Source organism: Heterodontus francisci, chromosome 38 (assembly GCF_036365525.1).
Source record: "Heterodontus francisci isolate sHetFra1 chromosome 38, sHetFra1.hap1, whole genome shotgun sequence".
Lineage (NCBI taxonomy): Eukaryota > Metazoa > Chordata > Chondrichthyes > Heterodontiformes > Heterodontidae > Heterodontus > Heterodontus francisci.
In genome coordinates this window covers 16,680,417-16,752,505 of record NC_090408.1, presented here as the reverse complement: position 1 = coordinate 16,752,505, position 72,089 = coordinate 16,680,417, and the positions used below count along the sequence as shown (strand labels likewise).

General features: G+C 42.0%; 1 protein-coding gene across 5 annotated transcripts; it reads left to right on the top strand.

Moving 5' to 3' along the window:
* Positions 1-20,343: 20,343 nt before the first annotated feature.
* znf710a (zinc finger protein 710a) lies at positions 20,344-61,158 on the top strand. Of its 5 annotated transcripts, none has more exons than XM_068017738.1 (5): positions 20,637-20,916; positions 48,136-49,579; positions 52,936-53,127; positions 56,106-56,280; positions 60,530-61,158. In XM_068017738.1, the coding sequence occupies exons 2-5, from the start codon at positions 48,173-48,175 to the stop codon at positions 60,742-60,744; spliced, it is 1,989 nt and encodes a 662-aa protein (XP_067873839.1). In that variant the 5' UTR covers positions 20,637-20,916; positions 48,136-48,172; the 3' UTR covers positions 60,745-61,158. The 5 variants fall into 5 exon arrangements, with proteins under 5 accessions (XP_067873843.1, XP_067873839.1, XP_067873842.1 ...); XM_068017740.1 differs by lacking the exon at positions 20,637-20,916 and adding an exon at positions 21,083-21,164; XM_068017739.1 differs by lacking the exon at positions 20,637-20,916 and adding an exon at positions 46,781-46,861.
* Positions 61,159-72,089: the final 10,931 nt, after the last annotated feature.

Below are 72,089 nucleotides of genomic sequence, written 5' to 3'. Positions count from 1 at the left end.
CACTTCTACCTACACCACTCTTTGAACCATGCATTCATTTCTCTAATCTTATTTGACCTGTGCCAATTTGCATGTGGCTCAGGTAATAATCTAGAGATTATTACTCTTGAGGTTCTGCTTCTTAATTTGGTGTCTACCTCCTCATACTGACTATGCAGAACCTCTTTCCTTGTCCTACCTATGTCATTGGTACCTACATGGACCATGACAACTGGATCCTGCCCCTCCCACTGTACGTTCCTCTCCAGCCCTAAGCAGATGTCTGGAACCCTGGCACTGGGCAGGCTACACAGCCGTCTGGACTCTTGCTTTTTGCTGCAGAGAACAGTACCAATTCCTCTCACTATATTGTACTCTACTACCACTACTTTCCTTTTTGCTACACCCACTTGAATGGCTTCCTGTACCATGGTGCCATGCTCAGTCTGCTCAGCCACCCTACAGACCTTGCTTTCATTCACATAGAGTGCAAGCACCTTAAACCTGTTTGACAATTGCAAAGGCTGAGACTCCACCACTACTGTCTGCTCGGTCCCTTTACCTGCCTCGTTCATGGTCAAACCCTCCTGTCCCTCACCACTAACCAAAACAGACGACTCTATTCTAAGGGGTGTGACCCTCTTCTGGTATCTCTCCCCCTCCCTGCACCATATCTGCAGTTCAGCTTCCAGATCAATAATCCTGATCCGGAATTCCTCTAGCCGCTTACGCTTTCTGCAGACGTGTTTGTCCTGGATCGTGTTGGCGCCAGGAGATCCCACATTCCACAGCTGCAAAACAACACTTGTCCTGCCATTGTAACTTATGTTATTTAGTTAATTTAATTTAATTACTTTCTTAATTAACTTAGAATAATTCCTATGTATACTATAATTTACTGTGCTTATTAAATGCTAGTACCACCTACAACTAAGAGTTATATGTTTCTTAATTACACAGGTATATGTTTTGGGTATTTATTTTAAAGTTTTAGTTCTTTTTATTTATAGATCTTCCCTAACTCTGGTGTCCTAAGCTGGCTATTAACACACTGTCCCTTACACTGAGCATTTACCAGCCAAACAACTTAGTGGTTTTCTGTGATGTCACAGTTGTTTCCTGCACACAGTTTCTTCAAAACAACAACAACATGCATTTTTAACATCGAAAAATTCTGCATCTGACTCATGTTGCTTCTTACCTGGAGTTGCTTTCATTGGACGCCTGAAATGAAAAGAACAGAAAGGTCGTCCAAACTGCAAATGAAGGAGTGACAATATAATAAAAGCAAAATACTGCGGATGCTGGAAATCTGAAACAAAAACAAGAAATGCTGGAGTCACTCAGCAGGTCTGGCAGCATCTGTGGAAAGAGAAGCAGAGTTAACGTTTCGGGTCAGTGATCCTTCTTCGGAACTGACAAATATTAGAAAAGTCACAGATTATAAACAAGTGAGGTGGGGGTGGGGCAAGAGATAACAAAGGAGAAGGTGCAGATTGGACCAGGCCACATAGCTGGCCAAAAGGTCACGGAGCAAAGGCAAACAATATGTTAATGGTGTGTTGAAAGACAAAGCATTAGTACAGATTAGGTGTGAATATACTGAATATAGAACATCAGCAAGTGCAAACCTGAAGAAAAACAACCTGAAAAAAACAGTGGGTAAGCAAACTGAACAAACTAAGATGAAATGAAATAAATGCAAAAAATGTAAAAAGGAATGCAAAAAAAAGGAAGAAAAAATAACTAAAAATGACTAAAAATGAAAGTAAAGTGGGGGGCTGTCATGCTCTGAAATTATTGAACTCAATGTTCAGTCCGGCAGGCTGTGGTGTGCCTAATCGGTAGATGAGATGCTGTTCCTCGAGCTTGCGTTGATGTTCACTGGAACACTGCAGCAATCCCAGGACAGAGATGTGAGCATGAGAGCAGGGGGGAGTGTTGAAATGGCAAGCAACCGGAAGCTCAGGGTCCTGCTTGCGGACTGAGCGGAGATGTTCCGCAAAGCGGTCACCCAGTCTGCGCTTGGTCTCCCCAATGTAGAGGAGACCACAGACTGGGTGACCGCTTTGCGGAACATCTCCGCTCAGTCCGCAAGCAGGACCCTGAGCTTCCGGTTGCTTGCCATTTCAACACTCCCCCCTGCTCTCATGCTCACATCTCTGTCCTGGGATTGCTGCAGTGTTCCAGTGAACATCAACGCAAGCTCGAGGAACAGCATCTCATCTACCGATTAGGCACACTACAGCCTGCCGGACTGAACATTGAGTTCAATAATTTCAGAGCATGACAGCCCCCCATTTTACTTTCATTTTTAGTTATTTTTTTCTTCCTTTTTTTTTTACATTCCTTTTTACATTTTTTACAATCTTTTTTTGCATTTATTTCATTTCATCTTAGTTTGTTCAGTTTGCTTACCCACTGTTTTTTTCAGGTTGATTTTCTTCAGGTTTGCACTTGCTGCTGTTCAATATTCAGTGTATTCACACCTAATCTGTACTAATGCTTTGTCTTTCAACACACCATTAACATATTGTTTGCCTTTGCTCCGTGACCTTTTGGTCAGCTATGTGGCCTGGTCCAATCTGCACCTTCTCCTTTGTTATCTCTTGCCCCACCCCCACCTCACTTGTTTATAATCTGTGACTTTTCTAATATTTGTCAGTTCCGAAGAAGGGTCACTGACCCGAAACATTAACTCTGCTTCTCTTTCCACAGATGCTGCCAGACCTGCTGACAGACTCCAGCATTTCTTGTGAGTGACAATATAATCTGTTTATCCTAAACACTGTTACAGAACAGACCATAAAAGTGTCCATTTGTCATGTTGCCATTATATTTTAAACAGCAGTGTCCATATATTGCTTATGTAGATAGCTAAAATGTTGTGACCTTGATCATGTCATTTACTACCACAAAATGTAAATAGAAAACCAGAATTCTTGGATAAAACCACTCTCGTCTTATGACTTGGTTCAGCACACAACTCTTAACTACCTTTGAGAAATGATTTGTTGTTTCAAAGGGCAAAATTCTGAACTCCATTTTCACTAGTCACAATTTGGTAAGAGAAAGAAAATAACAATGGAATAAATAGCATTGAAACTTGAAACAAAATGAAAAACCACCCTTTTTTCTTTTAACTGTCTGGCATAAATGTTATCTTATTGAGATATTGTGTTTATTGTGAAGCTGTATACAGGGTCAGAAACATTGTATATGAGTGCATATTGTCACATCCTCAGTGAGACCATTAACATTAAAAATATGAGATATGAAACCCCAGACCAATTTAAAGAATTACACAGGATTTCATGTTTTAAGACTTTTATTATAACAACTAAACTAAAAGAAATCCTCATTCACTAAACAGTACTTTGTTAGTAGCTGATACCCCAAATTACAAATTACACCACACTTACCCATTACACAGTCCTCTTTGATGGCAAAATCTTTTTCGGTTAAAAGTCCCAAACTCCTCCCAGTTGCAATGGGTTGGATCTCCCAGATCTTTCTTAAAGTCAATGTCCTCTTCAGTCACTTCTCTGATCACTTTCGAACTGGACATCTGTGAACAAGCTGATTCCTGGGGATTCTGTTGAGCGTTTACTTCTCTGCTAACCTCAACTTTCAAAATGGGTTCAAGTTACAGGCCTGCTACCTGACCCGAACCCGACAGGACCCAATGAAATGTGTCGTGTTCGGGTTGCACTTCCGGGTCCGGCATTCGGGCTCAGGTCAGGTCGGGCCAGATCAGACACGCTCTATCACCACCTCAGGTAAGTGACTTTAATGTTAATTTACTTTTTGGACTTTAAAGGTGGTTTTGCTACAGTTATTTTAAGCTTGTGCAGGTAAGGAACAAAGTGAAAAACGGAAGGTAAGTTAATTGATGGTCAGGTTGAGTCGGGCGTGGGAAAAAAATGGAAGAACTCGGGCTGGGTCGGGCTCGGGGTCAGATGGGGTTCTGTCGGGCTCGGGTCGGGTCTCATTTGCAGACCCGAGCAGGCCTTTATTTCAAGTCTTTGCTGCCGTTCAATGTATCAGGTTTCCGAGAGCAGGTGTTCCCTTTCTCTCTCTCTCAAGGTTGCCACCACTGATCTTCTGTGCAGCCTGTCTGCCTTCAGAAAATCTGTTAAATTTATCTGGAATCAAACATCAATCACTTATTGTCCTTTTCCAATATGCAAAGTCCAGAAGTCTGGTTTCACCCGAGCCACCTGGTCCTTCCATTGTTCCCAGGTGTTAACAGCTGCCTGGTACATTTGTCGTGTTGCCATTACATTTTAAACAGCAGTGTCCACATATTGGTTAGGCAGAACCACTGACTTCTTGTTTACAATCTGAAAGTCTGGTTGGGTGAAACCCATTGTTCTTTAGCTGCTATACCCCTGCAGTTTCTGTTTTTCCAAAAAAAATGTCTTTGATCTGTGTTCTCTGTTGTCCCGATAATCAAGATTTCTGTCTTGTCCTTAATCAGAGTGGATGTGAGGTCACCTGACTTCTCGGAGTCCATCTTAAACTTTTAAAAATCACAGTTTATAAAACATAATCATGTTATAAAGTCCAGCAGTCATAACACCTCCCCCTTAATAATAGAAAATTCATTACTGTAGTAATGTAGTACTGTACCTGCAACATAATCATGTATAATATTGTAAACATTTTCATTATTATTTTACACCACACAGGTAACAATATTTTATATTTCTGAGTTGTTTGCCTCCATTATACTCTTTCTTTAAATTCTGGATAGAGCATCAGCAATTACATTTGCTCTTTCCTGTAACATGTACATGTATAGTCTTTAGGATAAATGTTTTTAACATTAAACTCCACCGAAATAATCTGGCGTTCTTGGTTTTGAACTTTTCTGAAAACCTTCATGGATTATGAAAGGTGTAAACGATTATTTCCCCTTGGCCATTATTGACATATACTTCAAAATGTTGAAAAACCAATAGGAGACCTAAAGCCTCCTTTTCAATAGTGCAGTACTCCTTCTGGTACCTATTGAGTCTTCTGGAAAAATAATTGACTGGTCGTTCGATACCAGTATCATCATCCTGGAGTAATATAGCTCCTATTCCTTCCTGCATCACTGGCATCAATAGCTATCGTAAAGGGCTTTCCAGAATTTGGTTTCACTAGAATGGGTTCATTTATTAAAATGGTCTTTAATCTTTCAAACGCTATTGGACTGGATTCTGTCCACTGGATCTTCACACCCTTTTTTAATAAATTGGTCAGTGCAGTTACCACTGTACTGAAGTTAGGAACGAACTTCCAGTAGAACCCACACATCCCTAGGAATTGTAGTATCTCCCTTTTGTCTTGTGGATTGGAAAGTCTATTATCACTAGAACTTTAGCTTCCCGAGGCAACACTTGACCTTGACTCACAACATGCCCTAAAAGGTGACCTTGGCCTTTGCAAACTCAGTCTTTGCGAAGTTTGCTGCCAAATTGGCTTTCTCTAACCTGTCGAACAGAGCCTTTAAGTGTTTAACATGATCTTTCCAGGTGTCACTGTATACCAACAGATCATCAGGTTACACAATGCAATTGCTTAGTTCAGCAATCACCTGGTTATCCAACCTTTGAAATGTTGCCAGTGCATTTTTCATACCTACCAGCATGACCTTACACATAAATAGGCCATCTGTGGTCATGAAGGCAGGAATTTCTTTAGCTTGGTTAGTCAAGGGGACTTGCTCAGAACCTTTCAGCAAGTCAATCTCGACAATAAAGTATGAATTCCCCACTCTGTCAATACAATCCTCAAGTCGTGGGCATGGATAAGAGTCTGTTTTAGTTACGGCATTAACTTTCCAATATTCAATACAAAATCTTTTGGAACCATCTGGTTTTGGCACTAGCACCACTAGCAATCTGTGGCCCATGGAGCAGCTCTTGGAAGCGGGATCCCCGTCCTTTTAAAGACTTTAAGTGGATGGGGATCCCACCTCCTAAAACTTTGACAAAGTAAATGGAGGATCGCTCCGGTTGTGTGGGGATGGAGGCGGGGGGGGAGGGAAATAAAGGCAGAGGCAGGGATCCCCCCCCCCCTTTTCGGCCTGGCGCCGGAAGCCCCGTCTCCAGCGCAAAATCCAGCCCTTTGTGTTTGCCAGCTTCACCTCTTTCATCACTTGTGAGAAATCTTCAGATGTTTTCTGGCCACCTCACAAACCTTTGTGGGCATCTCTTGAAACTTTGACACATAATCTAAGAGATGGTTTCCTCTCCTTAATGAGTTTTAGGTGACCCCTAACCTCATGCCCATAGACCAATTCAATGGACTGAAACTAGTGGACTCATTTGGTGTTTCCCTCGTGGCAAATAATAAAGATAATATCCCCTTATCCCAATCATAAGGATACTAAAAACAATAAGCCTTTATCATACTTTTTAGTGTTTGGTGATACCTTGTGATTGCGGGTGATAAGCAGACAATTTTAGCAGTCTCACTCTCAAATTACTCATGACTTCTTGAGATACCCCAGACATGAAATTTGATCCCTAGTCTGACTGAATTCCTTTTGGCGACCCATATCAAGTGAAAAATGGAATTAACTCCTCAATTACAACTTTTGCTATGATCTTTCTCAAAGGTATTGGACAAATCCATGATGATTAAGAGAAACATGCGACCTGACTAAGATATGGGTAAGGGTTCGAGACAATCCACAAGAGCCCTACTATGCAGTTCGTCAAAAGCAGGTATTGTATTAATGGGGCTGGCTTAATCAAAGGCTGTGACTTTCCAACTACCTGACATGTATGGCAAGTTCTGCAAAATTCAACCACATCTTTATGCAAGCCTGGCCAATAAAATGCTGTCTTATCCTGGCCTAAGTCTTTCTAATACCCACATACCCACATGGCCTGTCACTGGGTTCCCAAAATTTCACTACCGTACTCTGGGGGAATAACAACCTGATCAACTATTACCCAATCCTCATCAGAGGGCCTTTGGGGAGGTCTCCACTTTCTCATTAGAATGTCATTCTTAATATAATAGCACTTTTTCAGCTTCTGCCTCAGAACATGCCATTTGAGATAAACATCTTAAATCAGGGTCTGCCTTTTGTGCCTCAATCAAAGACGAAATGCTAAACAAATCACCATTGTTAGCCTTGGAGCCTTTTTCACCAACATCCCCATCCAAATCCTTGAAAAAATTCTCGGCCAATCAAATACCCGAATTGTCCTCCACAACAACTGAATCCTTCTCATCTTGTTTAATCTTATGTGCCTGGAATCTTGTCATGACACAATCTGGGGATATTCCAGGAAATTCCTCCTGCAAAACCTCCATTTCAGCAACCTCACCTGGTTTTTCTGAAACTACCAGAGACACCAATACCTTATCCCCAGTTAAGTTATTCCCTAGCAATAAATCCATCCCTTCAATATGCAAATCCAGGACAATTTCCACTGTTACTGGACTGGTAACTAAATCACAAGGCAAATTAACCTTATGCAATAGAATGGATAAATAGCTCCCATCAATGCCCCGCACCATGACTTTCGCATTCATAGCACTAGTTGGGGGAAGATGAACGTCCTTTGCTACCATTAATGACTGAGCTGCCCTGTGTCTCTAAGCAGTACAATTGACTTGACTGCTTCATCTGCCAAATATGGGGATACCTTACCCCTGAACACAAAACTTCTATAACCTTCAGGGACCTGACTTAATTCATTAGCACACAGGGGAAAATATTTGTGCTCACCATCCAACATCACCAAAGCCACTGGCTTGTCAAATAATTGGGGCATTCTTTTCAGGATAGGCTTTTGGTAAACCTATTATGGCTTGCCTTTCAACTTCCAGCACTCTGGTTTTATCACAAAAATAACACATTGGTCCTTTTGGCTCAACCCTAGTCTCCCGACTATCCTTTTTAATCTGAAGTTTGCCTGTATCTTCTCCTTTACACTTTCTCTCACCAAAACCAAATCTCTTCTCATTATCCACCCTGCTGTCTTTCCAACTTCTTTGAAAGTTTCCAAATTTGGGCCTGTAACTACTGCTTTTGTGGGTCAATTCGTAATCATCCACCATTTCTGCAGCATTCCTTGTTTTACCAACTTTATGTCCTTCCAGGTGGGACCTTATTCCTGAAGGAACACTATTTTTAAATTCTTCCATTAGGATTATTTCCTTAAGGCTTTCAAAGTCTTGTTCAATCTTCATGGGCCGATAGCAATGATCAAATATCATTTCCTTCTCTCTAGCAAATTCCATAAATGTCTAGCCCTGCTTCTTTTTTTAAAATTCCTGAATTTGTGCCTGTAAGACTTTGGTACCAACTCATTTGCATTGAGAACTGCAGTTTTAACCACCTCATAGGTGGTGACTATTCCTCCGAAAGTGTTGAATATACCTTTAACACTTTTCCCACTAACACACTTTGCAACTTGTCCAACTTTCTTTCAGCCATTTCAACTTTGTAGCAATTCTTTCAAAGGACATAAAGCACATTTCAACTCCTTCCTTACTGAATTTAGGCACTAAGTAAATATTCCTTGCCAAATCAAAATGAGGAGTTAAACCGGATTCATCCTCAAACCTTCCTGCCACTCCCCGTCTGCATAATCTAAGCTATACCTTGTCCAGTTCAAATTTCTTGGCTTCTCTTTCTCTCTGTACCTCTCTTTTTCTTTCTCTTCCTTTTCTCTTTCAAATTCAGGTTTTCTCATTTCAAGTTGAAATTGCCTGCCCTATTCTCTTTCCTTTTTCCTTTCTTTTTCAAGTTTCAGTTGCCTCATTTGTAACTGAATTCTAGGTAACTCAATATGAGTGCTACCCAGATGCTCAAGGTTAAAATGCCAAGCCAACACTTCAACAATTTCTGCCTTTTTAGCTTTTGATTTCAAACTAATCCCCACTTGCTCTGCTACAGCCATTAATGCATCCACTGTTAACTATGTTAAATCATTAAGAGTCAAATCTTCTCTTTCCACTATGGCTTGAGCATTAAAAGTGCACATGCTGACTTTTCCTTATGAGTACAGCAATTCCAATGTACCCATTTCACAGCCTCTGAATATATATCCCGGACCTGAGCCCCCAATTTGTTACGACCTCGATGAGACTGTTAACATTAAAAATGCAAGATATGAATGCCCAGACCAATTTAAAGAATTATACAACAAGATTTCATGTTATAAGATTTTTATTATAACAACTAAACTAAAAGAAATCCCCATTAACTAAATAGTACTTTGTAAGTAAATACCCCAAATTTAAAGAAAGGCATTTTCTTTCCTTATTAAATTACTCGAAAACCTCACACCACACTTATATGTTACACAGTCCTCTTTAGTGTCAAAATCTTTGCAGTTAAAAGTCCAAAGCTCCTCCCAGTTGCAATGGGTTGGATCTCCAGACCTTTCTCAAAGTCTATATCCTCTTCAGTCACTTCTCCGAGCACTTTCAAACTGGATGTCCGAAAACAAGTCAATTCCTGTTGAATCTGTTGGGCTTTTACTTCTTTGAAAAACTCAACTTTCAAAACAGGTTCAAGTCTTCACAGGCTTTCGCTGTACCAGACTTCCTAAAGCAGTGTTCCTCTCTCTTTCTCTCTCAAGGCTGCCACTGCTGGTTGTCTTCCATTCTTATAACCTGCTTTGATGCTGCCACCACTGGTCTTCTGTGCAGCTTTTCTGCCTTCAGAAAATCTGTTAAATTTATCTAGAATCAAATGTCAATGGCTTATTGTCCTTTTCCAATAGGCCAAGTCCATAAGTCTGGTTTCACCCGAGCCACCTGGGCTTTCCATTGTTCCCAGGTGTTAACAGCTGCCTGGTACATTTGCATCCTGAGAATCATTGACTCCTTGTTTACAATCCAAAAGTCTGGGAGGGTGAAACCCATTGTTCTTCAGGTGTTATACCCCTGCAGTCTCTGTTTTTCAAAAATAAAGTATTTGATCTGTGTTCTCGGTTGTCCTGGTTGTTTCTGTCTTGTCCTTAAGCAGAGTTGATGTGAGGTCACCTGACTTCTCAGACTCTATCTTAAATGTTTAAAAATCACAGTTTTTAAAATATAATCATGTTACAAAGTCCAGCATTCATAACAATATGAAATGTGATAGCTATTGGACCTGTATACAGTATATATAACTTGCATATCGTAAATGCATGTTGAATGCTCAACACACATTGTCAAGATACAATAGATAGGATTTAATACATAACCAAATGAAATGATACTCAAATAATGTTTTCTCAATTAATATAAAGTTATCTTAACCAAACATTATGAGCACAGAAAACACAAATTACTTTCCGTGGGTGAAGATTTAAAATGGTATATACGTACAATAATTTTCTTTTTTGAGGCCTTGGAATCTTCATGGCTTTCTGAACCCCCAGGGTAGTTTTCATAGTTCTTTTCTTTTTAACTTGTTCTCGGGTTGCACAGGGGATTCTGGCAAGGTCAGCATTTATTGCCCATCCCCAATGTTCCCTCTAAGCTGTGAGAGTGCCCAGCAGTCCAGAAATTACCATGTAGGGGGTAAACAGACTGCACACAAGAAGTGGTTCTTTTAAGATGTGTGCATTTGCGGCCACATGGCAACCTTAAAGGGACAGTGCTGTGCGACAAATTGGCCGCGTACAGCAAAGGGACATTAGAGGGAACATTGCCCATCCCTGGTTGTCTTGAGATGATAATGCTGGGCCTCCTCCTTAAGCCGCTGCAGTGGTGATGGTGTTCCCACAATGGTAGAGAATTCAGGAAACTGCTCAGCAATATTGAAGGAATGGTAATATATGTAAAGGTTCGGATGGTATGTGATTTGGAGGGGATCTTTGAACTCTTGATGGTAGAGATTTCAGATGATGGAGGTGCTGTCAAAAAATGCTTGATGAGTTCCTGCAGTGCATTTTCTAGATAGTACATCTGACAGCCACAGTGTCCCGTGATGGAGGGGGGCATTATGGATACAAAGACAAGAGTGTCAAGCAAGCAAACTCCTTTATCCTGGATGTTATCAAGGTTCTTGAGCATTAATCCAGCTGCACCTTCTATTCCAGTTGCAACTATTCCATCACACTCCTAACTTGAGCCTCGTAATAAATACTTTGAGAGGTCAGCTATTCATCACATTGTGCCCAGCCTTTGCCCTGCTGTTGTAGCCACTGTGTTGATATTGCTGGTCCAGTTAAGCTACTAGTAATTGATCATTCCCAAGAAATTGATGGGAGCGGACTCAGTGATGGTGGTGCTATTGAAGGTCGAGAGAGATGATTAAGCACGGTCTTGTTGGAGATAATCATTACTTAGGTGGCACAAATGTTACCTGCCACTTGCCAGCCCAAACCTGGATGTTGTCCAAGGCTGGAATAGGCTGCTTCATGATGATAGAAGTTGTGAATTGAGTTGATCGCTATAGAATCAGTGAACAGCCCCACTCGTGATCTTATGAAAGAGGGAAGCAGCTGAAGACGTTTGGGTTGATGTCACTTCCTCGAGGAACTTCTACAACAATATCCTAGGGCTGCGATGATTGCCCTCTGATAATCACAACCATCTTCATTTATGATATTTGTGACTTCAGCCACTGAAGAGATTTCCTGTTGACCCACATTATTCTCATGTTTTGATAGGATTCCTTGACGCCCTTCTCTGTTTGGCCCTGACTGCTCCCTTTTAAGTTTTTCTTTTCCTTTCTACACTTCAAAATGATAGGGTGAATGCACCCTATGATACTTTGCCTGAATCTAGAGTATACATTTCATCTTGTATCCAAGAGAATGTTTAGTACATCGAAACCTTGGGCACAAACTAGCTAAGACCCATCAGAGATCTTTAAAAAATAATTAGAATAGGGCTCAAATTAAAAAGCGAACCTCAAAGGTAGTAAAGCTCTGGATTGTCACCTGAGCCATGTGCCAATTGGCATAGGGTCAAGCAAATTAGAGCATTAAACATGTGCTCAAAGAGTGATGTGGAATCGTATAACTAGGGCTGTGGATAGGACTTTAAACTATAAGTGTGGGGAAGGGTTCCAGTGAGGGAAGATTTAGAAATCTAAAGAGAAATGTTGAGGTACTAGAGCAGTGTAACGATTTGGGTAAAGACCAGCAGAATCTGACAGGTAGGGACAGAGAGTTTAACGATAATAGTGCATTGGTGAATAAGGTCCATGCAAAGAATAGTAGTAAAAAAAAAAGATTCTTTATTTGAATGCATGAAGCATTCACAATAAGATAGATGAACTAGCAGCAGTAATAGAAATAAATGGTTCAGATCTAATTGGCATTACAGAAGCATGGTTACAAGGTGACCAAGGTTGGAAAATAAATATTCTAGGGCACGCAATATTTTGAAAAGACAGACAGAATGGAAAAGGAGGAGGAGTAGCCCTCATAGTAAAGGATGACATAAGGACAGTAGTAAGAAAGGATTTTTGGCTCAAAAGAACAGAAATTAGAATTAATATGGGTGGAGATTAGGAATGATATGGGTCAGAAAATGCTGGTGGGAGTAATTTATATGCCCCCTAACAGTAGTTATAATATTGGACAGAGCATTAATCAAGAAACAACTGAAGGCTTGTAACAAAGGCAATGTAATAATTGTGGGGGACTTTAATCTTCAAATAGACTCGACAAATCAAATTGGCAAAACTAGTCTGGAAAATGAGTTTGTAGAATGCTTTAGCAACAGTTTCCTTGAATGATACATTGTGGAACCAACTGGCGATAAAGCTATTTTAGATCAAGTATTGTGCAATGAGGCAGGGTTAATTAGTAATCACATCGTAAAAGATCCTCTTGGGGAAAAAGTGATCATGATACAATTGAATTCCATATTAAGTTTGAAAGTGACATACTCCAGTCCCAAACAAGAATCTTAAACTTAAACAAAGCCAATTACATAGGTATGAGGGCAGAGCTGGCTAATGTTAATTGGGTAGACCAAAAGGTATGGTGGTAATTAAACAGTGGGAAACATCTAAAGAAACAGTTCAAAATGTTCAACAAAAATACATTCCATTAAAAAACAAAAACTCAGTGAGAAAGATCTATACTTGGCTTACTAGGGAAGAAAGGATAGTATTAGATTAAAAGAAGAGGTTTATAATGTTGCAAAGCCTGTGGATTGGGAGTGTTTTAGAAACCAAATAAGGGTGACCAAAATGTTGATAAAAAGGGAAAAAAATAGAATGAGTAAACTAGCCAGGAATATAAAAACAGATAGTAAGACCTTTTACAAGTATATAAAAAGGAGATTAGCTAAAGTAAATGTGGTCCTTTAGAGGAAGAGGCAAGAGAAGTTATTAGATTAGATTAGAGATACAGCACTGAAACAGGCCCTTCGGCCCACCGAGTCTGTGCCGAACATCAACCACCCATTTATACTAATCCTACACTAATCCCATATTCCTACCAAACATCCCCACCTGTCCCTATATTTCCCTACCACCTACCTATAGTAGTGACAATTTATAATGGCCAATTTACCTATCAACCTGCAAGTCTTTTGGCTTGTGGGAGGAAACCGGAGCACCCGGAGAAAACCCACGCAGACACAGGGAGAACTTGCAAACTCCACACAGGCAGCACCCGGAATCGAACCCGGGTCCCTGGAGCTGTGAGGCTGCGGTGCTAACCACTGCGCCACTGTGCCGCCTATCATTAGGCATTATGAAATGGCAGAGACGTTGAACAAATACTTTGTGTCTGTCTTCACAGTAGATGACACAAATTACACACCAGAAATAGAGGGAAACCAAGGAGCTTATAACAGTGAGGAACCTAAGGTAATTACTATCAGCAGAGAAAGCGTATTGGAGAATTCAGGATGTAACTAGGAGGGTAGATAAAGGGGAACCAGTAGATGTAGTTACTTCAATTTCCAAAAGGCATTTGATAAGGTACCACACAAAAGGTTAATACGAAAGATAAGGGCTCATGGATTTGGGAGTAATATATTAGCATGGATGGAGAATTGGTTAACAGACAGGAAGCAAAGAGTAGGGATAAACTGCACATTTTCAAGTTGGCAGGCTGTAACTAGTGGAGTGCCGCAAGGATCAGTGCTGAGGCCTCAGCTATTTACAAACTATATTCATGACTTAGACTAAGAGACCAAGAGTAATGTATCTAAGTTTGTTGATGATGGGAATGTAAGTTGTGTGAGGAGGACACAAAGAGGCTGCCAAGAGATATAGACAGGTTAAGTGAATGGACAACAAGGTGGCAAATGGGGTATAATGTGGGGAAGTGTGAAGTTATTCACTTTGTTAGTAAGAATGTAAAAGCAGAATATTTTTAAAAGGCATGAAGGTTCTAAATGTTGATATTCAGAGGAACTTGGGTGTACTTGTACAAGGAACACAGAAAGTTAGCATGCAGGTACAGCAATCAATTAGGAAGGCATGCTGACCTTCATTGTAAGGGGATTGGAATTCAAGGAAGTATTGCTACAATTGTACATGCCTTTGGTGAGACCACACCTGGAATACTGTGCAAAGTTTTGGTCTCCTTATCTAAGGAAGGATATACTAGCCTTTGGAGGTGGCACAGTGAAGGTTCACGAGATTGGTTCCTGGGATGAGAGGGTCCTATGATGAGAAGCTGAGTAAATTAAGCCTGTATTCTCTGAAGTTTAGAAGAATGAGAGGTGATCTCAATTGAAATATACAAGATTCTGAAGGGACTTGACAGATGTTACGAACAGGTGGTAAGGGATGTGGGTGGTTCCCACTGTTCACCTCCCAACTGACAGCAATTGTGTTTTGTTAAAAATGATGTATTAGCCCCTTAGTGTCTTTCGGGTCAAATAAACAGACAAATGACAGGTTTTCTTGTAGGTTACAAAAGATAACTTTATTTTTACACAATTCCTAACATGGTCATACACACACATTCACCTGCACACATACACAAGAATACATAGATGGAGAGAAAATGTTAGGATGTAGTTTAAAGTCCAAAGTGAGGTGTTCATGGTTTACAGTACACCTGTTGAACCTTCTTAGGAGGAAAGTCTTTTTAAAGGTGCAGGCCTGTGTGTTTGTGTGTTGAAGTGTTGTGGAGTTCTGGTGGTTACAATTCAACACAAAGCTGGTGGTGTGGATTTTGTTCCCCCACAGGTGGAGTCTCAAAGTCACTTTGTGATGTCTCTGCTGCAGTGGCTGTTCCAGTTGTTGTTCTGCAGGGTTCTTCTTGCTTGTCTGGATCTTTTGCACAGCCTCTGATGAACTGGTTTTCTGAGATATTATCTTGATCGCCTCTCTCTCTCCAGAGGGATACCTTTTTAAGGTAAAAATCCATCACATTAGAGTTTCTGTTAGGAGACACATGGCCCTCTCCCTTGGTGTGACCACACAATGGACCAGGATATGATAACCATGGATATCGATTGATGTCTGAATGGGCACCATTCTGTTAACACTGTGTTACTTCACACCCATTCATTTTGGTTTGGGCTGTGAGTCAGTCTGCCTCTGGAACCTTAGTTCGTTTATTCATGTCTATAGGGGTCACCAATATGCAGCAGTGCTCTTTTCAATTTCTAAGAGGTTCCCCCTAGAGATATTTCAGACGAGGTTAACAAGTTCCAACTTTGCAGATAGGTTTGTTGATTTCCAGTTCAGGAGGGGGTCATTTGACAATACTCCATTTTGGCTGTGGTACTAGTGTCCATGTTCTTGTGGTTGTTTAACAGTTGACATTTTAATTCATAATTCTTCTATTTTATTGTTTATTTCATCACGGCTCCTTCCATGTATGAGACAGGTAAACACTGAGATCGTTTCTCCTGGCTGGGGAATCTAGACCACAGGGGCACTGTCTCAGTATAAGGGGTTGATCATTTAGGACTGAGATGAGGAGAAATTTCTTCACTCAGAGGGTTGCGAATCTTTGTAATTCTCTACCCCAGAAGGCTGTGGATGCTCCATCATTAAATATATTTAAGGCCGAGATAGACAAAATTTTGGTCTCTCGGGGAATCAAGGGGAGGGGGTGGGAAAGATCAGCCATGATCGTATTGAATGGCGTTCTTGCAAATGACAGTAGCACAATTCATATTGGGAGCATGCATGAAATGTGTTCCTAGAATACTATTACATGATCAGATTTGCTGTACAATTCTATTTCTTCAGGATATAATGCCTGGCATGAAAAAGTTGGCTTCTGTGCCTCTGCAGTTGTATCCAAGAGGTAGACAGAGGACATGTAGAAAGCTGTTCCACTTCTGAATGGCCAGTTCACAAGTAAAGGAGATTCCATAACTCACTGAAGGCCCCGATACTTTCCGCTGCTCATTGGTTTTAACGAATCTGAAAAAGTTAGGTTGTGGGATACTAGCGTACAAATGTTCAATGTAATTTATGAAATTCCTTCCTCTACTATTTTGACAGAAACATTAACCAGCCTCTGGTAAAATAGTGCAGGAATGAACTTCATATGAGGCCATTGAATGCTCCTCTTCTAGTATCTCACTGCAGAATTCCAAGGCTGCTATTGGTAAATGCAGTTACGGATTTGTTAAAGCTAGTGAACAGAGGAAACTATAAAGCTGTGGTACTGATGCCTCAATGATCTGTCACATTGCTATGGTTTAGTCTGAACGTCAATAGTGCAGGGGAGGAGCAGTTCTTTGAATTTTCTTTTCAGTTCAAGAAGACTTTCAGAAATTAACTCTGGTGAAGTTTTTAACTACTGTATGTGAAATAAGTTCTGCTTTCCTTGTGCGTAAGCACTGTCATGTGGTAATACTGGCCATGTATTTCTTGTCAACTTTTTCCACTATAAATTGTTGTGTCTTATTTGTAATGGAAACTGCCAATGTAAACTTGTCATACTATAATTACATTTCCCACTCCCCAACTAATGGAGGGAGAGTATAATTACGAGGTTTGCATACACAGTTTCCATTATAAATAAGAACATAGGAATTTATAATTGAAATATAAAAATGAGGACAAAATTATGAGTTATAAATAGGAGTTGAAACAAGAACTGCAAATGACCAGTGACCTCTAACCCTATTTCAGTTGAAGGCTACACTTGGCCTCAACTCTCCCTGAGATTGACTGGTATGTTGCATAAAGATTTCTGCAGAGACAGCAAAAAAAATCACCATTCTCTGATTTCTTTGATTGTAAGAAAAAACTGTAGAATGATACAGAATTTCCTTGCAAAAAAGATCCCCTATGCTCTAGAGAATGGCGATAGAATTCTTACTTTCTCTCTGTCTCTTTCTCTGATACAGAATCTCCTCAAAGGAATTCCATTATGCCCTAGAGAATGGTGATTTTTTTTTATTTTCTCTCTCTGTCTGTCCCTCTCTGTCTTTCTCTCTCTGATACAGAATTTCCTCACAAAAAGGTTCCCGTATGTTCTAGAGAATGGTGACAGACTATTTTTATTGCCTCTCTCTGTTGTCTCTCAAGTCCAGCATTTTCCCACAGAGAAATCCCCTTCTGCTGTAGAGTGGCGATAGAATCTTTTTAATTGTTTGTCTGTCTGTTTCCCTATCACTCAGAGTAGTCTGTCTCTCTCCCGTCTGTGTCTTTGTATTTTTGTCTCTCTCTGCCACTCCCCCTCTCTGTGTGTCTCTTTGTCTCTCAGTCTCTCTCTCTGTGTATCTGTCAGTCTCTCTCTCTCTCTCTATCTCAGTCTCTCTTTTTCTCCCCCTCTGTATGTCTTTGTTTCTCAGTCTCTTTGTCTCTCCCATCACCCCCGCCCCCCGTCTGCGTCTCTTTATCTCTCAGTCTCTCCTCTGTGTCTCTTTATTTCTCAGACTCCCTCTCTCTGTCTCGGTCACTGTCTCCCTCCTTCACGCTGCGACTCTTTGTCTCTCTCTCTCTCTCCCCGCCCCTCTCCCCACTACCCCCGTCTCTCTGTGTCTCCATATATAGTGTGTGTGTTGGACCAGCATCTCAATATCTTGTACTGAATGGAAGATCTTACGAATGCCAGCCAGGTAAAAGGAACAAACTTGTGAATGTGGTTTGAACCAGGACTTTGTGTGGAGCCGAGGCTCGCGGCCGCCAGTTGGACCCATGTAGAATTCACTGCAGAGTTCGAGAAAAATAATCAAAGTGAAGACAGTACTGAAATAACAAGAATGTTAACAAGCAAAGTTTAGCAACACAACCCCCTGATAGATGTGTTAAAAAGTCAGTGGAGCAGTTCAAAAGAACAAAATAGGGAGAGAATTAGCAAGAAGAGTTCAAGGTTGGTGCAAACAGCTGGCAGTTAGAGAAGTAAAATAAATCCCGTCAATTTAAGAAACTTAAGCAATAGGAAAGGGGGAAGAAGTGTTGTCAAGGAAGTTTCGACAAAGACTAACTACATTTAAGTTGGAGGGCAAAGTGTTAGAGCCTCAGACAAGGGACTAAGGCAAATAGGCTAAGAATCTGAGCTGAAGGAGCAACATGGGCCAACTTAGAGCTTTTGGACAACAGTTAATACAATAAAACAGTTTAAATTAAGTTCATTGTTTTATTACAATGTATCAAACAATGTGATTGGAAAGTATGTTTCAGCATAATTATAAATGGATCTTTTATTTAGTTGTAACAATATTACACATGCTCTGTACTAACATGATTTAATTTTTTTAGTATGAAATATGGAAATTGATAAATGTTTATTACAATATGTTGGCTTCATTTGTAGTGTACTTCAGAAGCGAACGACGAACGAGAGGGTGACAAAAACTGTTAATTACACTAATTGTAGACTTCGCCCAATGTTATTTGTGATCAAACAACATTGTTTTTTGTTGAACTAATGTTATAGTTCTCCAGTTCGCACTAGGGGTAAATAGCTTGCATTTCATGGAACGCATTTCCTCACACTTTACTGAATCCGCACCTCTGAAGTTTTCTGATTGGAAATTCAAATTAGCTATATAATGGAAGTAACAAAAGCAAAATACAGTGGATGCTGGAAATCTTAAATAAAAACAGAGGATTCTAGAAATACTCAGCAAGTCATGCAACATCTGTGTAGAGACAAAGAGTTAATGTTTCAGGTCGATGACCTTTCGCCAGAACGTGATAAAGGGAACTTCAAGGATGGTAATGCATGTTTATATAAACTTTTCCGTTGTTTGACCTATATATTACAGTGTCCTGGAGGGGTCAGTGTTGGGAGCTCTGCTTTTTTCTGTATATATTAATGACCTGAACTTGTATACACAGTATAATTTGAAATTTGCAGATGATACAAAGTTTGAAAATGTAGTAAACAGTGAGGAAGATAGTAACAGACTTCAGAAGGACAAAGACTGGGAGAAAATTATAGACACATGGCAGACATTAAATTCAGAGAAGTGTGAAGGGATGAATTTTTGAAGGACAAATGAAGAGGGCAGTATAAACTAAATGGTGCAATGTTAATTTGGGTGCAGGACCAGAGGGATCACATACACCAATCTTCGGAGGTGACAGAACAAGCTGATAAAGCTGTTAAAATAGAACATGGGATCCTTGGCTTTATTAATAGAGGAAACACATACAAAACAAAAACTGTGGTAAAATCAGGGGTTAGATCAGTTAGAGTTTTGAGACCAGTTCTGGGCACTGCACTTTAGGAAGGATGTTTGGAAAGGGTGCAGAGAAGATTTACCTGAATGAGATCAGGGATGAGGAAAGTCAGTTATGTGGAGAGAGTAAAGTGGAAATATTCTTGTTTGAGCAAAAGGTTATGAGGGGATTTCATGGAGGTTTTCAAAATTTTGAGAAGTTTGATAGAGTAGATCCACTTGCAGGAGGGCCAGTAATCAGTCCACACAGATTTCAGACAATTGACAAAAAAAGCCAGGGGAGAATAGGAGAAATGTTTTTACTCAGCCACTTCCTATGATCTGGAATGCTTTGGAAGCACATTCAATGTAACTTTCCAAAGGGAATTGGATAAATATTTAAACAGGAAAACATTGCAAGGCTATGGGGAAAGAACAGGAGGAGTGTTTCCTACATTACAACAATGACTAAACTTCAAAAGTACTTCATTGGCTTTAAAGCGCTTTGAGACATCCGGTGGTCCTGAAAGGCGCTATATAAATGCAAGTCTTTCTTTTTCTTTTAATTGGATAGTTTGGTCACAGAGGCACAATGGGCCAAATGGCCTCTTTTTGTGCTATATATAATATATCTAAACTTCTACACTATTTTTCCCATGCTCTATAGGTATTCCTGCACTGGGCAGTCTGTCACCTGTCTCTTGAGTAGCTGTCACTGAGCAAACACCAACAGCCGCAGTGCAACCCTCCCGTCCAACCTACTTTGACTCCAGCTCAGCTCCCGCCCCCGTTACAAGGTGATTGGCAGATGTCCTCAGCCCGACAATGACGTCACGGGCAGGCGCCGCAGCGACTGGATGCGAGGGCTGTCGATCAGCAGGGCGCCCCGCCGCCAGGTTAGGTTGCGTTTGCCGCTTGCGCTCGCTTGTCGGCCTGAGAGACGGGTGATCGGTTGGTGTGAGGGACGACGGCGCCGCCTTCGTTACCGAGACAGGGGGGAGGGAGAGATGACAGGAAGCGGTTCCATCCGCCATGCTGGGGGCTGAGGGGAAGCCGGCGGCTGCCGGTCCCGCCTCCTTTCAGTTTCCCTTTCGGGCCGGGCGGAGCTGAGTAACCGGGGGAGCGGGGTCACAGGCCGCAGGCCTCCGGGGGTGGGGGGGGTGGGGGCGGGGATTACATGGGCTCCCGGTTTGTGAGGTGAATCAGACCGGGGAGGGGGAACCCGTTTAGGAAACACCCGGCGGGCGGGCCGGGCCCCGGGCTGGGCCCCACAGGCCCTGGTCCAGTGTCGGCCGTTCACTCGGTGTCTTCATCCCTTCAACGTCACCCCCCCATCTCCCTCCTTCCGGCAGACGGTGCGGATCCTCCTCACTCGCTTCATATTCAAGGCGAAGACGACGGGGTTTTTCCTGCGGTTCCTCCGCCTGCGTTGATCAGGTCAGTAATGCCTTATGCCTCCCACTGTGTGTCGGGCTGTTGGGCAGCGGCTGCTTTAAGTTGGGGACAGTCTCTTCCCCCCCCCCATCTCCTGCTAAGCATCTCTTTCACTTCCACATTCTCTCTTGCCATAACCAGAATAAATGGCGTCTCCACAGAGAGAGAGAGAGAGAAAACTCATCCCCGAAGAGACAAGGCTTTATTGCAGAGAGTGGTTTAGGGGGAAGGAACCAACTCTTCAAAACTCGGTAATTACTAAAACAAAACATACAACTAAGAGAATGGGCTTTCATCTTTTCATGGAGATGTTTGCATTTTTAATTGGCACAATTAATTTCTCTTTGTTAGATTCAGATCGTGATATGTTGTTACTCTTTGAAGCAGCCTGGAAAATGTTTTTCTTTTCGTTTCTGGAATTTCTGGTAGAAAGATTTTTTTTATCTTCTACATCTCTCAGCTTTCTTTTGTGCGCACTGTCTGCAAGCTGTCTGCAATCTCTTTTCAAAGCTTCTCCTCTTTCATTCACTCCCTTTCTGCAGTTCTTTCTCTTTTGTTCCCATTCTCCTTTTCCCTCTCTCTATTCAGGCTTTCCTTTTTAGTTTTCTGAATAATGTTGAGATTTTGGGATTGTGGGGGTGTTGTGGGGGGCGAGGGAGGGTTTGTGCTTAAATTACTCTGGAAACACTTGAAAAGCTTTCCTGCTTTCATACAAAGCAGATGGGGATCAGCGAGATCTTAAGTTAATTTTTGTGTACATTGGCTGTAATTTGAATGTTTACGTTACCTGTTGAAAAATATGATTTTTGTCTTGATTTGGTGCTGTCTCTAAATTCAGTCACATACATAAAGAATGAAAAGATACAAAGTCAGAAACCTTGCTCCTGGTTGAATCAAGACAAATGTCGAGGTAGGGTCAGTTGTTTAGTTTAGAGATTCAGCACTGAAACAGGCCCTTCGGCCCACCGAGTCTGTGCCGACCATCAATCACCCATTTATACTAATCCTAAACTAATTCAATATTCCTACCACGTCCCCACCTGTCCCTATACTTCCCTACCACCTACCTATACTAGGGGCAATTTTTATAATGGCCAATTTACCTATCAACCTGCAAGTCTTTGGCATGTGGGAGGAAACCGGAGCACCCGGAGGAAACCCACGCAGACACGGGGAGAACTTGCAAACTCCACACGGGCAGTACCCAGAATTGAACCCGGGTCGCTGGAGCTGTGAGGCTGCGGTGCTAACCAGTTGTCTTCAAGACTTCAGCGAGGAGCCAAGCCATGTAACTCAAATGTTAGCACTGCTGACGTGATTGGATCAATTGCGGGTATGATTGGCACCTTTTTGAATTGAGGTCAGTTATTTAAATAAAGGAAGCCCTGGAAATTGTCTGTGCTGCAACAGTTTTTAAAAACTGAAACTAGTCGAATTGAGAGGATTGGTTGAAATCTTGAGAGAAAGATGGATTATGCTTTCTACTGCAGTTTTAAGAAACGCATCATCCCATTCTATGATAAGCATTAATTCAAAATAATTAGTTATCATAAAGATTTAAATTTTCCTTTTGAGGAGCCAGATAATAGTTCAAGTCTGATATGCTACCATTGTTCATGGATGGAAGAAGAATCCTTTAAAATTGCAAGATAATTCCATTATCCAAGTAACAACTTTTTCTATTTATTAACATGCCCATGATACTGAAATTTTACCTAGGTTTTTAAAGCTAGCAAAAATATTTGGAAGTGAGAGAGAGTTTGGACTCCACTGGGTTGGGTTGGGGGGAGGGGAGGGGTGGGGGCGCGGTTGGCGGTGGGAAGTTAGTGCATTAGGGTAAGACTGACCCAAAAACACATGCACAGCATCTAATAACTAGAGACTAAAAAGAACTTGCCCGATAGGGATACAGATCTATCAAATGACTTGAATAAAGTAGTTGGAAATAAATGCCTATAGTAAATGTATACCATTCTAATTGCTTTTTCATGCTTATGATATAAGCTTCAAATATTCAGAAGATATATACTTTGGTTCTGGTCTAGCAGTGCTTCGAATTTACAATCCTCATCTTTATTTTCAAATCTCTCCGTGGCCTTCATCCTATCTCTATAATCTCCTCCAGCCCTAGAACTCTCCAAGGTCTCTATTCCTTCAATTCTGGCCTCTTGTGCATCCCCAATTTTAATCACTCCACCGGGTCTTCAGCTGCCCCGGTCGAATTCCCTCCCTAATGTCCTGTCTCTCTCTGGCCCCCCTCCCCCTTTAAGGCACTCCTTAAAACTTAGCTCTTTGACCAAGATTTTGATCACATTTCCTACATCTTCCTATGTAGCTCACTGCTATATTTTGTTTGATAACGCTCCTGTGAAGCACCTTGGTACATTTTGCTATGTTAAGGGCGCTATATACATGCAAATTATTGTCAGTGTTGACTTTTTATTTTACTTTGATTAGTACGCCAAACAATAACATAATGGCTATGTACTTACTATACTAAGGAAAATATACTGGGAAATTGAGGATATGCTAGTGAGTTGAATATTGCGATCATGTATTGATTCCCTTGAATTGAGTGTATAATACCACCTCCAGGCGCTTACCCATTGTCTCTTGAGATAAGGAGGCCAACGAAATATAGATATTACAGTTTCGTACTTTTCTACAGATTTTTACAAATGGTATTTCTTCAAAACTAGAACTGGTCTTAGCTGTGATTAAGAACAGTACATTTTGACCCATTGCCTGTCATGGAGTGGATATTATGAAACCTACAAAGGCATCCTTAATCAAGTGGCTCCACACTATATTTTTGCAATCAGAATGCGATGTTGCCCAGAGTATGATAAAATAAATAAGGAATGATTGCCTGTACGTGCCAGAGACTTCAAGATAGGCGAGTTGAGCTAAAGGATGAGATTGCCGCTCCATTCATCAATTGTCTTGCTGTCTTTGATTACAAGTCGACAGAATCGTTGGAATCTTGCTCTTCTGTCATTTGTTACCACTATTTAAACCACTTGTTTTTTGTGGTCTTTGTAGCTTTCATAATTGTTGCTTGCACTTGAACAGCATTGGGTGCCCAGTTTTGCCTTTTATTTATTCAGCTTCCTTTTTTTTGAGGGTAAACTCCCTCTCCCTTGTTTTTAGGTATTTTCATATCTTCCATCTGCAGCAGAAGGATAGGCAATCTTCATACAGACCTCTGTCAGTGCAGCTCTGAAATGGGCTACATGGAGGTTTTAAACTCGTGTAGCTACTATGCAACATTTTCCTTTTGGAAATCACCTGAGGATTATTGCTGTATAAACACTTTGGTTACAATGTAATTCTTTATTCACTAGTGTAGATTCAGTTGGGGATCAGAAGAATGGGGAACATTGGCAAACTGCTTTCCCTCAAAAGCTATTTTTAATTATTTGCAGGGCATAAGTGAGACTGGAAAGGCCATATTTATTGCTCATTCCCTACTGTCCTGAGAAGTTGGTGATGCACCACTTTCTTGAATCACTGCTGTTCTTTCACTTGTGGTACTCCTACAGTAGTGTTGGGTAGGAGTGGTTTTGACCCATCAATGAAGAAAGAGTGGTGATGTATGATCAAGTCAGGGTACTGTGTGATTTTAGAGGATGTTGATGTATCCCATTATGTTTCTGTTCTTGTTTTTCTTGATGGTAGAGGTTGCAGTGCTGAGTGGTGCTGCTGAGCTGTTATACATGAAAAAAGATTACAGGGTAATAATCTTATCTTCGGGATTGTGATGGCCATCATAAGTTTTTTTTTAAGATTGTTTGGCATCTGAGAGCCCTGCTCCCCAAACAAAATGACTTCCTGTTTAGTACAAATATTTTTCCAGACAACTATTGGATTTTCAGTTCTTTCTATTATGGTTGTTTTAATCAGACAGGAATAAGCAGAGATTGATGTTTACACTTACAAAGTAAACATTAAAGTAAACTCTCTTGATTAAGTTGACTTGTCCTTAAATCCAAAATGACTGGAAATAATAGATTCAGTAGTGAAATTAAATACTTTGTTATATTACAAGAACTTAACTTTATACTATTGCTAGATATAGTAAACTAATATTTTGAAATTTGTCTTGGTTCATAATTATTATTAATCTATGTGTTTGCTTCTTTGTTCGTTTCTATTTGCTTTCTCTTATAACTGGAAACAGTGCCTTATCCCATAAACTGTTCAGCCAAAATGCTGCAGGTACTCCTAAGGTCTGTTTACAGACTTGAACCATTTAATTTTTTCAGATTGTGTTTTTTTTGTGGAAGCTTGTCCAAGATAACCTCTTTTTAAACCCTTCAAATTAAATAACCCCCTCTACTTGAGTTAGGCTGATTCCAGAGTGAACCCAGATTTGATGTTGTGTAAACATGAATCAAAGTTTCTTGTTAGACTGTTGCTAAGCAACCAGTGTGGTGGCAGAAACCTTCAATGGCCAACACTTTGGTCTCCATATCTGCTGCTTTTTGTAAAAGCAGGGTGGGGGGGTGGGGCAGTGGTGGTGGTGGGAGAAGCTATTTTTAAAAGAAATTAACAGAGTGCTGTCAAGTAGCAGTGAGTGAGACTAGAAGATGTGGATAATCCAGTTTGTGGGTTTCTAACCACCCGCTAATTGGCAGAATTAATTCCATGTATGGCAACTGCCAAGGATTTCAACTAACTACGAACTTTTGGTCGCTGGCTTCCATCTGGCCTGCTACATGCTAAAACTTTTGACGTGGGATGATAAAAGCGAGCAGGAATGACCAGATACATTTATTGAAAGAGAGGGGTGGGTTGAAATGGGAATTAAGTATAAAAGAAAATAATGTCAAACTTTTCCCCCCTCTTTTTAAGTGAAAGATTAAGGATACCCCACATCCTGTCTAGACCAGTATAGAGTCATAGAGGATGTTAACGCTTAGGAATGGGCATTCCAAGCTTTATTGATTCTTTACGTTCAAAATATGTGGTCTTCATATATTTCCATGCATGAAAGTTGCACATCAAGTGATTCCTGTAACTTAATGGGTGTAGATTTTTGAGGAATCGTTTACTTAGCACTTAGGAACAGGAGTAGGCCTTTTAGACTCCTGTTGAGCCTGTTCAACTGCCATTCAATGAAATCATGGCTGATGTATGGCCCAACTCCACATACCTGCCTTTACCTCATAACCCTTAACAGCTTTGGTTAACAAAAATGTATCAATCTCAGATTTTAAAGTTAATTGAGCTAGCATCAATTGCCATTCGTGGAAGAGTTCCAAACTACATCTTCCCTTTGCAGGTAGAAGTGTTTTGTAATTTCACTCCAAAAGTTCTGGCTCTGATTTAGACCATGCCCCTAGTCCTAGACTCCCCAACCAGTGGAAATAGTTTGCTTTAATATCTTGAAAACTTTGATCAAATGACGCCTTAACTTTTTAAATTCTAGGGAATACAATCCTAATTTGTGTAATTGTTGGATCTGGTGCTGGGAAATGAGGTGGGCCAAGTGTACCAAGTGTCTGTCAGGGAGCACTTGGGCAGGAGTGATCATTCTATCATAAGGTTTAGACTGATAATGCAGAGAAGCAATGAACAAAATAAGGTAGAATGTCTAGATTGCAAGAGGGCTAATTTCAACACGATGAGAAGGGATCTAGTCGGGGTAGAATGGAACCAACGACTGACGAGCTGTATGGGAACAATAGCTTATCTTTAAGGAAGACATCCTTCCCGTACAGGCTAGGTACATTCCAACAAGAGTGAAAAGTAAGGAAGCCAATAACATGGCTCCTTGGATGATAGAGGTAGAGATTATGATGAAACAAAAAAAGAGGGTGTATGATGCATGTCAGGTGAATTCTTCAACTGAGAACCAGGTGGTATACAATAAGTTGAGAAGCGAGGTGAAGAGGAAAATAAGACTGGCAAAGAGAGAATATGATAATAGAATGGCAGTCAACATAAAAGGAAATCCAAAAATAATCATCTGGCATATAAATAGTAAACGGGTAGTAAGAGAAGGAGTGGGGCCTATTATGGACAGAAAGGGTATTATATGCTTAGAGGTGCAGGGCAAGGCTAATATACTTGATGAGTACAGAAAGTGCTGGAAATACTCAGCAGGTCTGGCAGCATCTGTTAATGAGTACTTTGTATCAGTGTTCACTAAGAAAATGGAATCTGACAAAATATCAGTAGAAGCAGAGAGAGTAGAGCCAATGGATAGGGTAAAAAAATTGAGAGGGGGGAGGTACTGAAAAGGCTGACTATGCTTAGGGTAGATAAGTCACCTGGTCTGAATGGTTTGCATCCCAGGTTGCTAAAGGAAGTGGGATGGAGATAGTGGGAGGGCTTGCCGTCATCTTCCAATCTTCCCTGAATATGGGGGAGGTGCCAGAGGATTGGAGTGTGGCAAATGTGACACCCTTATTCAAGAAAGGGTGCAAGGACAGTCCTAGCAACTACAGGCTAGTTGGTTTAACATCAATGGTGAGTAGGGTTTTAGAAACAATAATCAGGGAAAAAAATCAACAAACACTTGGAGAGGTTCGAGTTAATTAAGGATAGCCAGCATGGATTTGTAAAAGACAAATCATGCTTGACTAATTGAATTTTTTGACAAAGTAACAAGGTTGATGAAGAGAATGCCGTGGATGTTCATATGGATTTTAAGAACGTGTTTGATAAAAATGCCACGTAAAAGGCTGGTTAACAAATTTGAAGCTCATGGAATAGACGGATCAGTGTCCAATTGGATAAACAATTAGCTTAAGGACAGAAAACAGCATGTCACAGTAAATGGTTGTTTTTCAGACTGAAGGTTGGTAGACATTGGTGTTCCCCAAGGGTCAGTGCTGAGACCAGTGCTTTTTTTTGCTTTAAATAACTTGGATCTTGGAACTTGGAATACAGGATAGAATCTCAAAATTTGCTGATGACACCAAACTTGGGAGGTGTGGCAAACAGTGAGGATAATATGAACCGCCTGCAATAGGACATGGGTAGGCTAGCAGAATGGGCAGACAGGTTGCAGATGGAATTTAATACTGACAAGTGTGAGGTGATGCATTTTGGCAGTAGGGATAGGGAGATGCAATATATACTTAATGGCACAATTCTAAAGGGTGTGCAGGAAGAGATGGACCTAGAGGTGCATGTGCATCAATCTTTGAAGATGCAGGACATATTGAGAGAGTGGTTAGTAAACCGTATGGGATCTTGGGCTTCATAAATAGAGGCATTGGTTACAAAAGCAGGGAAGTTATGCTGAACATTTGTAAAGCTCTGGTTAGGCCACAACTAGAGTATTATGTCCAGTTCTGGTCACATTTCAGGTGGGATCTGCGGGCCCTTGAGAGGGAGCAAAAGAGATTTGTCAGAATGATTCCAGGGTTGGGGGATTTTTAGTTACAAGGTTAGGTTGGAAAATCTGGGGTTGTTCTTTTTAGAATAAAGGAGATTGAGCGGAGATTGAATAGAAGTGTACAAGATTGACAGGCTTAGATAAGGAAAAACTGTTCCTATTAGCTAATGGTATGCCTACTAGGGGGCATAGATTGAAGAATTTGGGTAACAGATGCAGGGGGGATATGAGGAAGATCTTTTTTATGCAGTGTGTGGTAATGACCTGGAACACTGTGCCCACGAGGATGGTGGAAGTGGAGACAATTAATGACTTAAAAAAGGAAATTGGCCACTTGAAGGAAGTAGACTTGCAGGGCTACGGGGATTGAGCGTGGGAGTGGTGTTGCAACTGAGGTGGGAGGAGTGTAGTCTTTCCTAGTTCCACTTCTCCACAGGTCGCAACAAATATTTAAATGGTTACCAATACAGCCAATCATATGCATTATTTTTTACCCCAGAATAAAATACACCAACCAGATTTCTTTAATAAACAACAGAATTATCAGTTTATTATAAAATAAAATTTAAACAGTAACGAAGCAAAGCATTAACACACAGATTGAAATTGAAAGTTTCCTTTTTAAATTTCCCAATTACTTTCATATACGCACTGCGACAAAAAATACAGAAGTTCTCTTTGCAGAGGTCTGTTACAAAAAAAACTACTTATTCTTGACAAAAAAAAGAGAAGATATGGAACGAAGCCAGTTGTCCCTTTTTTGGTCTGGCATCCGGATGTCACTGGGATCGTTTCAGAAACAGTCTGTTCTGGAGATGTCGAGAATTATTCTAGTAGGCTTTCCAGAAAACGTGGCATCAAGGCTTTCCGCCAGCTCACCCTTGAATCACAGGATTTTATCCAACTTCTTGGGAGTTGTGCAGCACCAGGGATTTTAGCTCTCCAACACTGGATCTTTGCAGGCTTTCTTCAGAGGTAGAGAAGAAGTGAGCTGGATGGTTTCTTTTTCCTTGGTAGGAAAACACCAACTATCTTCAAGCAGTTCACACCTAACTGCTGAAAACAATGTCCAAAACCCAAACAGAGAGTCGACCTCCTGATCTCCATAAACCTTGACATATGGCTCCTCTGTAACTATTTTTCCCCAGGTCACCAAGGGTTGTTTATTGAGTTCAAAGCCCATGACTTCCAGCACAGGTGGTTTTCAAACCACATTTCAAGTGTCCTTTCGGTGAACTTGTGGAGGAAAGCGAGGTCTACTGGGTGGATGAGCAGACTGGCCTGGCACCATGGGACAGGATTCCGTTCAAGGGGGCGGGGGGTGGGGGGGGAGCAAAAAAGAAAGTAGTTGTAGTAAGTGACCGTATAGTGAGCAGCATTGGAACTGTTCTTTTCAGCAAAGAGCGAGAGTCCAGAAGGCTATGTTGCCTGCCTGGTGCCAGGGCTCGGGAAACCTGCTGAGGGCTGGAGAGGAACTGACAGTGGGAGGGGGAGGATCCTGTCGTGTGGTCCAAGGACAAGAGATTCTGCATAGTCAGTATGAGGAACTAGGCACCAAATTAAGAAGCAGAACCTCAAAGGTAATAATTTCTGGATTATTACCTAAGCCATGTGCAAATTGGCATAGGGTAAATAAGATGAGAAAAATGAATGCATGGCTCAGAGTGGTGTGGGACGAAGGGGTTTTGATTCTTGGGGCACTGTCCTCAGTACTCGGGGAAGAGGGGGCTGTTCCATTGGATGGACTTCACCTGAACGGGGCTGGAACCAGTGTCCTGGCCAATCGCATCACTATGGCTGTGGACAGGGCTTTAAACTAACAGTGTGGGGGGGAGGGTGGGGGGGGGGTGGTGGTTGCAGTTTGGGTAAAGGAAAATTTAGAAATCTAAAGAAAGGGCTCAGGGCATCGGAGCAGGATAATGATGTGGGTAACTCCTAACAGAATGGGCCAGGAAGGGACAGAGAGTTTCACAAAAATTGTACATTGGCAAATAAGGTCATTGCAGGGAATAGAGGTTAAAAAAAATAAAATTGAAGTTCCTTTATCTGAATGCACAAAGCATAAGATAGATGAACTAGTGGCACGAATAGAGGTAAATGATCTAGATCTAATTGCCGTTACTGAGACATGGTTACAAGGAGATCAATTGTTGGGAAATAAATATTCAGGGTACACAATATTGCGGATAGACAGACAGAATGGCAAAGGAGGAGGGGTAGCCCTGATAGTAAAGGATGGCATAAAGACATTAATAAGCGATCTGGCCTCAGAAGATCATGAAGTAGAATCAGTTTGGGTGGAAATTAGGAATAGCAGGAGTCAGAAAACACTGCTGGGAGTAATTTATTGGACAGAACATTAAATGGGAAATTATTGGAGCATGTGGGGGACTTTAATCTGCATATAGACTGGGACAATCAAATTAGCAACAGTGATCTAGAAGATGAATTTGTAGAATGCTTTCGTGACTGTATTGCCCCAAGAAACTATGTAGAATCGACTAGGGATAAAGCTGTCTTAGATCTCGTAGTATGTAATGAAGAAGTGTTAATAAGCAATATCATAGTAAAAGATCCACTGGGAAATAGTGATCATACCATTGAATTTCATGTTAAGTTTTAAAGTGACACATTTCAATCACAAACTAGAATCTTAAACTTAAAGCCAATTACAAAGGTATGAGGGGAGAGCTGGCTAAGGTTAATTGGGTAACTAGACTGGAAAGTATGGCGGTAAATGAACAGTGGGAAACATTTAAAGAAACAATTCAAAGGTTCTCAGAAGTACATTCCGTTCAAAAACTCATCCAGAAAGATCCATATGTGACTCAGGAAATTAAGCAGAGTATTAGACTAAAAGAAGAGGCTTACAATGTTGCAAAAACTAGTAACAAGTCTGAGGATTGGGAGTGTTTTAGAAACCAGCAAAGGGCCACCAAAAAGTTAAGGGAAAAAATAAAATGAGAGTAAACTAGCCAGCAATATAAAAACAGATTGTAAGAGATTTTATAAGTACATAAAAAGGAAGAGAGTAGCTAAAGTAGATGTTGGCCCCTTCAAGGCAGAGACAGGAGAAATTATCGTGGGGAATGAGGAAATGGCAGAGGCATTGAACAAATATTTTGTATGTGTCTTCACAGTAGAAGACACAAGTTCGATACCAGAAATAGGCAGTAACCTAGGGGCTAAAAAGAGTGAGGAAATTAAGGATATTGATATCAGTCGAGAAAAAGTATTGGAGAAACTTGAGGCACTCAAATCTGACAAGTCCCTGGAACCAGATGGCCTACATCATAGAGTTCTAAAAGAGATAGCTGCAGAGATAGTTGATGCGCTGGCTATGATTTTCCAGAATTCCTTAGATTCAAGCATGGTCCCGTTAGATTGGAAGTTGGCAAATGTTACGCCGCTATTCAAGAAAGGAGGTAGAGAGAAAACAGGGAACTACAGGCCAGTTAGCCGAACATCAGTCATTGAGAAGCTGCTGGAAACTATTGTTAAGGAAGTCTTAACATTGCAGTTGGAAAAGCTTAGTATGGTTAGAACAAGTCAGCATGATTTTTACTAAGGGAGATCCTGTTTGACAAATTTATTAGAGTTTTTTGAGGATGTAACTCATAGGGTAGATAAAGGGGAACCAGTAGATGTAGTATACCTGGATTTTCAAAAGGCATTCGATAAGGTGCCACATAAAAGATAAATAGACAACATAAGGGCTCATGGTGTTGGGGGTAATGGACGATTAGTTAACAGACAGGGAGCAGAGAGTGAGCATAAATGGGGCATTTTCAAGTTGGCAGGCAATGAATCGTGGAGTGCTGCAAGGGTCAGTGCTGGGGCCTCAGCTATTTCAACCATATTAATGACTTGGACGAAGACAGAGAGTAATGTATCTAAGTTTGCTGATGATAGAAAGCTCAGTAGAAAGGTAAGCTGTGGGAGGGCTGTAGAGAGGCTGCAAAGAGATATAAACAGGTTAAGTGAGTCGGCAACAGGATGGCAAATGGAGTGTAATGGAGGGAACTGTGAAGTTGTTCATTTTGGTCGTAAAAATAGAACGGCAGAATATTTTTTCAAAGGTGTGAAACTGGTAAGTGTTGATGTTCAGAGAGACTTGGGGGTACCCGTACAAGGAATGCACAAAGTTAACATGCAAGTGCAGCAGGCTATTAGGAAGGCAAATGGCATGTTGGCCTTTATTGCAAGGGGATTGGAGTACAGCAATAAAGAAGTCTTACTAAAATTTTACAGGGCTTTGGTGAGACCGCACCTGGAACACTGTGTGCAGTTTTGGTCTCCACATTTAAGAAAGAATATACTTGCACTGGAGGCAGTGCAGCAAAGATTTACTAAATTGGTCTCTGGGATGAGGGGGGTTGTCCTATGATGAGAGGCTGAGTAAATTGGGCCTATATTTTCTGGAGTTTAGAAGAATGAGAGGTGATCTAATTGAGACAAACAAGATTCTGAAAGGGCTTGATAGGGTAGAAGCTGAGAGATTATTCCCACTGGTCAGGGAATCCAGAACACGGAGACGCAGTCTCAGGATAAGGGCACAATCATTCAGAACTGAGGTGAGGAGAAATTATTTCACTCATGGGTTGTGAATCTTTGGAATTCTCTACCCCAGAGGGTTGTGGATGCTCCATCATTGAATACATTTAAGGCTGGGATAGATGGATTTTTGGTCTCGCAGAGAATCAAGGGACATGGGGAGTGGGCACGTATTGAATAGCAGAACAGGCTTGATGGGCCATGCAGTCTACTTCTGCTCCAACCTCTTGTGTTCAAAGATTGATGTGGGTTGTAGACGTGGGTTCCAGTTCGTGGGGCACTAGCACTCCTACTGGGTAGCTGCTAGACAGGGTATGCAGCAGGTGGTGGGGGAACCAACACGAGGGGAAAACATACTTGACCTTGTCCTCACCAATCTGCCTGCCGCAGATGCTTCTGTCCATGACTGTATTGGTAGGAGTGACCACCGCACAGTCCTTGTGGAGACAAAGTCCCGCCTTCACATTGAGGATACCGTCCATCGTGTTGTGTGGCACTATCACCGTGCTAAATGGGATAGATTTCGAACAGATCTAGCAATGCAAAACTGGGCATCCATGAGGTGCTGTGGGCCATCATCAGCAGCAACCACAATCTGTAACCTCATGGCCCGTGATATCCCCCACTCTACCATTACCATCAAGCCAGGAGACCAACCCTGGTTCAATGAAGAGTGCAGGAGGGCATGACAGGAGCAGCACTAGGCATACGTCAAAATGAGGCGTCAACCTGGTGAAGCTACAACCCATGGCTACTTGCATGCCAAACTGCATAAGCAGCATGCTATAGACAGAGCTATGCGATCCCATAACCAACAGATCAGATCTGAGCTCTGCAGTTCTGCCGCATTCAGCAGTGAATGGTGGACAATTAAACAACTAACTGGAGGAGGTGGCTCCACAAATATCCCCATCCTCAATGATGGGGGAGCCCAGCACATCAGTGCGAAAGATAAGGTTGAAGCATTTGCAACAATCTTCAGCCAGAAGTGCCGAGTTGATGATGCATCTCGGCCCCCTTCTGAAGTCCCCAGCATCACAGATGCCAGTCTTCAGCCAATCCGATTCACTCCACGTGACATCAAGAAACAACTGAAGGCACTGGATACTGCAAAGGCTATGGGTCCTGACAATATTCCGGCAATAGTACTGAAGATCTGTGCTCCAGAGCTTGCCGCGCCCCTAGCCAAACTGTTCCAGTATAGCTACAACACTGGCATCTACCTGGCAATGTGGAAAATTGCCTAGGTATGTCCTGTACACAAAAAACAGGACAAGTCCAACCTGGCCAACTACTGCCCCATCAGTCTACTCTCAATCATCGAAGTGATGGAAGGGGTCATCAACAGTGCCATCAAGCAGCACTTGGTTAGCAATAACCTGATCAGTGATGCCCAGTTTGGGTTCCGACAGGGCCACTCTGCACCTGACCTCATTACAGCCTTGGTTCAAACATGGACAAAGGAGCTGAACTCAAGAGGTGAGGTGTGAGTGACTGCCCTTGACATCAAGACAGCATTTGAACGAGTATGGCATCAAGGAGTCCTAACAAAACTGGAGTCAATGAGAATCAAGGGAAACTCTCTGCTGGTTAGAGTCATACCTAGTGCAAAGGAAGATGGCTGTGTTTGTTGGAGGTGAATCATCTGAGCTCCAGGACATCACTGCAGGAGTTCCTCAGGGTAGTGTCCTAGGCCCAACCATCTTCAGCTGCTTCATCAATGACCTTCCTTTAATCATAAGGTCAGAAGTGGGGATGTTCGCTGATGATTGCACAATGTTAAGCACCATTCGTGACGACTCAAATACTGAAGCAGTCGTGTAGAAATGCAGCAAGACCTGGACAATGTCCAGGCTTGGGCTGATATGTGGCAAGTAACATTCGCACCACACAAGTGCCAGGCAATGACCATCTCCAACAAGAGAGAATCTAACCATCTCCCCTTGACATTCAATGGCATTACCATCGCTGAATCCCCCACTATCAACATCCTAGGGGCTACCATTGACCAGAAACTGAACTGGAGTAGCCATATAAATACCATGGCTACAAGAGTAGGTCAGAAGCTAGGTGGCGTGTAACTCACCACCTGACTCCCCAAAGCCTGTCCATCATCTACAAGGCACAAGTCAGGAGTGTGATGGAATACTCTCCACTTGCCTGGATGCGTGCAGCTCCAACAGCACTCAAGAAGCTCGACACCATCCAGGACAAAGCAGCCCACTTGATTGGCACACCATCCATAAACATTCACTCCCTCCACCACCGAAGCACAGTGGCAGCAGTGTGTACCATCTACAAGATGCACTGCAGCAACGCACCAAGGCTCCTTAGACAGCATCTTCCAAACCCGTGACCTCTACCACCTCGAAGGACAAGAGCAGCAGATGCATGGGAACATCACTACCTGCAAGTTCCCATCCAAGTCACGCACCATCCTGACTTGGAACTATATCGCCATTCCTTCACTGTCGCTGGGTCAAAATCCTGGAACTCCCTTCCTAACAGCACTGTGGGTGTACCTACCCCACATGGACTGCAGTGGTTCAAGAAGGCAACTCCCCACCACCTTCTCAAGGGCAATTAGGGATGGGCAATAAATGTTGGCATAGCCAGTGACGCCCACATCCCATGAATGAATAAAAAAAAAAGTGGGGGCTGTACCATTGGGATGGTCTGCACCTGAGCTGTTTGGGAGCAGTGTTCTAGTGAGCAGCATAACTAGGGAAGTGGAGAGTGGTTTAAACTAAATAGTGAGGGCAAGGAATCACATTTGGGAAGATGTGGTCAATTGAAGAATAGAGACAAGAAGAGAGAAAGGTATTAATATGGGAAATGATAAACAAACCCTGACAAGAAGGGACAGAGAGTACAAATCTAAGAGTAAATCAGCAGATAAGGCTAGAGGTTACAAAAATAATAAAAGGAACCAAACTAAACGCTCTATCTGAATGCACTTAGCATTCGAAACAAAACAGACGGAATGATAGTGCAAATAGAAATAAATAAGTACGATCTGATAGCCATTACAGAGACATGGCTGTAGGATAACATAGATTGGGACCCGAATATTGAACGATATCACATTTAGGAAGGACAAGAAGCTCAGAAAAGGTGGAGGGGTGGCTCTGTTAATGGTATTTGCACAATAGAGAGGGATGACCTAAGTTCAGGAATCCAGGATGTAGAACCAATTTGGGTAGAGATGAGAAATGATCAAGGTAAGAAGTCATTTGTGGGAGTGGTGTATAGGCCCTTTAATAGTAACCGCATGTCACATGAACACAAAAGTCCGAGTGTATCAGGCCTGTGTCCTCAGTACCTTGCTCTACGGCAGCGAGGCCTGGACAACGTATGCCAGCCAAGAGCGATGTCTCAATTCATTCCATCTTCGCTGCCTTCGGAGAATACTTGGCATCAGGTGGCAGGACTATATCTCCAACACAGAAGTCCTTGAAGCGGCCAACACCCCCAGCTTATACACACTACTGAGTCAGCGGCGCTTGCGATGGCTTGGCCATGTGAGCCGCATGGAAGATGGCAGGATCCCCAAAGACACATTGTACAGCGAGCTCGCCACTGGTATCAGACCCACCGGCCGTCCATGTCTCCGCTATAAAGACGTCTGCAAACGCGACATGAAATCGTGTGACATTGATCACAAGTCGTGGGAGTCAGTTGTCAGCATTCGCCAGAGCTGGCGGGCAGCCATAAAGACAGGGCTAAATTGTGGCGAGTCGAAGAGACTTAGTAGTTGGCAGGAAAAAAGACAGAGGCGCAAGGGGTGCAACAGCCCCGACAAACAAATTTCTCTGCAGCACCTGTGGAAGAGCCTGTCACTCCAGAATTGGCCTTTATAGCCACTCCAGGCGCTGCTTCACAAACCACTGACCACCTCCAGGCGCGTATCCATTGTCTCTCGAGATAAGGAGGCCCAAAAGAAAGAAAGAACATGGTAGAACAGGGTATAAAGGAAGAAATAATGGGAGCTTGTCAGAAAGGTACAGCGATAATCATGGAAGATTTTACTCTACATATAGACTGGAAAAATCAGATGGGCAAAGGTAGCCTAGATGAGGAGTTCACAGAATGTTTTCAGGATAGTTTCTTAGAACAGCACATTCTGGAGGCAACCAGAGAGCAGGTTATCCTAGACCTAGTATTGTACAACGAGATAGGATTAATTCATGACCTCATAGTGAAGGTGCCCATAGACAGCAGCGATCATAATGTGATTGAATTTTACATTCAGTTTGAGGGAGAGAAGAGTTGGTCTAAGACTAGTATTTTAAATGTGAATAAGGGCAATTATGAGGTCCAGAAAGCAGAGCTAGCTAAAGTGACCGGGCAAAGTAGGTTAGGGATAGGTCAATAGAGATGCAGTGGCAGACATTTAAGGGGATATTTCAGAATACACAGAAGATATACATTCCCATGAGAAAGAAAAATTCCAAGGGGAGGACCCACCATCAGTGATTAACTAATAAAGTTAAAGATAGTATCAGACTTAAAGAAAAAGTATATAATTGTGCAAAGATGGGTGGCAGGTCAGAAGATTGGACAGAATATATATTTTTTTAAAAAAGCAAAGAATGATTAAAAGATTGATGAGCGAAAAATTAGAGTACGAGAAAAGCTAGCTGGAAAAATAAAAACAGTAAGAGTTTCTATTGATATTTTTTAAAATGGTTAACGTGAGCATTGGTCCTATAGAAAGCGAGTCTGGGGAATTAATAATGGAGATAGCTGAATTGAAGAGGTATTTTGCATCAGTCTTCACAATAGAGGATACAAGTAACATCCCAGAAATAGCTGTAAATCTGGAATTGGAAGGGACGGAGGAACTCAAGAAAATTACTATCACCAGGGAAATGTTACTGATTATAATAAAAGCAAAATACTGCGGATGCTGGAAGTCTGAAACAAAAACAAGAAATGCTGGAATCACTCAGCAGGTCTGGCCGCATTTGTGGAAAGAGAAGCAGAGTTAACGTTTCCGGTCAGTGACCCTTCTTCGGAACCCCGGTTCCGAAGAAGGGTCACTGACCCGAAACGTTAACTCTGCTTCTCTTTCCACAAATGTTGCTGATTGTTGGAGCTGCAGGCTGACAGGTCCCTGGGTCCTGCTGGACTTCATCCTAGGGTCTTGTAAGAAGTGGCTAGTTGATGCATTGGTTTTAATTTTCCAAAATTCCCTAGCTTCAAGGAAGGTTCTATTAGATTGGAAAATAGCGAATGTAACTCCTTTATTCAAAAAGGGAGAGGGAGAGACAGAAAGCAGGAAACTACAGGTCAGTTCGCTTAACATCTTTTTTTAGGGAAAATGTTCAAAACTATTATTAAAGACGTTATAGCAGGGCATTTAGAAAAAAATCAAGGTAATCAGGTAGAGTCAACATAGTTTTGTGAAAGGGAGATCATGTTTAACCAATTTATTGGAGTTCTTTGAAGAAATAACGTGCAGTGAATAAAGGGTGTCAAGAAAGCCCTATATGCCAAATGGGAAATGTTAACTTCATTGTATGGAAACTTGCCTAAGACGTTTAATGGAAAAAACCCTACAAGTAACCTTTAAAAGAAAACTAGCAGCCAAGATGGCCACTGCCATTTATACCTGAAACGCCAGGAGATTGAACTGGATTCAAAAAGTCCAACAAGAAGCCCAGCCAGAACAATGCTTTGGCTAACTGAGTAGATTAGTCAGATGATCTCGTTAGCAAGCCATTCAGTGTCATCCTGACGCATTCAAAAGTGGAGATGTCCCTTTGGGGCTTAACACTGGCAACACCACCTAAGAGGAATTTTGGGTTTTAGACTTTGGACCTCATTAAAAACAAAGGGGTTTGGTAGAACCATGTGACTGTCTGCTCATCTCTGAAGAAACTAGAAGTTTTGTGACATCGACTGTTGTACAGCAGCGAAGAAGGCAACTGCTCCCCTGTGTGTGCGTCTTTCTCTCTTTTTCTCTCTCTCTCTCTTCCCCCCCCCCCCCCCCCCCTGCCGGCTCCCCCACCAGAAAATATCAAGAAACAAACTGTGAATGGGGGACCTTCCAGGCCTATAGACTGCTATAGCCAGCAACCAGGGGAAGAGAATCAACTACCAATTCTGCCTTCAGGAAAATTCTGAGCAAAGCAAGCCAACCAAGGTGCACTTTGACCATCAAGGACTTCAGGGAATAAAAACAAAAAGTGTTGGAAATACTCAACAGGTCTGGCAGCAGTTCCAATGAAAGGTCACAGACCTGAAACATTAACTCTGCTTCTCTCTCCACAGATGCTGCCAGACCTGCTGAGTATCTCCAGCACTTTTTGTTTTTATTTCAGATTTCCAGCATCTGCAGTATTTTGCTTTTATTTTAGGACTTCAAGGGTACAGCTTCAACCAAGGACCGCTGGATTTACAGACTGTATTTAAGTTCCATTTATGTGTGTGGTTCTCGTGTGAATGAATGTGTAGTATATTTTTAAATTGGGTTAGAGTGTTAAGTATAATAAACTTACCTCTTGTTTAAACTCAAGAAAACCTGTCGGATTGGATCTTTAGCAATCACATTAAAGAAAAAAGGTAAAACACTCGCTGAGCTGGTAAGCACAACCACTGTTTTTTGAAAAAAGGAATAAACCCTATTGAGCCTGAGACCCCCCCTCCTCACCTCGCTGTAACAAGGGGAACTGGTGGATCTACTGTACTTAGATTTCCAGAAGGCATTTGATGAGGTGCCACATAAAAGGTTATTGCAAAAAATAAAAGCTCATGGTGTAGGGGGTAACATGGTTGAAGATTGGCGAGCTAACAGGAAACGGGGAGTAGGTATAAATGGGTCATTTTCTGGTTGTCACAGGGATCATTGCTGGGGCCTCAACTTTTTACAATTTATATAAATGACTTGGATGAAGGGACCGAAGGTATGGTTTCTAAATTTTCTGAAGACACAAAGATAGGAAAGTAAGTTATGAAGAGGATATAAGGAGGCTACAAAGGGATATAGATAGGTTAAGTGAGTGGGCAAAGATCTGGCACATGGAGTATAATGTGGAAAAATGTGAAATTGTCCATTTTGGCATGAATCGCAAAAAGTTCGTATGCAGGTACAGCAAGGTATTTAGGAAAGCTAATAGAATATTATCATTTATTGAGTGGAAAATTGAATCCATAAGTAGGGAAGTTATGCTTCAGTTTTACAAGGCATTGGTGGGACCACATCTGGAGTACTGTGTACAGTATTGGTCTTAATTAAGGAAGGATGTAAATGTGTTGGAAGCAATTCGGAGAAGTTTTACTAGACAAATAAAAACATAAAGTGCTGGAAATACTCAGCAAGTCCGACAGCATCTGTGGAGAGAGAAACAAGATTTAACGTTTCAGGTCTCTGATCTTTTATCGGAACTGCTGCCAGACCTGCTGTGTATTTCCAGGACTTCCTGTTTTTATTTCAGATTTCCAGCATTCGCAGTGTTTGGCTTTTATTAGACTAATACCTGGAATGGGCGGGTTGTCTCATGAGGAAAGGTTAGACAGGCTAGGCTTGTATCTGTTGGAGTTTAGAAGAGCTAAGAGGTGAATTGATGGAAACATATAAGATCCTGAGGGGTCTTGACAGGGAGGATGTGGAAAGGATGTTTCCTCTTGTGGGAGAATCTAGAACTAGGGGTCATTGCTTAAAAATAAGGGATCACCCATTTAACACAGATGAGAAATTTTTTCTCAGATGGTTGTGGGTCTTTGGAACTCTTCTTCAAAAGGCAGTGGAAGCAGAGTTTTAAATATTTTTAAGGCAGAGGTAGATAGGTTTTTGATAATGGGGTGAAAGGTTATCTGGGGTAGGCAGGAATGTGGATTTGAGGTTACAATCAGATCAGCTGTGATCTCGTTGAATGGCAGAGCAGGCTTGAGGGGCCGAGCAGCCTACTCCTGCTCCTAATTCATATGTAAATGCACATCATGATGTGGAGGAATCTCCACAGTTTACCTTAAAAGAGGAAGCTTGGCCTGAAATTACAGCCTTGTGAGAAATTCCTTGTTATTTTAAAAGGCTCTAACCCGTCTAAAATAAATAGGTTAATGTTTCTGTTAAAAGTGAAAAGAATGGCATACCCAGTGCATTGAGTAATTTCCAGGCTGCCTTCTGAAGTTCTGAAAAGAAAACTCAGCAAGTATTTGAAAAGGTAAATAATTTTAACGTGATTAGAATACTTTTCCACTTATAGTACAATGTAATAATCCACAAATTTATGTCATCATAAGATTGCCGTACACAAAAACAGAAGAAATAGGAGCAGAAGTAGACCACATGGCCCATTGAACCTGCTCTGCCATTCAGTACAATCATGGCTGATCTTGGGCTTCAATTCCACTTTCTTGCCCACTCCCCATATCCCTTGATCCCTGTGAGACCAAAAATCTATCTATCCCAGCCTTAAATGTATTCAATGATGGAGCATCCACAACCCTCTGGGATAGACAATTCCAAAGATTCACAACCCTTTGAATGAAGTAATTTCTCCTCATCTCAGTCCTTAATTAACTTCCCTTATCCTGCGACCGTCCCCGTGTTCTGGATTCCCTGACCAGTGGGAACAATCTCTTAGCTTCTACCCTATCAAGCCCTTTCAGAATCTTGTTTGTCAAAATTAGATCACCTCTCATTCTTCTAAACTCCAGAAAATATAGGCCCAATTTACTCAGCCTCTCATCATAGGACAACCCCCTCATCCGAGGGACCAATTTAGTAAATCTTTGCTGCACTGCCTCCAGTGCAAGTATATCCTTTCTTAAATGTGGAGACCAAAACTGCACACAGTATTCTGGGGTGCGGTCTCACCAAAACCCTGTACAATTTTAGTAAAACTACTTTATTCCTGTACTCCAATCGCCTTGCAATAAAGGCCAACATGCCATTTGCCTTCCTAATAGCCTGCTGCACCTGCATGTTAACTTTGTGCATTCCTTGTATGAGTACCCCCAAGTCTCTCTGAACATCAACACTTAGCAGTTTCACACTTCTTATTAAAAAAAACTCTGCTTTTTTATTTTTACGACCAAAGTGAACAACTTCACACTTCCCTACATTACACTGCATTTGCCATCCTGTTGCCCACTCACTTAACCTGTCTATATCTCTTTGCAGCCTCTCTACATCCTCCCCACAGCTTACCTTTCCACCAAGCTTTGTATCATCAACAAACTTAGATACATTACACTCTGTCTCTTCATCCAGGTAATTAATATAGAGTGTAAATAGCTGAGGCCCCAGCACTGATCCTTGCGGCACCCCACTATTCACTGCCTGCCAACTTGAAAATGCCCCATTTATGCTCACTCTCTGCTTCCTGTCTGTTAACCAAAATCCTCTGTCCATGCTAATATATTACCCCCAACACCATGAGCCCTTATCTTGCCTATTAATCTTCTATGTGGCACCTTATCGAATGCCTTTAGGAAATCCAGGTATACTACATCTACTAGTTCCCCTTTATCTACCCTACTAGTTACAACCTCATATACTGGTATTAGAAATTTCACAACTTTTCCTGTGTCCAGTTGAATTTTTTTTTTAAAGCATATTATTAGTGACAAGTTTTTATGCAATAGGTTATTAGGCCAATTAAACATCACTCTTAACATCAACTTTGATAACACTCTAAGGTTCAAAATGTAGTCTCTAAAATACCAAGGTATGTAGATTTCTACCTGAATGGGAAATACCTTAGGTCAGTCTTTGGAGAAAATGATTTATTACATACAAGTTTTAAAGCTAAATTGGAATAGGTTTGCTTGAGTGATTTGAAGTCAAGGTTGTATCTACTTTTTGTTAGAATTGGTTTACTTAGAGAACCCAAGGGCCTTCTGTATGGTGAAGTAGCCTGGGCCAGATGACCACTGGGGCGCCCAAAGCTCCGCTTCAAGGATGCTTGCAAGTGTGACATGAAGGCCCTAAATGTCGACTGTCGCACTTGGCGAAAGAGGGAAATGGTGACATATCCTGTGGACTGGTGAGACTACCACGACTACCAGTTGTTACAGCAGCTTAGCAACAGATGCCAGCTTCAAAAATAACAACTCTCAGCATCGTTTGACAGCTTCATGTGCAGCACTTGTGGCAGAACCTGCGCCTCAAGGATTGGCCTTCACAGCCATCAACAAAGATGCACCAAGAGAAGACACTCCACTTAAAATGGATTGTTTGCTACATGTCTATCATCTTTGGAAGATGGAAGGATGCCAACTAGAGAATGATTGATAGAAATTTTTTTCCCTAAAAATTTCAATTTGAGAACATATACATCAATAATATGTGAGTACTCATTTAATAACGTTCCCACTGAGAGTGACAGAGTGGAGTGCTCCCTTTAGTTATGCTATAACAAAGTACTTTTGATCTAGGATTGGTTTCCTTTCTACTTAGTTTGAATTTTTGTTGCTTCAATTTGTTCCCTCAGGCACTGCAATAAAGTTACCATCACCTATTTGTGTTGTATATACATCAGTGTTTCCATTACAGTGAGTAGACTCTGATCACTGGTCATTAAGTGAATGAATATTCAGCAATCATGAATACTCGGAGCCAAAGTTAACCACGGCAAGAGCAAGGCCATGTTCTCTGGGAACTGGGCTGACCAATCCTTTGTCCCCTTCACCGTCTGGTCAGATTACCTGAAGGTGCTGGGGATATGGTTCGGAAGGGCCGGGGCGTGCACCAAAACCTGGGAGGAGCAAGTAGCCAAGGTACGACAAAAGTTGAGCATGTGGGGGCAGCGATCTCTCTCCATTGTGGGTAAGAACCTGGTATTCAGGTGCGAGGCGCTCACGTTGTTGCTGTACGTGGCGCAGGTCTGGCCCATACCCCACTCCTGCGCTGTGGCAGTCACCCGAGCCATTTTCTGCTTCAGCTGGGGATCTAAAATGGACCGGGTCCGGAGGGACATGATGTTCAAATCTCTGGATAAGGGCGGGAAAAATGTACCCAACGTGGCCCTCATCCTGATGACCACCTTCGTGTGCGGCTGCATCAAGCTGTGTGTAGACCTCCAGTACGCAAACTCCAAGTGTCACTACGTGCTGAGGTTCTATCTGTCCCCGGTGTTGCGAAGGATGGGCCTGGTCACATTGCCGCGGAACGCTCCATGCAGTTGGGCCGTGCCGTACCACCTATCCTTCGTGGAGCAGTTTCTGCGGGAAAACACCTTTGACCACCGGTTCATCAGGCAGTGGTCTGCACGGAATGACCTCAAGGCCCTTCGGGAAAAGGAGACTGTGGATCCTGTCGGATGGTTCCCCGAGCAGACCGTCAGTCATTTGGCGGAATGCCTCATCACCAGAACTTTCAAACAAGCACCAAGACGTAGCTTGGCTGGTGGTGAGAAGGGCCCTCCCCGTCAGATCCTTCATGCACACCCGAAGTTTCGCCCCCTCCGCACAATGCCCCTGCGGTGGCTGTGGTGGGGAAGAGACAGTTGCCCACCTCCTTCTGGAATGTGTCCTCGCAAAGCAGGTGTGGAAAGAGATGCAGTGGTTTTTGTCGAGGTTCATCCCAAACAGCTCTGTAACACAGGAGTCTGTGCTCTACGGGCTGTTCCCAGGGACGCACACCGAGACAAACATCAACTGTTGCTGGAGGACTATCAATTCGGTGAAAGACGCCCTTTGGTCTGCCCGAAACTTGCTGGTCTTCCAGCGCAAAGAGTTGTCCACCACCGAATGTTGCAGACTGGCACATTCCAAGGTCCAGGACTATGTGCTGAGGGACGCACTAAAGCTTGGGGCAGCCGCAGCAAAGGCTCAATGGGGAAAGACCACAGTGTAAGGTCCTCCCACCAAGCTGAACTGAGGGGCTGGATCCATGGGAAACCCCTCGAACTGTATCGGGAAAATTTCTGTCTCCTGTATAATGTAAAAATGTATCTGGCAGGACAAATGGGAAATGGAAGGGTTGTGAGGCAACTCATAATTGTATAGAAGGAAACTGATCACCTTTGCACTGTTTGTATTTTTTGACTTGATGCTGTTTTAAACTGTTTGGGAATGTAATTTTTACAGATTTTTATGAATAAAGCACATTTTGGAAATTTAAAAAAAAATGAATACTCCATTTTTGAGTGCATGACGAATCTACTTGGATGTGAATTGACAATACTAACAGTTCTTTATGGTGTCTCCAGCACCTTCCTCATTATTTTGAGAGATTACTTGAGAAATAGGGAGAGAGCAGGGCAGTGAGATTAGTTTTGGATTGCTTCAGTGAAACACATACAGATACTGGGTCAAATGGATTCCTTCTGTATTGTAAACTACCTATGGTTGTCCCTGTTTGTTGGGAGGATGTTATCTTCTGAAGTGAAGCATATATGAGTTTCTTAATGCTTTCGGACACCCAACTGTAAACTGATCCCCTGACCTTGAATTAATTTGTTACAGTAAAGTTAGCATGCCTTGTTATTGCCTTATTTTGAAAATCTCAGTGATTGTCATAGTTGTTTCCTTTTTATTGTATGGAAAATCCATACTTGGACAGAATATCTGTTGCTTGCACTTTTCTTTTAGAAATGCTGTTCTTTTAATTCTTCAGCTCCGCTGCAATCCATATTCTAGCTAGCGTAAATATTTTGTAACCTACTGTAAATATTAATGGACTTCTCCAAATTTGTATTGTATTTCATGATGTATCTGTTAAGCACGTGTCGCAAGTTTACATGCAGTGATGTATCTCTAGTCTATGAACCAAAGTGTGTTGTACCCAACATTCTAATGAACTGAACGTTCACCTGTGTCACCAATGATGGATGAACATTGTGGGGCTATGTAAAAGGAAGTGGAAGTTTAGAAGCTCTTCCATTTAGATCTCATTTATAAGTCAGTGTGGAACGATGTGTTGAGACCTTTTTGGAGCTATGCTGACGTGTGCCTTTTTTAAAGAAAAGAGAACTCCAGATGCACAACTGGTATCAAAAGTTTGTGACGATGCAGTGCCTTAAAATTCCTCACCTGTTTTTGGCATGAAGGTCCCAGGTTTAATCTCTCAAAATGTATGAGTTAGCTGATCTTAACTAGGACAGGACTAGCAGTACTGCATTTGCTGGTTGTCTCCTTTGTCAATCAGCTAGAGTTCCTGCTCCTGATTGCTGTCCATGCAACAGAAAGCTTGTTGTAGAAGGATAAGACAGGAGTCTATATTTACTCAGTTTCACATTTATTGTGCAGAATAAAAGGATTACAAACATGTAGCTCCTCACAAATCTCTCTCCCAGTGAGTATCTGCTTTTAAGTGTTCAACTTAAACCCCAATTAACTCCCTTCATCTGCATATAATCACACAATTAATACTGGAGAGGTAAGACGCAATTGAATTTGGCTGTGATGCTTCCTACTGTGGAATAATCAGTGAGTATTCACTGTTGCATCTCATCGGTAAAGACTGGCCACTTAGCATGATGCTGAAAGGAGGTCAGCAACTGGAGATTCTCAGTATCAAGGAATCGAGGCTTTCAAGAGAGAACGGGTGGGAAAAATTGCCAAGTGTGGTGTGGGGGGAGGAAAAAGAATGGAATTATTGCCCCATTCTATACACGTTCTCCATTTAACAAAAAAAGCTTCTCTGTATTGGGGATATTCCGATTTTTGTTGCAAAGGTACAGTCAATCTTTCAAGATTGGTTTGTTTAAGCTGTATGCTAGTCACTGCTCTTGAATTCTTGTCATTTGGTTACAACTAAGTAAGTAGATATCTAAACTGTGTCTGATTGACATTAACCCTCAATGGGAGAAGGTGGAACGTCTTTTTTCTGTACGTATTGGAGAAGGGCTAGAATTTAAGTCAATATGACATATGCTGTACTGTATTGATTCTAGGTTCTTATTCCTAGTTTTATAAAATCATACCTTCCTTTAATTTCTCACCCTCCTTCTCCTTCCCTTTTGCCTCATCTCTTTCCCTCCCTGACTACACTTGTTTTTATTTAAACTTCAGGATGGGTTACAAATCTTTCTAGTGTAATCATCAGATGGAGGCTAATTTGCTACGGAATTGCCAGTTTTAGTTGATTCTGAGGTGAGATGCTTCACTGTTTTGTGCATGGGGTACCATTAGTTGTAGAAATTGCAGCATTGAACAGTCCTGTTGTACAGTGTGTGACCATGTGATTTTAGAGCTGCTTCATTTTGAATATGTTCTAATACTCGAGTATTTCTTGCTTTTTCTCTCTGAATTGTACTCTTTCACATTGGTATGTGAATGAAAACTTGTGCTTCACCCACAAGTTCATATGCAAGGTTAGTAATGAATAGTAAGCAAAATGTTACTTTAAAAAGTAAATGCTTACAGTGAAGGGAAATTTTTGGACAAAGATTTTTTTTTAATCCTTTAACTTGAAGACTGTGAAGTGGGAATGAGCTAGATGATATTAGCCATGGTGGAAGTAGAATTTCTGTTTTTTTTTCTCCCTTCCTAATAGAGCTTTTTTAATGTCTGCTTCCCTTCCCAAAATAAATGGCCCAGTTTTCTCCATGTTAATGCTTTCTGATTTGCAATCTAACTGGTATGGTCTATGCTTCAGAAACTTCAAATTCTAGAAATCAAACTGTATCTCAGATCTAGAAGGAGAAAATATAAATCACTAGATTTTAAATTAGTACTCAAATCAGTTTAATATATTCACTTTGGGATCCTGTGGGAAAGCAGGGTCTTCAGGAGGTATTCCTGGAAACAGTGAGCAATACACTGTTATTACCCCCAATTTAAAGAAGCGAGCACAAGGTATTCTAATGTCCAACAGAAAAGGCGGAAAAGATCATCGTTGTATGTAATGAATAGTACCTCTTTGACATTACGCGTACCTGTACTCAGCATAGGAGCAAATAGGACTGCAATACAAAACCTTCCAATGTAGAGGCAAATGCACAACTAACTGAAACATAATGGGCAATTACACTTCAGATCAGTTACATCTTCAATCCTGTTTTGGGAGCTGGGGCATTTAGTGACATTCTTTATAATGAGCATTTTTGTATAATTCAGCATAATTAGTCTTGACAGTTGCAACAATTTCAGAAATTCGCATTACAAAATGCATAACTTGTACTTGGCTGGAAAATTGAGAGACTTGTACACTTAATTTTATTTCAGTTGTTTTGCAGGCCCTATGAGATGGCTCTAGTTTGCTTAAGTTGCTTTTATTGGAAAATGTAGAGAGTTTTGAAATGTGTAGTGTATATTTTAGACTAAAACTAAGGAACTCTTACTATTCCTGAAATTTTTAAAGCCAATTGAAAACAATAAAAGAAAAAAGTAACTTTTAGGTATATTTCTGTCTTTAACCTTTTTAGATATCTTTGGGGAACCGTTGGTAATGCATTGAAAGTCATGGATCACCTTGTAAATACTGGAACTCAAACAGATCCTGTTGTGATACTAAGCTTTGCACAAGCAACTACTTTGGGGCTTGTTGGTCAGAATGGCCCTTTTAACTTTCCGTTCAGAGAGAATGGAATTTATCATATGCCAGATGCATCAATTAATAAGAACGCTGCACTTGAACACATGACAACAGAACAAAGCCCTAGATTGGATGAGATTAACACATCAGAATGTTTTGAACAACAAGAGGAGGAAAGTTTAGAAGTGGAGAATGGCTTTATAACTTTCGAAAGACAAGCGAGGAGGAGGAAACGGCAGCCCGTGAAGCTGGTGCATGCTGAAAAAAATGATGAGAATTGTAAGGAAGAAATTGTTGAGACAGAGTATGATGCAGAGAATCAGTCCAATAGTGTTCTGTACAGAAATGGAATAAAAATGATTGACATCATTAACTTCAAAAGGAAACAAATGCATCGCCCTCTTCGTGAAAGGACTCAAGATGTTCAGACTGTTGCCTTTCCTCCAAACTATAAGGAAAACCTCCATTGTAACTCTGCTGATCAGGCGAAGGTTGGCATGGAAGGGGAAATGTTAATGAGCAGTTATTTCGAAACAAATAAATCACCAACTTTAGGCCAAATGGAAGAACAGTTTCCAGAAGAGTCAGTGACTGGGGAGAACCGTAACTTTGTATGGCAACGCCAAGTAGCATATGAAACAGAGATACCTGCTCCTCAGCAGGAGGATCGAAACAGGAGAGCTCAAATAGATCGGTTGGATATTAATGTACAGATTGATGATTCCTATTGTATCGATGTTGGGGAAGGGCAGAAACGATGGCAGTGTCGGTTATGTGAAAAATCGTACACTTCCAAATATAACTTGGTCACTCACATATTGGGCCACAGTGGCATTAAGCCACATGAATGTCAACACTGTCACAAGCTTTTTAAGCAGCCAAGTCATTTGCAGATGCACCTTCTTACTCATGAAGGCATTCGACCACACAAGTGCGAGGTGTGTGACAAAGCCTTCACACAGACAAGCCATCTTAAGCGGCACATGTTGCTGCACACTGACATCAAACCATACAGCTGCAGAGTCTGTGGACGTGGGTTTGCCTATCCTAGTGAGCTGAAGGCCCATGAAGCAAAGCATGAAAATGGCAGGTGTCATGTTTGTATTGAATGTGGATTGGATTTTGTGACACTCATTCAACTAAAAAGACACCTTGTTGCACATCAAGGTCCCACACCATATGAATGCACAGAGTGCAACAAAACTTTCAGTTACCGAAGTCAGCTTCAGAACCATATGATGAAACATCAGAATATCCGCCCGTATGTCTGCACTGAATGTGGTATGGAATTTACCCAGCCTCATCACCTGAAGCAGCATTCACTTACACACAAGGTAAGATTGCCCACCTTTTCTGTCACTAAATCATATTTGCTATTGAAGGCATTCCTGTCGGTAAAGATTGGCTGTTCCTTGGGAATAAAACTGAAAGTGGATGAACCTTAAATGTTTTTCTTGATGATCATTGTAGTAATGCTGTTTCTTTTATCCTAATCTAGCTGACTGCCTTTTAGAAAGTGTGCAAACTCACTTCTCATTGACTCGAGCTTTAATTGTTTCCATTGAAATGTGGTCATGGTAGAGGATTTAATATTGCATAAGCCATTTGGGAACGTTTGGCTATTTAAATAGCATTGAAGTAGCATGTTGGTTTTTAAAGCAATTTTGCTAATTCAATAGTTGAACATTTCTTCAGAATGTGAACAACTAGGTCAACCACAATATCGAGGACACTGACATTGCAGAAATGGAACTGTCGATTTTGGTCCTGCTAGCTAATGCCATATTTAGTGATCATTCTGTCTCAGCAAAAGCTTGAAATACTATCAACTTAATTTGGTTATAACGTCTGATTTATTTTCAGATTGGTTCTTTGTGGTGAAACTAAACCTAGCATTTAAGTGTCAATGACGACAGTCTAAGTCTAATACTGTATATAATTGGATCTGAGAATGAAGATGCAGTATAGCTTTACAGTAAGATTTTTCTTACTTTGTAGTGTTTTTACTGCATGCAGTAACCTTGGAAAAATAAAAGACTCTAATATGTTGTGCGGGTATTGAAATTCTAACCCCCCGCAGCAGCAACCCCCCCCCCCCCCCCCCAACCCAGTTCTATGCTATAATTTATTTATGTTTTGGTTACCTTGCCTGTGAAATTGTGTTCCAATATGAGTCAGTCATTTCAGGGGATCGGGAGCAGGAGGAATAAGGGGGGTGGAATATAACCGAGCCATCAAATCCAGCTGGCACTACTCGCCTTCTCTTGGTTGTAATGTCATTAAAGTAGCTTTAAATGCTGAAATAGAAAATGTTGAAATCGTACAGCTTAAAGAATATCAAGGTGAATTTTTAAGGTGAAGACCCTTCATCAGAACTGAAAAGGGATGTCGTCAAAATGAGAAGTTGAGCGTCAAGGTCATTGCTAAGTGCAATAACTTTTGAATGTTTCATAATCATTTAGTGCAATGAGCAGCTGCTAATCATTTTAATAATTTAGGCATAGATTTAAAATGAAGTAGAGGTGAAAAATCGTGATGACATGTACACTTATCAGCCTGATCTTAATCAGGCATGTGGAAGACAAAAAGTGAGTTTAAACAAACCTCAAGTGGAAGGTAGCAAACTAGAAAGCAATTGGGAAAAACAGACAGGGAATTGAAGGAGACAGCTACAGTATTAACATTCAAGGTTCAGGTCAGAGGGCTGCACAGTGCCCACAAAAGCAAATCTCTGAGTAAAAAGTCCTGAGCATTGTAGGAGTCTAAAGATCAAAAGCTGAGTGGGAGGCGAGTTAAAGAGGTGACCCATGGGGTGGCCAGCTTCATAAATGCAGCAGGAACTGAGATGTTTGACAAACTCTGAATTGTATCTCCTTTAATTATAGAGACAGCACTGTGAGCAGAGTATGGCATTTCTACATTGGAGGAAGTACATATGAATTGGTAGAAAAAGTGGGAGGAGAGCACCAAAAAATTGCGTGCAAAGGAAGTAATGGCCAGGTGTTGCATCTGCTATAGTTGAATGGGAAAGTTCATGGGTGAAGCTGTTAGAAATGCAGATGATGAATGAAAATGTCATGGAGGGTGTGGAATCTCAAAAAATCCTTTCTGATCTGTGAACATGGATCAAAATGAACTCTCAACACCATAATGATCACAAGCATCACTCAACGTCCAATCTACCGTTTCTATCGTCCTGAGTCAGGAGCTCCTCCAGCTCCCTGTTTAATGGCTGCAGTGAATCTGAACTTGCTGCATGAGCTGGCAACTTGTTCCAAAGGTTGATGACTTGAAAAGAAGAACCTCCTGACATCTAACATAGTTCTTTGCTTCCCTAAGTTTATATGCATGTCCCCTGCTTCTCCCTAACTTAATTCAAGACAGTCTATCCACACAGGCACAGTCTAGTCCCTTCATTATTTTAAATAACTCAGTTGAATATCCTCAAAGTCTACCCTTTTCTGGATTAAAAAGACTCGACACTTAATTAAAGGCTTTTAAAATAGTTAGCATTCTTACTAGATTGTAGCTAGTAGCCTTCCTCCTAATCTTTTCCAAGGCCTCTATTTCACCCATCATGTGAGGGGACCAAAACTTGACACAGTACTGTAGATAAGGGCATTATACTGCTTTTCTGTTCTATATTGGAACTTAATTGCATACATCCCAATGCCCTATTAATCTCATGGTGTTGATTATGACCTTTATGAGACTCTGGTACTATAATATGTAGGTATCTGTCCTGTTCAACAGACTCCAGTTCAGAGCCTTGCATAGTGTACTTGCATGGTGTTGATCCCAGCCACATGCAAAATACAAAATTCATCTACAGTGCACCAAGTGTGGGTCCATTCCCCACTACATCTAGATCTGATTGTACTTTTTCCCCCTCATCCAGGGTTCTATCAGCAGCACAGTTAACTTGTTTAAATTTTCATAAATAACTTGTGTGGAAGTTAAAGGATTTTGCAAGCAGTCATTCTTTTGAGCTAATGAACTTTATAGTAAGCTGTCTCGTGTTGGATTCATGCTGCGCATTTCAGGTAGCTTTATTTTTCCCATGTTCAGCATCAGTATTTCTGAATTCAACTGACTCAGCATAATTTCAAACCATTCTCTTGTAGGCAACTGGCTGCAATCAAGTTAGCATTCATTTCCGATCCAAAAATAGGTCAGTGCTTCCTTGGGGCGGTTATATTTTTCCCTCTACTCCAGCATTCTCCGGCAAAGAACCCGTTTCTGTTATCTACTGAGGTGCACAGTCAGCCGAGGTGACAGGCTTTCCACTTTCTCATTGCTGTGTCGAATAACATGGTCAAGATTTGGTGGGATGGTTGGAATCAACAAATTACTGTATGGGTGCTGTGGACACAATATGTTTCTCAGCCCCACGTTACAATGCATTTAACTCCCTTGCACTCTACTCAATACTGCTAACTGTAGTAGCTACTTTGCAGGTACTTTTTAAAATGTTATCCTTTGCAAATGCATCAGTTTGCTTTTCTTATTACCCTTTTCTATTTTGTAGCTCTGATTTCATTGTATCATCATATCTTCATTTTCAGGAGTAAATTGATTTGTATTTCAAAATGACCTAAGTTTACTGATTGTGGTTATTTTAATTGAAGTAACAAATGATTCTATGTAATAAAGACGCAGTCTCATCTGCTGCATCTTTCCCCTCCATCAGGGAGTAAAAGAGTTCAAGTGTGAAGTATGTGGGCGTGAATTCACCCTTCAAGCAAACTTGAAGAGGCATATGCTGATTCATACCAGTGTCCGTGCTTATCAGTGCCACATCTGCTTTAAAACTTTTGTTCAGAAACAGACTTTGAAGACCCACATGATTGTTCATTCACCAGTCAAACCATTTAAATGTAAGGTAAGAGAAAAGGATACCATACTGGTATTCTCTGCAATTTCTATCCACTAATAATGCTGAGGGCAAGATGTATAGTTGAGGTACAGGTTTCAAGTAGGTGTAGTATTAGAACAAGTTAATAGTGATGAGCTAATTCCCGTTTAAAGGAGTTAAAATGAAAAGTATTTTTCGTTGTGCTGACCAGAAACAGGATGAGCTACATTTTCAGGGGAGCCAAGAGAAATGGAGGAGATTGAGATTTAGCGAACCATTTCAAATTACCTCAAACTCTAACCCTGATGCCACTTGATGGTTTTGAAAGTCAGTGGTTTAGTTTGAGTAGGGTATCTGGAATGGAGCAGGAGACTGATCCTCTGCAACTGTCAAATTCAGCCAGCTTTCCTACACATAGTCCCAAAGGTGACTTGGAAATGTATTCAGCCAAAGGCCTTCTTGCCCACAATCATGCAAGAAGAATTTAAGCACGTTGTAATTTAGACTCTTTCCCTTGGTATTGCTATACTTTTGGGTTTATCTCTGACTCTCACTCCTCCCTTTTGTGTAAGTAGTGTGTGTACCTATCACTTTTTCTGTCTTTGGCTCTTGCTCCTTGCTTTTTGCACATGTTCTTTCTCCTCCCTTAGATTTTATGCAATTTCCTTCTCTCTCCCTCCTCTCCCATTTCGCTCACTTTGCTTTGATTGAAAAACCAGCTGCGGAATGAATTTTTCCCCATAGTTTCACATCATCGTGACTTTTTTTAAGTTCAGGGACATAATCAGCCAGTGAGAGAGAATCATGCTGTTCCCCAAAATGTGAAAAAAGTTTACAGGGGGGAAAAAAAGCTGCCTATTGCACTTTGGAAAAGTTATTGGGTAAAAATGCAGACAATTTTTGTAAAAATCAGAGACGCTATAGAAGAAATCAGCTGATTTTTCAGTCGATCCCCTTTTCTGCAATGCCAATTGGATGCTCAAAGGCAACTCACCAGTCTGGGCAGAGGTGGGCAGAATATCCAGAAATTAAAGCATTATGTTGGCAGCAGAGCAAGGGAGAGGGGAGCGTGGGTGCATGCACATATGAGGAGGCAGTTGTTAGAAGTTTGTGGGGTTCCTGTTATTTTATTACCCTACAAGATGCACGACTGTAGAGGTTGATGCTAGATGTCTGATTTTAAATGTTGTGTAGCCAAAGGACGGTTTTCAGCTGAGGGTTTTGGATATAAAACCTTTCCTCTTATGGAAAGTGTTAGATGGTGCTGGGTAAATATGGCCATTGACGTTTGAAAAATAAGGATTGTTGAAAAATGTTATTTTCTTATTAAATGTAGCTGTGTCTTCCCCAACTTTGTCCATTGTCTGTCCCTGACGCAGCATTCTTTCTATGATTTCTTAGCTCGGTTTTTTGGGTTGTGAAATATGGTGGGGGAGGGTGCAGTGGTGGAAAACGTCTGATGGTACAGAAGGATTCGATGGGTGGGAGTGGAACTATTTTATTACATTAGGGTTGGGGGGGTGTTTGGGTGGTGTTGTGTTCCTGCATTTGTTATGCTACCTTGTCCTTTTTTTAATTGGTGACTTGAGTCAAATTCAACTCAAGCTAATGTGCCAGTATGAAATGAGTTAGGGTAGTCTGGATCTGGCTCCTTGTATCAGGTCACAATTTGCCACTGCATTAATTTGACAAATTTAAGGCCATTTGGGTGGCAACTATGAGATTAGAAACGCACCATTGGTATAATTGTAGGTGTTCCTTTGGGATTGGTGCTGAGGTGCATTATGGATGTGCTCTATACAGGGCCCATTTAGTAACTCAGCTGGGAACACTGCAAAGGGCACTGGGTACCAAAGGTGGATAAGCATTTTATTTCTCACTTTTGAAATTCACAAGTTTTTCAAAAAATAGCAAAACAGCAAATGTAATTGAAATCTAAACATTTTCTAGTACTTTATATTGATACAGTTCTAAATTGCTATACTAGTCACAGAAATTTCCTTATGAAACAATACTTTGTAGTTGATGAACTTGAGTAAGTAGTTTGGTAGTTCGTAATCCACCATTGCAGACAGTGACAGCTGGGAGCTGTTGCTGGCACTCAGTGAGCAGAAATCAAAATATAAATTACTTCTGTGTGGCTGGTGTGCAGTTTTGAACTTTATGTTTACAAATAGAAGCTATTGTTAGAACTTGGATTTTGATTACATTTGCTGTTCTATTTTCTTTAAGATTGTGGCTTTTGACGTGAGGAACACCCTGAGCAAATCACTTGATGTTTTAAAAACAAAACCATCGCTACAGAAAGCCCACTGACTAGGGATGAGCAATCTATGGACTTGCCCATCTCATCCGCATCCCAGGAATGGATTTTAAAAAAGCACATTTATTTAAAAACAATTCACTTATTTTCTTGAATCACTGGCTCCTGCAAGTTTACAGATCCACCAGTCCAGCAGAAACCCATGGGCAGTTTGCTGTAATGGCTATTCATTACATGAGTTCGTACCATAGGTGGCAATGGACTATTCTATTGAGGGTGTGAGGGAAGAAAGGAGGGAGCAGAGTGTCTGAACTAGTCAGATAGATCACTAGGCCTTTTCTCTGGTCCTGTATATTCCTATATTAAGTATCATTATTTTTAGCACTAATGACAATATGCCAGTGTCTTTCATTTTAGAATACTTTCTGTAGTGAGTTCATAGTTCAACCGTTAGGTATGTTGCAGTGCATAAAGTTTAACATTCAAAGATGCTGTAGCAGTTCAACATGAATCAGTAACATTTAGTACAACTCATTGTTTGAACAGGACAATGGCTTAGTCCTGTTGGATACAAGCCAATCAAATAGAAAATGAGTAAAGGTGGGAGGAGAAATACTTTCTGTATTGCAAGCAAAGAATAAGATTAGTCCTGTTTGTGGATTGCCTCCTTTGGCATCTTTTAATTTGGGGAATTCAGCTTTAAATGACATTAATGGGGGTTTTCATGTTCTCTCTCTTTCAGGTGTGTGGAAAAGAGTTCAATCGGATGTACAATCTGCTGGGTCACATGCATCTTCATTCAGACAGTAAGCCCTTTAAATGCCCATACTGTTCAAGCAAATTTACCCTCAAAGGGAACTTAAGCCGGCACATGAAGGTCAAGCATGGTGTCATGGACATCGTTCTCGATGGACAAGGTATAGCATTCGTGCTTCCTCATAGTCGTTGTGTAGGTTAATTATAGTTGAGGCACTTAATTACTCCAGGGAGTTTTACGTTGCCATCTTTTAGCAAAGCCACAAAATAATGCAGTTTATGATTTTTGAGGTGTTCAGATAGTTGCTGTTTTAATCTATGTTTTGTTTTACTTACAAATTGGTTTTGTGCATTTGCCTCTGAATCAGGAGCCCCAATGGTGCAAGCTGATCAGTAGTCTGACCCTCCAATGCAGTTCTTAGCAAGTACTCCATTGTTGGAGGTATTTTCCTTCAGATAAATAATATCTCATAGTACTTAGCATATCTTCTTCTCCCAACATTGTCAAAAAACAGATCAGCTGGCGCTAGATTGATGGAATATTGCTGTGTCCAAAATGGCTGCCCTGTTCACCACTTCAGTAGCTATCAGGTGCTATATAAGATTCACTGTCTTTGCTCCCCTCTTTTTACTTTCTCTCATTCCTTCCCACACTCCACCCCCTCCCCTTCACTGGCCATCCATGTCCCCGTCCCCCCTTCCCACTTTCTCTCTCCAGCTATCCATTTCCTGCCCCCAACCTCACCCCCCACCACCAGTCACCAGTTTTCACGCCCCCCCCCCCCCCCCAACCCTTCCCTCACCAGCCACCCATGCACCTTCTCTCTCATTGGCAACCCATCGCCTCTTTCTCAGCAGCCTCCTGTGCTGGCCCCCCATCCCCCCCCCCCCTCATGTTTTCATGTATTGCTAACGCTAACTTATTTTAATACTCTTCAGTCCACTGAGCAATCTTGGATCTTAACAGGCAGTCACTGGCATTCAGCCCTATAAAGTCAGAAATTCTGGTTTAGTTCATAGTTTGTGCTGAAACAGCTAAATTACAACTGGGGAGCTGAATTATAGGGGTTGGCAGTGGAATGCTGTGATGCAACGTATGGAAAATAGACCAGGATTTTCACTCCTAATGATTCACTAATTTTCACTCCAGTGATTTTCTGTGGGAAGTGTATGTACTTCCCTGCTGTGAGTTCAGGATCAGTCCCTGCTGTGATGCTTTCTATGACACAATGTCCAATAGATTCTGACGAGGTTGTGCATGAGGGAAGTAGCTTGAGAGAACAGAGTGACTGTCTTCAGAAGAGGGGGCAGAAAAATTGGGAGGGGCACTAATGGAGAAGTGAGATCCAGCAGCTGGAAAATGCTCTTGGATCTGGGATATTTAGATTGAGTCATATTTGAGGGAGCTTAGTTGTTTGGGTGTGCTCTTCTGAATCATGGAGTGGTTTACTTGGTTGACAGCTGCTTCCTGTTGGAAACCTCTAAGATTAAATAGTAATTAGTGATGATCATCTCCACATACTCCCAGTTAGACAAATGTAGCTCGGAAGATTGGAGAGATGTTTACTGGAGTCTTCAGACAGGAGTCATTCTTGCTTCCTTTCTGCACCCCTCGATGAATAATCCTTGTTTCAAGAACAGTCTGCTGTCGGGCAGCTGTGTTGTGTGTTTGCATACGTGTGTTCATGGCTTTAAATGCAGAAATAAGTCAATTCTTCAAGATGTGAGAAAAAATGTCTGCTTAGACCAAAGGAACCAAGCTAAAATGTTTGTATAATAATGCACAGAAAATAGAAATTTGGGAGCTATATTCCTTATTACAATAGAAAGTCATACTATCATACAAATTAGGTGTGGAAGTAGGCCATTTGGCCCCTCGAGCCATGGCTGATCTGAATGTGGCCTCAACTCGACTTTCCTGTCTGCCCTCCATGATGTAATAGGAACAGTAAACAATACAGAAGTTGGTCAACATTACCTGGGGAGGAATAGGGAACCAGATGGGAGCTTGGATTAATATAGTGCAGCATCATGTCCTCAGTATGTTTCAAAGTGCTTCATAGGCATTGAGTTACTTTGAAATGCAATTGCTTGTGCAGACAAATGTAGTACTCAGTTCATGCATGGAAGGTTTCACAATCAGAAAATGTTGATTTTTTTTTTAAGATGATCTTGGTTGAGAGAGCAATGTTGGTCGGACATTGGGCGACCTTGCTGGTATTTTGAATAGTGCCATTGGATCTTTACATTGTCAAACCTGCTGCCTGTTTGTGAAAATGCTTAAGAGGAGGGACTGGGTAGCACTAGTAATTACAGACAGTGTCACAGCACTGGAGCAGAAGCTTTTAAATAGAGAAGTAGTCCTCAATCCTTTTTGTATCGAGCTGAAGAATAGCGAGCAATCACAATACAGTGGAATCAAGGAGGAAATTTGTAGACAAATTAAAATGTGACAGAGTTTAGTGATTCCAAAACTGATTACAATAGGGGAGATATTTAGGATGAGAAAGTTGAGGTATTTTGTCTTTGTGGTATTTTCAAGACTGTGTTCTCAGTGGTTTGCAACTCTGGCAAAGATGATAACACTGCTTGGTTTTAAGTATTAAGCTGCAGCTTTAATAACCCGAAAGTAGGGAAACACTTGGAAAGTAGTGACCACAATATAATTAGATTCAGTGTAAGAATAGGAAAGTCAAGGATGAGCATTCTTGATTGAGGAAAAAACATATTATCATGAGATAAATACAACCTTGCCCAGATTAACTGTAGGAAATATTTAAATTGGAGAAAGAAAGGCTAAAAATCATTGTCGCTTAAGTGCAAATGAATGATCAGATAGTGTATTTTTGATAGTGTCAGAAAGAGGAATGCTGTCCAGGACACCAGGAAAACTCCCTGTTCCTCTTTGAATTGTGCCGTGGGATCTTTTACATGTGCCTATGCAGTCACGGGGAATCAATTTAATACTCCAAAAGACAGAAGCTTTGACTCTTTTCCACTGCTGCATCAAAGAGTCATCTTAGATTGAGCTCAGGTTTATGGTGGGTCTTGAGACCCCACAACCTTCTGACTTGGGTGAGAGTCATGTTGATTGCGTGAAGCTGACACTGTTCATTGCCAATGCAGTTTCCAATTTTGCAAAATTGTGAAGTAGTCAGGATACAAGTGGATCACGTCAGATAGACATGTATGTTGGGCCCATGTCATCAGTTTTGGAACATTTGTTCACAACTAATGCAGTAAGATTGGTACTAGTCACTCACAGCTGGAGCTTTCCTTGTCCCTTGCTTCATTCCCCAGACGCTTTGCACTGATATTTTTTCAGGGGGGACATGGCTTCCTCAAATACCAGGTACTCTGCTGGGGGATGAATGTGGCTCAGTTTGCAGTCTAGTATGATTGATACAGTTGCGTGAAGAGGCATGTGGCAGGAGATTTTTTCCCCTCATAAAATTTATTTGTAACTATATAGATGGTACTCTTTCCCCTTCCCCAGCTGATCGGGGTAAAATTTGTCAGGTGGTTCTGGGTGCAAGCTGCACTGCAGGACTTGAACATGTGATCTAAAGGCACTTCAATGCTTTATCAAAGCTTTGCTACAATGTGAGATGCTGGTGTGTGCTGGAGACATTAAGCTGTAAAGTGGTTTATGTGGTCATTCAATGTCACAGGTTAGTGAACAATGCTGGATGAGGCTGTGTGTGCCTCTCGAGCCCCAAGTTTGTCTTCCTGGCTGAACTAAGTATTGCAGAACAAAGTCTGGTGAGTGTATTGTTTTGGGATACTTAGCCAAGTGTGTCTGACTAGTACTGGATATTCGCCCTGGGCAAGGAGTTTGTAGGATTCATCTGCAGCATTGTAGTAAGTCATTTGAATACTATCAAATTGAGTGTGGACTGATACTGTAAAATAAGATGGTTTGAGAGGCCACAGCTTTCCTCAAGTTATGGTCCACCTACAGAGGAAATAGTGTGTGCCTATTTCAGTGTGGGGTGGTGAATCAGCAGACCCCTGACCAGTCAAGTGGGTAGATAAAGGAAAATATTTTTTGAAAATGGAATAGTATCACACAACTGTAACCTCCACAAAAACATTAAACAGAGGGCTGTTTTCTCCCCTCATTCCTTATCTTTTACTGGAAGCTTTCCATCATTCCCTAGCCGTGGGGAAAGGCAGCTGATGTGCTTACTGTGTAAATAATCACTCCGAATTAATTTCAGAAAGCTTGTTGGTTTGTGTTAAACTTCCTTCCTTCTGTGTCTTTATAAACCACCTTCTCTGATTATCCTTCTTTGTATTTTATTGAACAATGTTCCCTGTAGTTTTGAGTGTTTGTAATGTGCTTTCACTGTAAAGCTATTGTGATCCCACTGTTTCTTTATCTTTTGACATTTTACCCCTACCTAACAGAAAGCTTGTTGGATATTGGACATTCTGAAAGCATGGAAAATCAGCAAGGAGACATCGATGACTATGAAGAAAATTCTTTTGATTTCACAGGTGGGCGAAAAGCTGCTGATGACACTTCAGACTCAACAAAAATGTCTGATGAAGAAAGTATGAAAGATATGTACTTTAATTTTGAGAAAGAAGCTGAAAGGTATGGAATGGACTTAAAACCATAACTGAAGTGAAGCCAAAAAAATTGATCCTGTGCTTTGACCATTGTTATTTGTGCATAGCTTTCTATTAATGCTGCAGTTGCAGATTTTAAAATTACATTCCAACTTTAAGCATATGTTTCACAAAAAACATTGTAATGTGAATTCATTTTACACGTTACTAATCTCAGGGTTCTGTGAGAATTTTCTTTTAAAGATGGTCTATTCTGGACCAAAGCAGATGACTACTACCAAAATTATGTTGGTCTTTACTGTGTAAAATGTAACTTCAAAAAAAAAGGTTCTGTATATATACACACATCCAATTGGAGTAATTCATTGAATTACATTGTGGAGTGGCTTTTGTGGATTTATTTTCTTACTGGACTATATAATCATCTACAATAGCAATAAAATAACAAATCTGTTTAAAGTTAATGTTTGTGTGGACAGAAGTGTTTTCTTTTTGGACAATGACTTGAAATTTAACAATTTAAGTTTTTTTAGGGATGAATAAAGAGTAACAGATCCTAAAAGTGCGAGCGAATGCCCCCGTGTTGGACGATAGGGAAGGGTGCTTGTGTATTTATGTGTGAGGGGGATGTATATGTGCATGGTGGGAAGAGGGTACAAGAGAATGGGGTGGGGGGCGCGCAGAGAAGAGTGTGAGGTGGAGAGATTGTGGAGCTGTAATCGCACTGGAGTTGAGGCTGCATCTATCTTCGCATTATTAAACATTGTGCACTTGCTATGTACAAAGCCTTACTTCCTGTTCTTGTCACATTTTTAATCTCACATTTTTCAACTATAGTTCCTATGTCAATTTATACTGGAAACCAGCTATATAAACTTAGCTATAATTACTCAGTTTAGCCATTGAGTGGTGATGTACCCACAAATTGCTCCAAATGCTTTTTGAAAAATTTTCACCTTCTCAATAAGTGAGATTTTTAATGTCTAAAATAAGGGTTTAAACACAAAATATAGATTTTTACAATAAAAATTAGATTGACCTGTGTCTTTTGTGCCTTTTTAATGCAGTCATTAAAGTTTTTAACTTGAAAGTATCGGCTTGAATATTTTGCCCAGACATGTGGTGCTGTTGGCTGAATTCAGGTTGTACAGTATACTCAGTATCTCAGATTGCATCACTAAATTGGACCCAGGCATGCTGATGTAATTCAGTCTTCATTTTAAACTCACACATTTTTAATGAATGTGTATCTTGGTCAACAAGAGAAGTGAGAGATAGTATAAAACCCAAAGAAAGAGCTAATAACAAATGCAAAGAACAGCAGAGATCCCAAAGATTAAGATATAATCAAGAACAGCAAAGGGATACAAAGTGGTAAGAGCTGCAAAAGAAGGGACTATGTGAAAAAAACATGCAAGGGATATCAAGGTCACCACTAAAGGTTTGTACAAGCATATTAAGAGATAAAGGATAGCTTGGAGTATTGTGGGCCCCTTAAAGACAGACATAGGTAAAATTGTAATTGAAAATCAGGAAATGGCAACTTGCGAAATACTTTTATATCAGTCTTCATGGTTGACTATGAGAATGTACCAATGGTACGAGGAAAAGTAACGGTAAATCGAAGGAAGGGATTTACTGGATTTGAGGTTTTTTTTAAAAAAGTACTGGAGAAAATAGAGACTAAAGTTAAACAAATCCCCAGGACCTAATGGTTTCCACTCCAGGATATTAAAGGAAGTTCTTTTGGGCCTCCTTATCTCGAGAGACAATGGATACGCGCCTGGAGGTGGTCAGTGGTTTGTGAAGCAGCGCCTGGAGTGGCTATAAAGGCCAATTCTGGAGTGACAGGCTCTTCCACAGGTGCTGCAGAGAAATTTGTTTGTTGGGGCTGTTGCACAGTTGGCTCTCCCCTTGCGCCTCTGTCTTTTATCCTGCCAACTACTAAGTCTCTTCGACTCGCCACAATTTAGCCCTGTCTTTATGGCTGCCCGCCAGCTCTGGCGAATGCTGGCAACTGACTCCCACGACTTGTGATCAATGTCACACGATTTCATGTCGCGTTTGCAGACGTCTTTATAACGGAGACATGGACGGCCGGTGGGTCTGATACCAGTGGCGAGCTCGCTGTACAATGTGTCTTTGGGGATCCTGCCATCTTCCATGCGGCTCACATGGCCAAGGAAGTAGGTGAGGAAATTGTACATGAGCTAGTCATGATCTTTCAGAATTGTTCCCTTCAATCGGAAAATGCTAAAGTCATTCCAATATTTAATGAGAGTAAGAGAGATAAAACTAGGAAATTATAGGCCTATTAGTCTAATGTCTGTGGCGGGGAAGTTGCATGAATATTATTAGGGACAGAGTAAATGAGCATTTGGGCAAACATGATCTGATTAGAGGGAGCTAGCATGGATTTGTAAAGGATAAATCATGTCTAATGAACCTAGTTGAATTTTTTGAGGAGTTAGATAACATGGTAGATTTTTTTTAATTCATTCATGGGATGTGGGCGTCACTGGCCAGGCCAGCATTTATTGCCCATCCCTAATTGCCCTTGAGAAGGTGGTGGTGAGCTGCCTTCTTGAACCACTGCAGTCCATTTGGGGTAGGTACACACACTGTGCTGTTAGGAAGGGAGTTCCAGGATTTTGACCCAGTGACAGTGAAAGAGCAGCGATATAGTTCCAAGAAGAATGTTTCAACCATATCCTTTACTATATTTGGGTCATATCCATCATAAGTCCCTGCAGGTTAGTGGATAGTGATCAGAACCCTGACTAAGGTTTGTCCCTCTAACCCTGGGAATATTGAAGTTAATTGTGGTACCATTACTGACTGGCAGAGAAAAACTAAATCGCACACCACAACTTGAGCATGGTATTTGTTGGTTTGATTGGATGGCCAATGTACAACATTCAAGGTTTGTGTCAGTCATGTGAGGCACTTAGTTTTGCTTTTGGGTTGGAGTGCATGGTTATACAATAATAGAATTTTCCCACTTATAAGGAGCTCATTGAGCTTGGGGCTGGCTCTCTGAAAGAAATATCCACTTGAGGTGTCAATGTTCCTTTATGGTTAGTCACATTATTTTAAGTGCTTATGGAGTCTGCTTCTGCCACTTTCTGTCGGACATTCCATATATCCTCTGTTCAGGAAAATGTATTTTCAAAAAAAAGGTACAAACTAGCCAATAAATGAACACCACGAATGAATAAAGAGATAAGGGTCAAATTGAAACAAAATAAAAAGCATACACTAAGTGCACAGACAACAGAGGAGAGCATGACACAGAAGTTAGGAAAAAAGTAAAAAAAAGAATTGGGATCAACAATCAAATGAGAGAAAATAGTCAAGTGTTCTCTAGACACTTAAATAGCAAAATAAAAATCAGGATAGGGGTTGCTACTAAAGGATGCACACAGTGGCGGAGTGGCGCAGTGGTTAGCACCGCAGCCTCACAGCTCCAGCGACCCGGGTTCAATTCTGGGTACTGCCTGTGTGGAGTTTGTAAGTTCTCCCTGTGTCTGCGTGGGTTTCCTCCGGGTGCTCCAGTTTCCTCCCACATGCCAAAGACTTGCAGGTTGATAGGTTAATTGGCCATTATAAATTGCCCCTAGTATAGGTAGGTGGTAGGGAAATATAGGGACAGGTGGGGATGTGGTAGGAATATGGAATTAGTGTAGGATTAGTATAAAATGGGTGGTTGATGGTCAGCACAGACTCGGTGGGCCGAAGGGCCTGTTTCAGTGCTGTATCTCTAAACTAAACTAAGTCAGGATGGTGTGTGACTTGGAGGGGAACTTGCAGGTGGTGGTGTTCCCATGTATTTGCTGCCCTTGTCCTTCTAGTTGGTAGAGGTCGCGGGTTTGGAAGGTGCTGTCTAAGGAGCCTTGGTGCATTGCTGAGTGCATCTTGTAGATGGTACACACAGCTGCCACTGTGCGTCGGTGGTGGAGGGAGTGAATGTTTGTAGATGGGGTGCCAATCAAGCGGGCTGCTTTGTCCTGGATGGTGTCAAGCTTCTTGAGTGTTGGAGCTGCACGCATCCAGGCAAGTGGAGAGTATTCCATCACACTCCTGACTTGTGCCTTGTAGATGGTGGACAGGCTTTGGGGAGTCAGGAGGTGAGTTACTCGCTGCAGGATTCCGAGCCTCTGACCTGCTCTTGTAGCCACGGTATTTATATGGCTATTCCAGTTCAGTTTCTGATCAATGGTAGCCTCTAGGATGTTGTTAGTGGGGGATTCAGCGATGGTAATGCCGTTGAATGTGAAGGGGAGATGGTTAGGTTCTCTGTTGTTGGAGATGGTCATTGCCTGGCACTTGTGTGGCGCAAATGTTACTTGCCACTTATCAGCCCAAGCTTGGATATTGTCCAGGTCTTGCTGCATTTCTACACGGTGTCTGAGGAGTCAGGAGGTGAGTTACTCGCTGCAGGATTCCTAGGCTCTGACCTACACGGTGTCTGAGGAGTCACGACTGGTGCTGAACATTGTGCAATCATCAGCGAACATCCCCACTTCTGACCTTATGATTGAAGGGAAGTCATTGATGAAGCAGCTGAAGATGGTTGGGCCTAGGACACTACCCTGAGGAACTCCTGCAGTGATGTCCTGGAGCTCAGATGATTGACCTCCAACAACCACAACCATCTTCCTTTGAGCTAGATATGATTCCAGCCAGTGGAGTTTTTTCCCCCTGATTCCCATTGACCTCAGTTTTGCTAGGGCTCCTTGATGCCATGCTCTGTCAAATGTTGCCTTGATGTCAAGGGCAGTCACTCTCACCTCACCTCTGGAGTTCAGCTCTTTTGTCCATGTTTGAACCAAGGCCGTAATGAGGTCAGGAGCTGAGTGGCCCTGGCGGAACCCAAACTGAGCGTCACTGAGCAGGTTATTGCTAAGCAGTGCCGCTTGATGGTACTGTTGATGACACCTTCCATCACTTTACTGATGATTGAGAGTAGGCTGATGGGGCGGTAATTGGCCGGGTTGGACTTGTCCTGCTTGTTGTGTACAGGACATACCTGGGCAATTTTCCACATTGCCAGGTAGATGCCAGTGTTGTAGCTGTACTGGAACAGCTTGGCTAGGGGCGCGGCAAGTTCTGGAGCACAGGTCTTCAGTACTATTGCCGGAATATTGTCAGGGCCCATAGCTTTTGCAGTATCCAGTGCCTTCAGTTGTTTCTTGATATCACGAGGAATGAATTGAATTGGCTGAAGTCTGGCATCTGTGATGCTAGGGACTTCGGAGGAGGCCGAGATGGATCATCAACTCGGCACTTCTGGCTGAAGATTGTTGCAAATGCTTCAACCTTATCTTTCGCACTGATGTGCTGGGCTCCCCCATCATTGAGGATGGGGATATTTGTGGAGCCACCTCCTCCAGTTAGTTGTTTAATTGTCCACCACCATTCACGGCTGGATGTGGCAGAACTGCAGAGCTTAGATCTGATCCGTTGGTTATGGGATCGCTTAGCTCTGTCTATTGCATGCTGCTTACGCAGTTTGGCATGCAAGTAGTCCTGGGTAGTCGCTTCACCAGGTTGACGCCTCATTTTGAGGTATGCCTGGTGCTGCTCCTGGCATGCCCTCCTGCACTCTTCATTGAACCAGGGTTGGTCTCCTGGCTTGATGGTAATGGTAGAGTGGGGGATATGCTGGGCCATGAGGTTACAGATTGTGGTTGAGTACAATTCTACTACTGCTGATGGCTCACAACGCTTCATGGATGCCCAGTTTTGCATTGCTAGATCTGTTTGAAATTTATCCCATTTAGCACGGTGGTAGTGCCACACAACACGATGGACGGTATCCTCAATGTGAAGGCGGGACTTAGTCTCCACAAGGACTGTGCGGTGGTCACTCCTAACAATACAGTCATGGACAGAAGCATCTGCGGCAGGCAGATTGGTGATGACGAGGTCAAGTATGTTTTTTCCTCATGTTGGTTCCCCCACCACCTGCCGCAGACCCAGTCTAGCAGCTATGTCCTTTAGGACCCGGCCTGCTCGGTCAGTAGTGGTGCTGCCGAGCTATTCTTGGTGATGGACATTGAAGTCCCCCACCCAGAGTATGTTTTGTGCCCTTGCCACCCTCGGTGCTTCCTCCAAGTGGTGTTCAACATGGAGGAGTACTGAGTCATCAGCTGAGGGAGGGCGGTAGGTAGTAATCAGTAGGAGGTTACCTTGCCCATGTTTGACCTGATGCCATGAGATCTCATGTGGTCCAGAGTCGATGTTGAGGACTCCCAGGGCAACTCCCTCCCTACTGTATACCACTGTGCCACCACCACTGGTGGGTCTGTCCTGCCGGTGGGACAGGACATACCCGGGGATGGTGATGGCAGTGTCTGGGACATTGTCTGTAAGGTTGATTCTGTGAGTATGACTGTGGGACAGCTCTCCCAACTTTGGCACAAGCCCCCAGACGTTAGTAGGAGGACTTTGCAGTGTCGACAGGGCTGGGTTTGCCGTTGTCGTTTCCGGTGCCTAGGTCGATGCCGGGTGGTCCGTCCGGTTTCATTCCTTTTTATCGATTTCGTAGCGGTTAGGTATAACTGAGTGGCTTGCTCGGCCATTTCAGAGGGCGTGTAAGAGTTAACCACATTGCTGTGGGTCTGGAGTCACATGTAGGCCAGACCAGGTAAGGACAGCAGATTTCCTTGCCTAAAGGACATTCGTGAACCAGATGGGTTTTTACAACAATCGACAATGGTTTCATGGCCATCATTAGACTAGCTTTTAATTCCAGATTTATTAATTAATTTCAAATTCCACCTTCTGCTGTGGGGAATTTCTATAAAAGTTAGTTACATGGACATACAGGAGGCATTCGATAAGGTTCTACATAAGAGACTTGACATGGAATTGTAGACAACCTATTGACATGAGTAGGGAATTGGTTCGGAGGTGGAATACAAAGGGTTGGAAGTTATTATATAAAGCTCTGGTTAGGCTCCATTTAGTGTACTGCATTCAGTTCTTGGAACCACACCGAGGATACCTTTGGCCTTGGAGGGAGTGCAGTGCAGATTCACCAGAATAATACTGGGGCTAAAAGGGTTAAATTATGAGGACAGGCTTGCAGTGCCTTGATTATAGACAATTAAGGGATGAACAAATTGTAGTATTTAAGATGATTAAAGATTTGATAGTGTAGATAGAAATGATTTCCTCCGGCGGGGGAGTCCAGAACAAGGGGGAATGATCTTAAAATTAGAGCTAGGTCATTCAGATGAAACACTTCGATGGATATCTTTCCCCCAAAAAAGCTGTTGAGGCTAGGTCAATTGAAAATTTGAAAACTAAGATTGGTAGATTTTTGTTATGCAAGGGTAATAAGGGTTACGAGGTGGATAGACAGTTAAGATATTGATGTGAACTAATTGAATGGTGGAACAGGTTCGAGGGCCTGAGTGGCCTAATACTGTTCCTATATTTTAAAAAAAGTTAAATAACAAAACATGCAGAAATTGAGAAACAAACTTGGAACACCAGTTTCTTTACAATGTAAAACAGACATGACAGTGTCGCTATTTCTTGGAGGGTGTAATTATTGCACAGCAAGTTTAAAGGCAGTATCCATTATAAATGTGGAAAAGTTGACACACATGTCACAAGAGAGCATAGTGTTATAGATGGGAAGTGCCTGTAGATGCAATATTTTTACATGTAGAGTTTTATTTTTAAATGGGCTGTGAGAAGTAGACTTACGATATGTAAGGGGCTTGATTCGTAAGTTTGCAGATGACCCCAAAATTGGTGGTATAGTGGACAGTGGAGAAGGTTGTCTAAGGTTACAACAGGAAATAGATCAACTGGGAAAGTGGGCAAGGGAGTGGCAAATGGAATTTAATGCAGACAAGTGTGAAGTGATGCATTTTGGGAAGTTAAACCAGGGCAGGACATATACAGTGAATGGCAGGGCCCTGGGGAGTGTTGTTGAGCAGAGAGACCTTGGGGTGCAAGTACATAGTTCCCTGAAAGCGGCAACACAGGTAGACAGGGTGGTGAAGAAGGCGTATGGCATGCTTGCCTTCATCAGCCGAGGCATTGAGTACAAGAGTTGGGACGTCATGTTACAGTTGTACACAACATTGGTTAGGCCACATTTGGAATACTGTGAGCAGTTCTGGTCGCTGCACTACAGGAAAGATGTGATTAAGCTAGAGAGGGTGCAGAGAAGATTCACCAGGATGTTGCCTGGTTTGGAGGGCTTGAGTTATAAAGAGAGATTGGATAGGCTGGGTCTGTTTTCCCTGGAGCGAAGGAGGCTGAGAGGGGACATGATGGAGGTATATAAAATTATGAGAGGCATAGATAGGGTAGATAGCCAGAGTCTGTTTCCCATGGTAGGGGTGACTAAAACTAGAGGGCATAGATTTAAGGTGAGAGGGAGATGGTTTAAAGGGGATCAAAGGGGTAAATTTTTCACACAAAAAATAGTGGGTATCTGGAATGAGCTGCCTGAGGAGGTGGTGGAGGCAGGAACAGTAGCGACATTTAAGAGGCATCTGGACAGGTGCTTGAATGAGTAAGACACAGAGGGATATGGAACTAATGCAGGCAGGTGGGATTAGTATAGATAAGCATTATGGTTGGCATGGACGCGGTGGGCCGAAGGGCCTGTTTCTATGCTGTACGACTCTGTGACTTCAAAAAGTGTATTAAACTGGGAGTTTTTAATAATGGCTTTTCAAAAATTATTTTTTTACAAAATCAAATTTTCAAAATTGGGGTGTCTTTCCCCATTCTAATGTGATTTAAGAAACCAATTAAGATGAATTTTGAAGGCAAGCAAGGTTTCTGTAAAGTGGATAGACAGAGGCCGGAAATTTATGAAAGCCCGGATTGACCACCTGCTGGGACGGAAAGAAGGATCCGAGCCCAGGTGGGCAGCAGGACCCTGGGTGGCATTTTTACCAGCAACAGCCAATTAAGAGGCCACTGCTGGGACTACCATCCAATTGAGGATGGTGGCCTGCCTCCCAGAAGTGGCAGCCTAAACAGAGGGCCAGTAGGTTTGCCACACCAGTGCTAGAGCTGGCTGTTGCTAAGGGTGTAGGAAGAAGAGGGCACCTCTACGTTAAGGCACCCTTGAAGGCAAGATTTTTTTTTAAATTTACCATGCTGGGGCCAGGAAGGCAGGCCCTGCTAAGTCGGGTGGGTGTGGGCACCCTCCAATGGCGATGTCATAACCACAGGGGCAGCCTTTGCCGCTGCAGGGGGGCCCCTCATGGGCCAGAGTGGCCATAAAGGATGCCTTTCCCCTAGGCAACCTACTGGGAGGCTGCCGGGGTTACCTGGCAGTCTCCCCATGCACCATGGCAGCCCCTTTAGATTAGATTAGATTAGGGATACAGCACTGAAACAGGCCCTTCGGCCCACCGAGTCTGTGCCGAACATCAACCACCCATTTATACTAATCCTGCACTAATCCCATATTCCTACCAAACATCCCCACCTGTCCCTATATTTCCCTACCACCTACCTATACTAGTGACAATTTATAATGGCCAATTTACCTATCAACCTGCAAGTCTTTTGGCTTGTGGGAGGAAACCGGAGCACCCGGAGAAAACCCACGCAGACACAGGGAGAACTTGCAAACTCCACACAGGCAGTACCCGGAATCGAACCCGGGTCCCTGGAGCTGTGAAGCTGCGGTGCTAACCACTGCGCCACTGTGCCGCCCTTTCTGCTGGTAAAATGCCAGCGGGGGTGAGAAGTGACCCTTAATTGGCAGGCTACCATCCCGCTTCGCTTGCCGCTCCTGAGAATATCCCATGGCGGTGGGTAGACATCAGGCTTCCCTCCCAATGCCTTCCACTACCATTTTGCAAGGCCTCCTGCCTCCCAGCCTGTCTCCAGAGGGCTGGTAAAATCCAGCCCAGAGTTTCTGAGGCGGTGGCATAGTGGTAATGTCAGTGGACTAGTAATCCAGAGCCCAGGCTAATTCTGTAGAGACAGGAGTTCAAATCCCACCACGGCAGATGGTGAAATTTGAATTCACTTAATAAATGTGGAATTTAAAAAAGCTAGTCTAATGACCACGAGCCAGATGTCAAATATTTTTAAAACAAAAACCCATCTGGTTCACTCATGTCCTTTTGGGAAGGAAATCTGCTGTCCTTACCTACTCTGGCCTACATGTGAGTCCAGACCCACAGCACTGTTGTTGATTCTTAAAATGCCCTCTGAAATGGCCTAGCAAGCTACTCCATTCAAGGACAATTCGGGATGGGTAATAAATGTTGGCCTAGCCAGGGACACCCACATCCCACAAACGAATATAAAAAAAAAACTTACTTTTAGTGGGGAGTTGATGGAGGATTAATGATGAATTGAGTGACAGTGAAGTGAGGGATACCAATGCTCCAGTGGGTAGTCTAATGCAGAAGATGTGGTAGGAAGGGGAGAGGTCATTGGACTCTGTAGGTGATATGATGGAGAAGCAAGTCATAGGTGAAGGGGAGGCAAGAGAGCCACTGGGAATTGCATTTTCCCTAAAACCCACTACTGAAAATGCAGCTGACAGCTGTTGGCTGCAGCCATCCCTGTCATGCAGAGTGGAACCTGGAAGGGCAGAAATAGGAGGATAGAGAAGCATCAAGAATTTGGAGAACACAGAAGAGGAGACACAAAGAAACAACAGCCTGAAGATGAGAGAACTCTAGGAGAAGCCAAGATGCTAATATTTTCTGGGGTGGGATTTCCAAGTGGGGCGAGAGAGTTTTGGTCAGGAGACCTGGAAGTCCAGGTTTCTCTGAAAACTGTGCAGTGTATGTGTGTTTTTACTTTAAACAGGTTCCCTGCTCAGAAGCCAGCCTGATTCTCTGGCTTGGCTCCATGTCAGATAGGGAATGCTCCAGGAGAGGCCACAGTCCAGATGCAGGTAGGTTTCCTGATGCTCAAGATAGTGATCATGAGGAGGGCTTGCGTAGAGTGTGGTTTGGAGCTTTGAGGTTGAGGAGCTTGATGATCACGAGAGGGAGTATGATTGCTGGGGGTGGGGGTGCGAGCACATGGAATGGGGAAAGGTTTTTTTGGGGGGTATGTGGGGGAGCACTGCTGGAAAAACTCTGATAGGTCACTGACCTGAAGCATTAACTCTGCTTCTCTCCACAGATGCTGCCAGACCTGCTGAATATTTCCAGCATTTTTTGTTTTACATAAAACATTTGAGTTCTTGGGCTTCATAAATAGAGGTATTGAGTACAAAAGTAGGGAAGTTATGCTGAACCTTAATAAATCTCTGGTTAGACCACAACTAAAATATTGCATCCAGTTCTGGTCATCACTTTAGGAAGGATGGTGAGGGTCCTTGAGAGGTTGCAGAGGTATTTTACCAGAATAGTTCCAGGAATTTGGGATTTTAGCTTGAGGTTAG

Coding starts and splice junctions, on each gene's coding strand:
- znf710a (XM_068017738.1), top strand. CDS start 48,173: ATGGATCACCTTGTAAATACTGGAACTCAAACAGATCCTGTTGTGATA. Junction 53,128..56,105: donor TCAAACCATTTAAATGTAAG/GTAAGAGAAAAG, acceptor TCTCTCTTTCAG/GTGTGTGGAAAAGAGTTCAA. Junction 56,281..60,529: donor CATCGTTCTCGATGGACAAG/GTATAGCATTCG, acceptor CCTACCTAACAG/AAAGCTTGTTGGATATTGGA.